The sequence below is a fragment of the Papaver somniferum genome, chromosome 10 (genome assembly GCF_003573695.1).
Source record: "Papaver somniferum cultivar HN1 chromosome 10, ASM357369v1, whole genome shotgun sequence".
NCBI lineage: Eukaryota > Viridiplantae > Streptophyta > Magnoliopsida > Ranunculales > Papaveraceae > Papaver > Papaver somniferum.
The window spans coordinates 11,950,267-12,022,355 of record NC_039367.1 but is presented as its reverse complement, the minus strand read 5'-3'; the positions used below and the strand labels follow the sequence as shown (position 1 = coordinate 12,022,355).

The window sequence follows — 72,089 nt, the reverse complement described above, 5'->3', positions numbered from 1 at the left end:
TCGTGGCGCATTTTAAAGTGACCTGATTGGTCGGTAGAAAGGAGAGGGGCCGGACAAGCATGGGCATGGCTACACTTATGATGTGAGCGAGGCGGATTTAGAGCAACCTGATTGGTCGATGAGATGGGGTCGGTTTAGGATGGGGCGTGGCCAATGGCGCTGATTGGCCTAAGGCATGGCCACGCCTCCTTTTGCTGCTGCTCTTGCGGCTCCTTTTTTTCTGATTCTGGGCAAGATTTTCCTCCTGCTAATCCATGGCGGATTAATTACCTAGTTTTCCAAGGCTTGATTTCGACAAGCAAGGTATGATTATACTGCGCAAGGCGCAAAACCGTAACTTTTGCAAATTAGTCAGGATAATTGATTGAATTCTATGTGTTGACACAGAGTTTTTTTAAGTTCATTGCCAGAGACAGCATGCTTTCTGATTGAATACCTTATGCAAAGACCTTATCCTTGATACTTGGAAATTCTTGCTAGTCTGCTGCGAGTGAGCACAAATTGTCATGCCATATCAACATTAAGGGTTCAGCCGAGGAACATAGCACAGAAAGCATTCCAAGAAACTTATATTAATTGAATGTAGGCAAGGTGCCAAAATTTACAGAACGCCCGGGATTGTTGTTACATGCACCATTCTGGGTAAATTTTATGAGAGAATATTGAGTTGTTCAATAAGTGTGCCACTGAAGAGGTTAAGCACTCATCACCTTTATACGGCTCTGTCTCTTTACAGAGTGACGGCCTATTAGATGCAGGGTTTTACAATTTTACCCCTGAACTAAAACCACCATCAACACTTATCTACAAATTTTAATTGTTAAGCAATAAACCTCGTATTGTATTCCTTAATACTATGTCTATCTAGAGTTCAAATATGCTTCGCAGTTTTGTTTTCAATATGCACGACTTGAAAGATACATTAGGGAATGAAACAGTTCAAGTCAAATATCACTAACCTCAAGTGGAAGGATGATTTTTGTCGTTGTAGCTCCTTGCTTCTTCACATCTTCAAGTCTTCAACAATACTTGTAATGTCTCATATCTTAATACTTTCAAGCTAACCTATTCTAAATTAAATCTAGTACATAATCAAGCGACTGTTAATTTGAGTTTTGATTCACTAAAATATGACAACCAAACTTGACATACCAACTCTTGGTGGGTTCAACCGAGCTATGCTCTAACATGGACTGTAGTTAAACCCCAATCAATCTCACACTGATCCAAGGTATAGTTGGGCTCCTTATGTCTCTTATCCCAGCAGGATACTACACACTTGATTCCCTTAGATGATCTCACCCAACACTAAGAGTTTCTAAGATCCAAAGTCGAAGACTTTAATAAACAAATCTGTATCACACAGAAAAGTTTACGGTAATAGATAAATCTGTTTCCCAAAGAGATACCTACGAGTATGCTTCTGCTGTGGTGCTTCGACTTTCCTTTTGCTTCCTTCAACAACAACGTTCATGGAAGGTTGGAGGTTGTATTGTCTGTTGAAGAGACGCTGAGTATCACGAAGTTCTCAGTTTAGGTCTTTCTCTTTCCAGTAAAGCATGTGCAGTAGTCGCTGATCGTCTGGCTGCTTCATGAAGCTCTAAGAAATTCTGGAACCAGAGATTTTCTAGCAAGGCTCTGTAGACCGGGATTATTCCGTTGATGCACAAGTCCACCAGTTTTCAGTGACATTCGGGTCATGACAATCCAAATCTTGGACTCTGAACCTCTTCACATAGTCGTTCGGATGTTCATTGTTCTTCTGAGACATTCTTCCTAAGTCAGAGAGAGTAATCTACTCTGAGACGAAGAAGTATTTCTGGTATAATGCGTTAATCATCTCTCCCCAGCTAGCGATGCTCCCAGGTGCAATGTTGTTGTACCATGTGTATGCTCGGCCTGTCAGGGATTTCGAGAATTCCTTCAGACGGACGACATGGCTGTGTTCGTGCTCGCCTAGTGCTTCCAGGAATCGAGAGACATGTTCTCGAGTGTTCCCCATTCCGTTGTACAATGTGGACGTTGGGGAAGTATAGCCCTTCGGGAGAGGAATTTTTTGCGTAGCAGCAGGATATGGAGGTTGATAACGATGAACAGATGATGTTTTGTCTTTTTCTCGATCCTCCATGAAGCGTTTCATGTCCTCACGAGTGATGAAGCCTGCAGGTTCCTTTGTTGGTGGGTTATCTGCATCCTTGTGGACTTCATCATCATCTACTACATGAATCGGAGTGACTTCAGGATCATCATCCGAAGATGTTTCTTTGGATTTTCATTTCTCCCGAGTTTTCTCTGACATCTTGTCGGTGAGAATTTTGAGATAATTCCACAACTCTTTCCGTGTTGCAGCTATGTCAATGAGAGATTCTATTGCACCTTCATGAGATCAGATATGGTATGAAGATTTTCTCTGATTTCTTCGAGAGACCGTCCAAAGATGGGATCGTCTCCAATGTTGGTTTGAGGAGGGTTGGTGCCTCCAGTACCATTGTTGGAAGCAGGAACGGTTTATGGAGTACCAACGTTGTTGCTAGCGCTAGGGTTGTTTGTGATAGGATTTGTAACTGAACCTGACCTAAGATCAACCATTTTGTGGAAATGTGAGATTGCAACCGAGAGATTATTCTCCCACTGTGGTCGCCAATCCGTGGATGGAGAAAACGGTTTGCTGGTTTTTTAGGGAATGAGGGAATCACCGTGCGATGGAGATTCCTCGAACTGACCAAACTGTTCAACCTCACACAGATGCACTGCAAAGGGAGTACTTAGATTCGAGAGATCAATCTGTAAGACTCCGGCCTAAACCAAGTCAATGGCCGTTCCAGAGTCAATTCGGTCGCAAAGAGGGAGATGGGTTGATCTATAGGAGGGAAGCTGAGAATTGTGTGGGATCAAGGATTGTGGATGTGTTGAAGGTTTCTGCAATTTTTGGTGAACTGCCGAAGTTGAGTTCTGTGAATAGGTTTTTATCGAGTTGTTGACGAATGATGATCGATGATGATAATGTCTGTGTTGTCCTCAATTTAGACTTATTTATATTGCAATAATGATGACCACCCTGATCCTTGTAAGCGCGACGGTTTCTTGAGTGAAAGAGTGTGAAAGTGGGAGATCGTGGTAAAACCAGTTCCAGGTCATGCGGAGACTTGGTTGATCACTCACCCACTACTTTGCTAACTCCTACAACCGTTGACACGACTTACTCACATTTCTCGTTGTGTATGAATCCACGTGATGTAGGCCGCCATACCAAAACCCTAAGTGATATCCCCCATTTGCGACGTGATTGATGTCTCACGAATCGTGGAGTCTGCATACAGACGTACATTTAATTAGTCACGTTGACTGATTTAGACAATGAGTCTAGGTTTTGTTGAATTGAGCATGAATGAAGAATTTCTCAGTGGAACATTCGAGTAACTGAGCAAGTAATGCTCGACGAATTATTGGGTGTTGATGGTTGGATCAATATTCGAGAAATTGAGCAAGTATTGCGAATTACTGAATATTATTGATAGCTGGGAAATTGAGCAACTGAATATTGATAGTTGGATCAATATTCGAGCAATTGAGTAATTGATCAATTCGACGGATTACTGATAAATTAATGAATATTGATAGTTAGATCAATATTCGAGCAATTGAGCAAGTATTGCTCGATTCGACGGATTATTTATTGGTGAGGTGACCCAATAAAATATTAATTAAAATATTGGTAGATTACCAAATATTATATAATTAATCCATGTGTTGTTTACTTGATCAACATGAATTTATTTATTTAGTGTTTGAACTGCTCAGAAAGATGATTTGTTGAGCGTTTGTTCGAAACCCTAAATTTTGATCAATTGCTCATTAATTGACGAATTGCTGAAAATAGGTCATGAGCGAGGGAGGGACCGACCACATGGGACTATGGACGTCCATGTGATTCCCAATTGCTCGAGTGAGCGTACACCAGAGTCATGGGTTGGCCGGTTGGTGAAGGAATGACGATTAAATGTCAGTTTCATCATTTATTGAAATAGTGCTCGATTGAGCATTAGGTGATAAAACCTAATTATATAAAAGTGGGGGACCGACCAATATGGCGTGAGACTTGGTGGTCATGGGACCGCTGGTGAGCGTTTGCACAAAATCTGAGTTGGTTGTGAAGAGTTTGGACCCAATATGAGCAATTGTGCAAATTAGGTCAAAAGTGTGAAAACGTGTGGGCCGGCTCATTGCAAGCCTTAGAAACGCCCTTGGTCGGTCAAGGGAGCATGCATGTGTCTCCATAATGCTCGTTTCTCAGTCATGAGAGTTTCGGCATTTTCTGATGTGCGTTTGAGCAATATTTCGGATTTTCAGAAGAGTTTGATCTTTGACTGAAATCCTCGATTTTGCTCGAATGAGCAAGTATGCTCGTTTGATAAATATTTTATGAATATTAAAATAATAATATTTTAATATATTTTTCGTGAGTAGCCTAGTCGTTCGTGTGACCATGTTGAGTTTTGGCTTTTTCATGGTTTGCGCAATATTTGAGAAAATATGGAGAAACCATGATTTTTGCTAAAACTGGGGAGTTTCACAAGATGAGAAAATAACAATTTATAAAGGATTAGGGATTGCAAGGTGTCTAGGGAATGGCGGTCTATGTTGCCTGGTCCCGCAACACCTTTCCCTATTTTTATTATTTTTCGTGAAACTACACAAAACTGGGAAAACCACCAAAATATGGGGAAAACCATGAGTTTTGCTCAAATAAGGAAAGTTGCTGAGATGGAGGAGTCTTCATTAGTTTATGAAAACAACAAAATAACGAAAAATAATGGAGGAAGCATGGGACCGGGCATGTCCGTCCAGCCGGTGGGCCCGGCCCATGGGCGCTTCCCCGTTATTTTAATATTATTATTCCCTCTCTCCTGTTTTATGCGGGATTCCTCATTTGTTCATATTTTGGATGCGCGTACGCGCATTTGGTTGCTCGTTCGTGCATCATTGTCGAGTACACTTGCACCATTTTATGGGGCTTACTCAGTGGTAGTCCAGATGCCCGATTTTTGAGTATTTATTACTAATTTATGAAATTCAGTGGAGAATGATTCATGAAACTGAGTAATAAAAGTGAGTAGTTTTTTATTATCAATTCATAGGATCAACCGTGGATTCGACCATGTATTCGGAATAATAAAATAGGTATTACCATTCCATGGGATCGTGGATTCGACCATGAAATCAGAGTAATAAAATGAGTGGTGATATTACCATTTCATGAGACTAGCCGTGGGTTCGACCATGAAATCGGAGTAATATCTATTACCATTTCATGAGATCAGCCGTGGATTCGATCATGAAATCGGAGTAATACATTTATCTATTACCATTTCGATCATGAAATAGGAGTAATGAGATAAGATAGATTTTCTTCTAGGAATTCAGTGGTGAATGTCACGGTAGAATTTAATCTCTTGTGTATAGTCAGTGAATCAGCAAGTGTTGTCGATGCCCTGAAGACGTTATTGCTCTCAATCTTACGGAGAACCGTCTGGGTCTATACAAGGTCTCTCTACATAGTAAGGGAACAATGAGTATCACCGACGTCCTGAAGGCGTTATTGCTCTCAATCTTACGGAGAACCGCCCAATCGTTCTTCTATGTAGAGGCAGGTACCTCTATGTAGTCAGGGAACAACGAGTGTCACTGATGTCCTGAAGGAGTTCTGTCCTCTCAACAAACAATTATGTATGGAGGACCGCCCAATCTTTCTTCTACATAGAAGGACACGATGAAATGCACAATATCGAACGCTCAACAAATGGGAGGCCTTTTGAGAATCATATTCATCGTGGCTCTGAGAGGTACTCGATCAGAGATTGTGAAAACGGTTCACGGATCGTAAAATATGAATCATCACATGCGTTCCTGAAGCCGGGTCAGAAACATGCAATATCATGATTTTACGATTTTGACCCTTGTCGAAAATCCACCATCAACACATATGTATTTGTAGTGTGTACTACATATTAATTCTCCCCCTTTTTGTCAATAAAATTGGTTGGCAAAGGTACAAGAACGGGATCATATTGAAATTTCCATAAGAGACATTTCATGACTATAAGAAAATACATACCATCTATTTTAGATGCAATCATATAGCCGAAGCTAATAGCATTCATCAAGGAGTTTAAAGATACAAGATAACCCCTCTAATATTCCACAGCCGCACTCCCCTCAAGATATTACCATTAAGCACAAGTTCAAAAGAACTGTCCCCCATTTGATGTCATTCTCGAAAGAACAACAAGAGCCACCTTAATTTCAAAAGAAAAAAAGGATTTTAATGGACACCAAAAACCATGAGAATGATTTTCTATATCCAAAAACTCAATCAAATTAATCACAAGTAAACCCATGATTAATTTAATCGGGATACTCAATCAAATTAAACACAAAAAGTGATCAACTTAATTGATTATGCTCGACATAAGAGAACTCACGGAGCATACGACTAACATAACCATTAGAAAATGAATAGGATAGTCATCCATATACTCAACATAAGAGGAATCTTACGGAGTATGAAGATACTCAACTAGATTAATTACAAGTGAACCCATAATTAATATAATTGGAATACACAACCAAACTAATTACAAAAGTAATCAATTTAATTGTCATTTGTTTTGCTCGACATAAAAAGACTTATGGAGCAATAACTAAATAACTAAACAAGATGATTAATTTAGTTCAAAAAATGCTCAACATAAAGTACCTTACGGAACAACCAACAAAGCTAATCAAAAATTAATCAACTTGGTCATATCGTGCTCACCATAAGACACATTACGGAGCCTCACAGTAATATATAAAATATGGATCAGGGATGGTCAATACTGCGGAATACTCAAGGATTCATTTTATCTTCAATCACTATTTGCATAATGATAATTAATAGACATAATCCTTGAAAACAAAATATTTTAACCTATCTTCCATCAAAGAATTGACAATATAGGCTTAACTTTTGTATTTGTCAAAAGTCTATTCATTTTTTTTACCAGTACGTGAATACCAACTCATGAACGACTTTACTTTTGACAATATATGGGACCTTCGAGTTCACAGATGTAAACATACATATTCCATAAGAATTTGCAATATAACAAATCATAAAGATTAATACTGCAAAAACATCAGAATTTAAACCAATAAACCTAAAAAAAGAACAAGAAGATGAAAAAAATAGCTATGTGTAATCACAATCATTGCTATTCAAGCACTAGTTATTCTTCCAACCAAATAAAAAAGAAGACATACTAGGAAACAAGCTAAAGAAAAACAGACTCCATTGCTATGCCCGAACACGAATTAATATCATATGGGCGGTTCAGAATCCTCACGAGTCATAGGGTATTTGAGCTTGTGATCAACAACTACCATTGTATCATCGGAGAGATGATTCACTTTGCGAAGATCATTGATTTGATGTTTTATGAGACCAAGGTCAGAGACAACCTTTTCCAACTCAGTTTTCAACTTATCAAGACTTTTTAGAGTATCAACGAGCTGTTGTTTTGCTTCCCCAAAGTACTTAAGAAAGTCATGAACAACTTCAACAGAAATCATATCATCCTTCTCAGCATCTTCATGATCATAGGCAAAGAAACATGAAGCATTAGGATGACCTTCATCTACCATTGTTTTCCTCCTCTTAGATTCAACAACAATCTCTTTGTCAAGGAATCTTTTGCAAAACCACCATAGCAAGATGAGGAGGAAGACATTCTTGAAAAACCCAAAATCCAACCTGGAGTACACGTACGTGACTTGTAACCAAGAGGTTGGATATTTATTCTTAGGGAAGATATTCTAAGGTTTCTTAGAACCGTTGACTCGGGCCAGAACAGGTATCCGTTCGAGTACAACATTACCAAAAAGAATAAAACAAACAAAGCAAAAAAAAATACTTATGCAAAAATGTTTGTGATTGATACTCCGTCTAAAGACGATAAGAAAATAGTTTAGAGAATCAGAAAACACTTTGCCATCAAGTACACCTGACAATATCTCACTCAACCAGGATTTTTGTGAATGAGATTCCTCCTTGTGATTAATTAGCACAAGTATGAGCGACCCGCTCATCAAGATATTTGTGTTTATGATCAAGTCTTTTTTTTCTCATAAAACTAGGGCGAGATCCCTTTTGATGTGAGAAATTATCATAAAACTTACTGTCATCAAAATACGAGACATAGTTGAAGTTCTTACCAGGAGGATTTTGACATGAGGCGGACATCCTGTTGACAATTTCTTTATATCCTTCAATTAACTCTTTTAGATTATCTCTCAACTCATCAATTTTCCTTCTTTCTCCTGTGATTTCGTTCACGTTAGGAGTAATGTTGCTTCCAGAGAACATGACACGATCTTCCTTTAGATGATGTTTATTAAGATGTTTGTTCTTCTCTTGAGAATTCGAGGAACTCATTGAACTGACTTTCCTGGTAACATACACAGGGTAGGTACGAAAACCAATTGGTTTATACATACGAATGTCAGTTACACCTTTGAGAATTAAATCCAGGGTGTGTTGAAGTTGAACCAAGGAGTTTTTCTTCAACCTATAGTTTCCCTTTCATTTAACAGAACTCTTTGTCTCACAGACAAGACATACTTTCTGATCATCAAAATGATTTGAAAGTGTGGTCTTAATATCATAGTTAGAAGATTTCTTCTCTTAATTAGATGTGAAATATCCTTGATTGATGGAGACTTTAGGCACATCTGTTTTTACTTCTGAGTACACAGCACCAGCAGTGTCATAAGTACTTGGCATGTCAGATTGCTTTGAACGTCCTTGAATCGAGAGCTTACTCAAGCGACGCTAGCCTCAAGAGTCGTGCACGAAGACTGATCTTCAGCATTACTTTGAGTTTGCAATCTCTTATACCGCCAAGTAGAACATTGACATGGTGTTTTAATCGATTAAATCTATCAGCTTGGATTCTAGCAAGATTTAGAATCAATTTGCTTTCTTCAGATGCATCCCATTCATTAGAGAAAGTCTCTTTAGAAGGGTAATCGGAATCACACATGTCAGTGTTTGTCCGTCTTGTCAGAACACAAGGTTAGTCTATATTCGAGATTGAAGTATCTTTCTCTTTATTAGAACTAGACGAGACAGAACTTTTATTTTTGGCGACGCGTTTATCAGAGATACTACTCTTGTCCATATAGTCAGATCGCTACAAACACAGACTTTTGAGGTCTTGCACGTGTTTTCCTGCTCTGATACCAATTGAAAAGGCGGAGGTCTAACAACAACACCCAATATTTCGATTATCAATCTATATGGACTAACTCGAATATACTTTTAAGAGAATCAACAAGACTCAATCAATTAAAAGTATATCAACGAGTTTATATCTCTCTCTTAATTTGATTTACTCAAGCAGGAAATGCGAGTTCTAATCAAATACAAGGAATAACTTGGATGGTACCAAAGACCAATATCCAAGGATCAATCAATATCAATCAACAACCAAAGGTTGGATTTCCAATTGATTGATTTAAACGCACAAACTGTATTATTTCAATTATATAAAAAAATATAATACGGAAATAGAAATAACACAAACACCAGAAATTTTGTTAACGAGGAAACCGCAAATGCAGAAAAACCCCGGGACCTAGTCCAGATTAAACATACACTGTATTAAGCCGCTACAGACACTAGCCTACTCCAAACTAACTTCTGTCTAGACTATAGTTGAACCCCAATCAATCTCCCACTGATCCAAGGTACAATTATGCTCCTACGCCTCTGATCCCAGCAGGATACTGCATACTTGATTCCCTTAGATGATCTCACCCACAACTCAGAGTTGCTACGACCAAAATCGTAGGCTTTGACAATAAACAAATCTTTCTCACACAGACAAGTCTATCAAAGGATCAATCTGTCTCCCAAAGATAAAACCTAAAGGTTTTGTTCCGTCTTATGATAATAATCAAGGTGAACAGGAACCAATTGATAATTCGGTCTTATATTCCCAAAGAACAGCCTAGATTAATCAATCACCTCACAACAATCTTAATCGTATGGTAGCGAAACAAGATGCTTTGGAATCACAAACGATGAGACGAAGATGTTTGTGATTACTTTTTATATATTTCCTATCAGAGATATCAATATCAAGCCAATCAATCTGACTGTACTCGTGCGATAGAAGATGCAAGATCAGATCACACAACTACGATAAAAGTAGTATCGGTCTGGCTTCACAATCCCAATGAAGTCTTTAATTCGTTAACCCAGTTTGAGAAAAGAAAACCAGAGGTTAAAGAAGAATCAAATCTAGCACGCAAACTAATATCACACGTAAGGTGTGGGGATTAGTTTTGCACAATACTAGATGTCTCCTTTATATAGTCTTTCAAATCAGGGTTTTGCCTTGGTCACAAAGCAAACAATATCCACCGTTAGATGAAAACTTGATTTAGATTCAAGCTAATATTTCTCAACCGTTAGATCGAAAACTTAGCTTGTTATACACACTTTGCAATGCATGTTTCTAGGTTTGTTAACCGTACCCAAACATATGCACTTGTTGGTTCAATAATAGTCAACCAAAAGGTTAGCCACATGAGCATCTCATATAAACCATGTTCTTCTTCACCATAACTAGTTCAAATGACTCAAATGAACTAGTTAGAGAGTTGTTCAATTGCAAGGAAATCTTATCTACAACACAAGACACAATTAAAGGAAAGATGATTTGATTCATTTGAATCGGTTCATGAACTTTATAGCCACGGTTTGCATACTGCATTCCTTAGTCTTTATAAGTTTAAGTTCTGAAATCATCTTCAGATATATAACCTTTCTCAAGTTCGCAGACTAGGCTCGCGGACTTAAACCGGTAAAGTTTACAAACTCCAGTAGAAAATCTCGGCAAAGACCCTCCGCCGGTTCGCGGACTAGTCTAGTTTTTCAACTCCAACAGAATTTCTCGGGATGAGAAGTTCGGCAGTTCGAGGACTTGGCTCACGCCATTCTCCGGTTTCTCTTGATCAACAAAGTTCGCAAACTTTGGTTCCAAGATTAGGACTTATACATAAATGTGTTTCCACAACAATGTTTATGTCCATCATTGGTTATGTAATCTAAACTCTCATTTCAATCATTGTAACATTCTTAGAGGACGTTATATAGTTGTTACACCATTTCTCGTCAAAGAAATTTTCAAAGTGATTGAAACATATCATCACTTTCGTCACTAGGTAAAGATAAACTTGATCGAAGCGAAACGCTTACTAACACATATTTCGATATATAGACAGGCGAGGTATACTCGGCTCGAAATACCAAATGTGTATAATCCAAGTCTATAAATATAGCATACGACTTCTTGTCTCAAAGAGTAGGAGATAGAGTAGATAGACTTTTGAGCGACAGATAAGTTCAAGTCTTCACATACCTTTTCGTCGAGAAGTTCCACTGATTCCTTGAGTAGTTCTTCTTCTTGTATGATAAATCTCCATGAATTCCTTGAGCTTAATTACACTTTCTATCCTAGTCCGGCACTTAGCTATAATAGACTAGAAATCAAGACTTATGTTTTGATCACTAACATTGACAAACATGCTTGAGATAGCAACGCATGCGAGTTCGACCGAGCAGTGCTCTAACACTTTTAATTAAGGTTATTAATTTCACTTTGTAGGGAAATTACAGAATTATTAATGTGCATTTACTAATTAGATTTTCAGAGAGATTTAGATTGTTATTTTTGGACAGAGCATTTCCAGGAATTATGGAAACCGAATTTGTGCTTTAATGAATATCTTGAGAATACTTTTGGTTTTGGAAATTCCTTGGTGTCGAAACTTCCTTGTCTATAAATACACGAAGTTTTCCTTTCTAGCAAACTAATCCTTCGTAACAACAAACTTCCTCTTTTATCTTTGTTACCGGTGTAGCTGCCTATCAGAGAGGAGAGTAATCTAATTAGGTGAAATCTCTTACGGCCGCTCGTTTCAAAGTCTTCTTTGGGATTGAGAATCTCTAGCACTACCCGTTGGTGGGAAACTAGATAATTGCGGTTTATCTTTGTTTTCGATTGATTTGATTGACTAACGGTGGTTGAAATCTGATTGCACCTAGTTTGTTTATTCTTGAGAATCTTCTCTTCTGATATAAGATTCACTCAAACTAGTTTAGAGTTTCGACAGGGATCTTTAGACTATTTTTAGTTCTAAAGACGATCTTGTGATAATCCATTGTTAACAGACTCCGTTCTGTGCATGATTGATCACGAGAGATTTAAGTGATTGTGTGTAGGTTTTTATTGAAGATTTAAGAAGATTTGAAGACAAAGAAGATATTGAAGATCTGACTTGGGTTTTATAATCTTTGGTATGCACAATACTTGTTTGGGTAAAATAGGATCCAATTAATAATCGGTTTATCCTTGTGGTAGATTGGATTAATTAATTGAGTAGATCAGCATCAACACGGTTCTTCGGATTAAAGGTGTTGTTGGCTTAATCTTAATCGATTACCTTTGGGTGATTGAACATTAGATAGATCTAGACCCGTCGAAGGAGTTTATGTTAAGATAAACGGAAGAGCCTTTGTCCGACTCATATCACTTGGTTGAATAGAGTTGATACCAAACAGATTTCTTGTTCCTTTACTGTTTGGAATACGAACCAAAGGGATTGTTCCAAGTACGTGACTTATTTATAAGTCGGAGGCGTGGGAATACAGACGGAACTAGGTGAACTATATGGTTAGTTACTTGGTCTCAACTATACGAAGTTAAGTGTAATTTTGTGTAGCGGCTTAATCCTGAGAGTATTCAATTCTGGACTAGGTCCCGGGGTTTTTCTGCATTTGCGGTTTCCCCGTTAACAAAATCTTGCTGTGTCATTTACTTTTATTTTCCGTATTATAATTGTTTTATTATAATTAAAGTAAATTACACTAACGTTAATTCTTATTTACTTGATAAGCAATCATATTGTGTTTGGTTAAGTCCGAACCCTTGTATCAAGTAAACATACTTCGTTGTTGTATTGTCTCGATATCGTATCCATAGACGATCACACGAAGTGTGAACCGATTAGTTGTATTATCTCGACCCAGTCCATAGACAATCACTTTCGGAGATAAGACTTATAGGTAGGAAAAGTTTTAGCTTGAGGTATATTTGGGTACCCTCGCCTTTTCAGATTTCTCTAGTGGGCATGAAGAGTATTTGTTATGCTTTACAAAATTTAAGCTTGGAAATATCTTTGATGGTATTGGTCAAGGATTTGATTCTCATACAAGGATATTCTATGCAAATATTCATGATGTTGATTACAACAAGATGGAATTCAAATCCATGATTGGTAGAGAAAGGTTCCTTGTTGATAGAGAATTAATTTCAAGGATTACCAAAATCCCGTTAGGGAACGTACATCTCCCTAGACCATGTGATGAACGTCCATCTTGTGATGATATCTCGGTTGGGCTTTGTGGCAAGAAGGTCGTTTGGAGTCAAGGAAAGTTCCCTACTAATGATCTTAGTATTGCTTTGATGGCTTTTGGAAAAATTGGTATTCCCAATCTTTGTCCCTCCACAATTGAAAATTCTTGGTGGAGTCACGAGTTTGCGGAGTTGGTCTATTTACTTGATTCGGGTATTTCAAGTCTCGATATTTGTGGTTTCATTATTTTTCAAATGATTTCGATGACTTCACCCGTTAAAATATTGGGTTACCCTTGCTTGATCAGTCAAATTTTCCATGATCGTGGGTGTGATTCATTTGGAAACTCTCTTGGGGTCCCCAAACCGGTTCGTCCGTGTACCTTTAGGCGCATAAGGGAAAATGCTTGCAAGCGACAAAGAATTGCTTCTCTTGATTTTAGTGACCCTACTACCATAAGCCTTCTTCAAAAAATTCATAAAGGTGTGTGTAAGGTTGATTTAAGAGTAAAGTATGTTCAAGAAAAATTGTCCTTGGTTGCAACAAAGCTTCCCGAGCTCAAGGAAGATTTGAACGCAATTCAAGCATCTTGGAGTATCTCTGATGAGGAAGAGGATGAGTAATTCGTGTTCTTATTGTTGCCTAGTATGTCTTCTTTTTTGTTTAGTTGGAAGAATAACTAGTGCTTGAATAGCAATGATTGTGACTACACATAGCTATTATGTTTCATCTTCTTGTCCTTTTTTAGGTTTTTGGTTTAAATTATAAAAATATTTGGAGGATGATGTTTTTGCAGTATTAATCTTTATGATTTGATATATTGCAATTTGTTATGGGATATTGGTGTTTACGTCCGTGGACTATGTTTGTCCCATACTCTGTCAAAAGTAAAGTCGTCTGTGATCGGTATTCACGTACTGGTAAAAGAATGAATAAACTTTTGAAAAATACAAAAGTTAAGCCTATATTTTCAAATATTTGATGGAATATAGGTTAAAATCTTTTGTTTTCAAGGATTATGTCTATTAATTGTCATTACGCAAATAATGATTGAAGATAGAATGAATCCTTGTGTATTCTGCAGTATTGATCATCCCTAATCCATATTTTTATGTATTACTGTGAGGCTCCATAATGTGTCTTATGTTGAGCACGATACAACAAAGTTGATTATTTTATGATTAGCTTTGTTAGTTATTCCGTAAGGTACTTTATGTTGAGCCTTTTGAACTAAATTAATCATCTTGTTTGGTTATTTAGTTATTACTCCATAATTTTTTCTTGTGTTGAGTATATGTACGATTAAGCCAATCACTCTCGTATGGTTAACTTAGTAGTAGCTCCGTAAGTTTACTCATGTTGAGCACAATAAATTGAATTGATCACCTCTTGTGTTTAATTTGATTGCGTATTCCGATTAAATTAATCATGGGTTTACTTGTGATTAATTTGATTGATTTTTTTGGATACAGAAAATCATTCTCATGGTTTTTGGTGTCCAATAAAATCCTTCTTTTCTTTTGAAATTAAGGTCGCTCTTGTTGTTCTTTCGGGAATGACATCAAATGGGGGAGAGTTCTTTTGAACTTGTGCTTAATGGTAATTTTTTGAGGGGAGTGCGGCTGTGGAATATTAGAGGGGTTATCTTGTATCTTTAAACTCCTTGATGAATGCATTTAGCTTCGGATTTATGATTGAATCTAAATTAGTTGGTGTGTATTTTTCTTTTAGTCATGAAATGTCTCTTTCGGAAATTTCATTATGATCCCGTTCTTGTACCTTTGCCAATTTTATTGACAAAAAGGGGGAGAATTAATATGTAGTTCATACTATAAATACATATGGTTTTCTGATCATAATGTAAGGGGGAGTGGTTTCCATGTGAGATGGAGTATTGACTAAGGGGGAGTGATACATATCACCATAGTATTATTGTTCAAGTTGTGATACAATTGAACTTTGACGTTGTGTAATAATACTATGACACTGTATAACAATGATCAAGAACTATGTTTTCTCATTGATATATCTACGGATCTTTAACAGCGGTGATGCTAAACTTACAACCTTTGGGATCATTGGAGTACTTGGAAGTGACGAAGATTTCGAGGAATGTTGAAGATTAGACATGTGGAATGAGAGCTACTAAAGTTTCTTTATCTTTTTTATTCCATATGTATTGATAGTTTTGTCACTAAAATTGACAAAGAGGGAGATTGTTAGAGCATTGCTCAGTCGAACTCGCATGCGTTGCTATCTCAAGCATATATGTAAATGTTAGTGATCAAAACAATAAGTCTTGATTTATAGTCTATTATAGCTAAGTCTCGGACTAGGATAGAAAGTGTAGTTGAGCTCAAGGACTTCATGGAGATTCATCATACAAGTAGAAGAACTACTCAAGGAACCGGTGGAACTTCTCGAAAAAAATGTATGTGAAGACTTGAACTTATCTATCACTCAAAAGTATATCTACTCTATCTCATACTCTTTGAGACAAGAAGTCGTATGCTATATATATATAGACTTGGATTATACACATTTGGTATTTCGAGCCGAGTATACCTCGCCTATCTATATCTCGAAATATCTGTTGGTAAGCTATTCGCTTCGATCAAGTTTATATTTACCATGTGACGAAAGTCATGTTATGTTTCAATCATCTTGAAAATTGCTTTGACGAGAAATGGTGTAACAACTATATAACATCCTCTAAGAATGTTTCAATGATTGAAATGAGAGTTTAGATTACATAACCAATGGTGGACATAAGCATTGTTGTGGAAACACATTTATGTATAAGTCCTATTCCTTGAACCAAAGTTTGTGAACTTTGTTGATCAAGAGAACCAGAATAATGGCGTGAGCAAAGTCCGCGAACCCAGTCTGCGAACTGCCGAAGTTCTCAAACCCGAGAATTCCTGCTGGAGTTGACAAACTACTTGCGTGAAGCTAAGTCCGCGAGCTCAGTCCGCGAACCCAGTCCACGAACCGACGAAGTTTTCATACCTGAGAATTTCTGCTGGAGTTTGTAAACTCTACTTGGTAACTTAAGTCCGCGAACCTAGTCTGCGAACTTGAGAAGGTTATATATCTGAAGATGATTTCTGAACTTAAACTTATAAAGACTAAGGAATGCAGTTTACAAACCGTGGCTATAAAAGTTCATGAACCGATTCGAGTGAATCAAATCATCTTTGCTTCAATTGTGTCCTGTGTAGTACATAAGATTTCCTTGCAATTGAACAACTCTCTAACTAGTTTATTTGAATTCATTTGAACTAGTTATGGTGAAGAAGAACATGGTTGATATGAAATGCTCATATGGCTAACCATTTGGTTAACTATTGTTGAACCAACAAGTGCATACGTTTGGGTACGGTTAACAAACCTAGAAGCGTGCATTGTCAAGTGTGTGTAACAAGCTAAGTTTTCGATCTAACGGTTGAGAAATATTAGCTTGAATCTAAATCAGGTTTTCATCTAACGGTGAATATTGAATGCTTTGTTACTAAGCTAACATTGACTGCAAGTCCTGATTTGAAAGATTATATAAAGGAGACATCTAGTATTGTGCAAAACTAATCCCCACACCTTACTTGTGATACTGGTTTGCATACTAAATTCAATTCTCCTTTAACATTTGGTTTTCTTCTTCTAAAATCAGGTTAACGACTTAAAGACTTCATTGGGATTGCGAAGCCAGACCGATACTACTTTTATCGTAGTTGCGTGATCTGATCTTGCATCTTCTATCGTACGAGTAAAATCAGATTAATTTTCTTGATATTGATATCTCCGATAGGAAAGATATAAAAAGTAATCACAAACACCTTCGTCTCATTGTTTGTGATTCCATAACATCTTGTTTCGCCACTATAAGATTAAGATTGTTGTGAGGTGATTGATAACTCTAGGCTGTTCTTCGGGAATATAAGACCGGATTATCAATTGGTTCCTGTTCACCTTGATTATTATCAAAAGACGGAACAAAACCTTTAGGGTTTATATGTGGGAGACAGATTGATCCTTTGATAGACTTGTCTGTGTGAGACAGATTTGTTGATTGTCAAAGCCTACGATTTTGGGTCGTAGCAACTCTTAGTTACGGGTGAGACCAGCTAACGAAATCAAGTGCGCAGTATCCTGCTGGGATAAGAGGCATAGGAGCATAACTGTACCTTGGATCAGTGGGAGATTGATTTGGGTTCAACTACAGTCCAGTCCGAAGTTAGCTTGGAGTAGGCTAGTGTCTGTAGCGACTTAATACAATATGTGTTCAATCTGGACTAGGTCCAGGGGGTTTTCTGCATTTGCGGTTTCCTCGTTAACAAAATTTCTAGTGTATGTGTTATTTCAATTTCCGCAATATATTGTTTTATCTTTATAATTGAAATAATACAGGTTGCGTGTTAGATCATCAATTAGAGTAATCCAACCTTTGGTTTTTGATTGTCATCGATTGATCCTTGGATATTGGTCTTTGGTACCATCCAAGTTATTCCTTGTGTTTGATTAAAGACTCGCTGATTTCTATTGGTTCGAGTAAATCAAAACAAGAGAGAGATATTAACTCCTTGAGATACTTTTACCTAGATTGAGTCTAACTGTGTAGTTGATTCTCTAGAAAGTATTTCGGAGTTAGTCCATACAGATTGCTAAGCGAAATATTGGGTGGTGTTGTTAGACCCCCGCTTTTTCAAAGTACATATTAATTCTCCCCCTTTTTTGTCAATAAAATTGGAAAAGGTACGAAAACTAGTGGGATCCTAATGAAATTTCCATAGAGACATTTCATGACCAAAAGCAAGCACATATCAAATTTTTAGATGCAGTCATATAGCCGAAGCTAAATGCTTTCATCAAGGAGTTTATAAAGATACAAGATAATCCTATAATATTCCACAGCCGCACTCCCCACAAATATTTGGCAATTAAGCACAAGTTCAATTAGGAACTCTCCCCCATAAAATGTCATTCCCGAAAGAACAACAAGAGCGACCTTACTTTCACGAGTAAAGAAGGATTTCTTTTAGACATAACACACTAAGAAACCTGACAGAAAATGAACCTATTGAAACAAATGTAGAATTAAAGTAAACACTTACTGGAGTTCCAAACCCAATTTCCCAAAAGATCGAGATAAACACATGGGCAAGAGTTTTTAGGAACAACTAATGAACCAAAACAACACCAATAGACTCCCGTAAGTGTTGAAACGTAGCAGTGTCTAATGGTTTGGTAAGAATATCAGCCAATTGTTGTTCGGAAGACACAAATTCCATATTTATGATACTATTTTCATAGAGATCTCGAATAAAATGGTACCTTTTATCAATGTGCTTTGTTCTTGAGTGCTCAATGGGATTCTCAGTGATTCGAATCGCGCTAGAGTTATCACAAAAAATATTCATTATTCCAGTATCAATCCACAATCAACCGACATTTGTTTCATCCATAGAAGTTGAGTACAACATGAGCTGGCAGCAATATATTCTGCTTCACATGTGTATAGGGATTGTGAATTTTGTTTCTTGCTATGCCAAGCCACAAGATTCAGTCCTACATAGTAGAAACCCCATGATGTACTTTTTCTGTCTTCTACACATCCTGCCCAATCAGCATCAGAATAAGCAGAAAGATCAGTGTTAGTATCAAAAGTATAAGATAGACCATACCCGACCGTGTGATTCACATATCGTATGATCCTTTTTGCATCTGCAAGATGAGATTCTTTGGATTAGCCTGAAATCTAGACAAAAACCAACACTAAAAGCAATATCAGGTTTAGTAGTTGTAAGATATAAAAGGCTACCAATAATAGATCGATACATTTTTTGATCCACATTTACTCCTTTCTCATATCTGTGTAGTTTACCAGTATTGGGAATATGTGTCAGTTTTGAAGTTGACTTATCCAGACAGAATCTCGAGACTAGATCCTTTGCATATTTTTCTTGGGTAAGTAAATTCCATCCTTATGTTGCTGAATTTGTAATCCTAAGAAGAATTTTAATTCACCAACATTTCTCATTTCAAATTCTTTGCCAAGAGAGACTTGGAAATATTTTGCAAGTTTCTCAGAAGTTGAACCATAGATGATATCATCTACATAGAATTGAGCAATGACAACATCTTTCCCACTCCATTTGGTAAACAAGGTTTTATCAGCTCCGCCTCTCGAAAAACCTTTCCTAAGAAGAGAAGTAGTAAGTTTTTTGAACCAGGCTCTAGGTGCTTGTTTTAACCCATATAATGCCTTTTTAAGCTTAAGAACATGATCTGGGAAATCAGTGTTTTCAAAACCCTTAGGTTGAGCAACATAGACTTCTTCCTTTAAAATTCCGTTTAGGAACGCGGATTTTATGTCCATTTAAAACAGCTTAACCTTAAGAAAACAAGCATGATCTAATAACAACCGAATGGACTCAAGGCGTGCCACATGAGCAAAGGCTTCATCAAAGTAGATACCTTCAATCTGTGAATATCCTTGAGCGACAAGTCTGGCTTTATTTCTGAAAATTGTGCCAAATTCATCAGACTTATTCTTTAATATCCATTTAGTTCCAACAATACTGATATTGGAGGGACAAGGTACTAGTTGCCATACGTCTTGTCTTTGAAATTGATTTAACTCTTCATGCATTATATTCACCTAAAAGGGATCGCTAAGAGCTTCATCAATATTTATCGGTTCTACTTGTGAAAGATAACAACCAAAATTGCAAATATTTTGAAGACGTCCTCTTGTTTTAGAAGTAGAATATCTTCCTCCAATAATACTGTTGGGATCATGATTCCTTTGAACCCAGAGGTTTCGTGGAGGTACATGTTCTTGTTCGACAGGAGTATCCTGATCAGTGCTCTTCTCCTCGTCACTAGAAATCTCAGGATCAGTAACAGTTGGGATAACTTCAACTGATTCTGGGATTTCTTTGACTTTCTCAATTGTCCCAGTTGGAGGCAATTCAGCAGGAGGATTATCATGATGAAAATTGCTTATATCATCGATGATAACATTAGCAGATTCCATCATGACCTGGGTTCTGAGATTAAACACTCAAAAACCACGACTATCAGAATCATAGCCAAGGAAGATACCTTCATCACTTTTGGTATCAAATTTCCCTCTCTGTTATCGATCTTTTAGAATGTAGCACTTACTTCCGAACACTCTGAGATAGTGCAAGTTGGGTTTTCTACCGTACCACAACTCATAAAGAGTGTTTAGGGTCTTAGACCGTAGGTAGACACGGTTGATCAAATAGCATGCTGTGAAGACAGTTTCTCCCCAAAATCTTAATGGTAAGTTTTTGTTATGGAGCATCACCCTGGCCATTTCCTGAATGTTCCTGTTTTTTCTTTATGCAACTCCATTAACTTGAGGAGTGATGGGTGGTGAATATTGTTGAATAATCCCCAGTTCGTCACAAAATTCAAACACCTTAGTGTCCTTGAATTCAGTTCCACGGTCGCTTCTATTTTTCTTTACTTTGCGACCTTGTTCGTTTTGGATTCTTTTAACAATAATCTTGAATTCATCAAGGGTTTCATTCTTGTGAGATCGAAATACAACCCAAGTGAATTTGGTGTAATCATCTACCATAATTAAAGCATACTTCTTACCAGCAACCGTGGGTTGTTGAATTGGTCCGAAGAGATCCATATGAATTAAATCAAGTGGAGCTTTAATGAAAATATCTCGAGATGATTTATGATGAACTTTCGTTTGTTTACCCTTTTGATAGGCACCATATATACCATCAATCTTTTCATTGATTTTGGGAACACCTCTAACAAGTTTTTTGTTAATGATCTTTGCTAGAAGACGATAATTGATGTGACCAAAACACTCATGCCAAAGATGTGTAGATTCCACCTTAGTCAAATTGCAACAGTTGCTGAAATGAGTATCAAGAAGATTACAGTTGTTTTTACCACGAGTTCCTTGAAAAATTACTTTCCTATTTTTGTCTACGTTGTCACATCCATTTGCATTGAAGACAACTCTATGGCCTTTGTCACAAATTTGACTAATAGAAATAAGATTTTCAGTCATACCTTTTACGTATACTACATCATGGATTTCAGGTACGCCGGGAAGTTTGATCGTCCCCTTCTTGCTTATGTAGCAGCAACTCCCATCTCCAAATGTCACCGGAACTCCTTCATAATCGTTTGAAGAAACAAACCATGTGAGATCACCTGTCATATGTCTGCTACATTCACTATCAAGAAACCAATGAAAGGGTGATGTTGATTTTAAAGCAAAAGCTCTCATACTAACACTACTTTCCTGTTTAGGATTTCTTGTTAGTTTTGTACATCCTTTTAGAGAAGCAACCAGTTGTTCAGTTTTCTTATGAAGATTACTTGCAACTTTCAGACTCTTTTGAAAGGACATACAAGTATGTTGAAAGTGATTGGAGGAATCAAAAAACAAACATGATCCAATATCTTTAAGCTTGTCTGAGCAGTTCTGAGTCATATCAGTTTTCACAATGTAAGGACATTGTTAATTATATGATTTACGCTTGTTCTTCATAGAAGAACAAATAGAGTTATTCAGATCCATCAAAGGAATTTTGATAGATTTCAAATCCTTAAGCATTGCAATTTCTGCAACAAGATCAGAGTTGATTCGAATTTTTTCATCCAACTTTTTCTGGAGAATAACCAGTTTATCAGAACTTCTTTTACGATTGGTTTTTAAACCTGATGAAGCATTTCTAGAGACTTTACTGTCCATATAGTCAGATTGCTACAAACACAGACTTGTAAGGTTTTTAAACGTGCTTTCCTGCTCTGATACCAATTGAAAAAGCGGGGGTCTAACAACCACACCCAATATTTCGCTTAGAAATATGTATGGACTAACTCCTATACACTTTTAATAGAATCAACTAGACAATCAAACTCAATCTTAATAAAATTATATCAAAGAGTTATATCTCTCTTTCTCGGTTCAATACTTACTCAAGCAAATAGAAATCTACGATTCTAATTGAATACAAGAGAAATCACTTGAACGGTACCAAAGACCAATGTTCAAGTAACAATTAATTAAAATCAACAACCAAAGGTTGGATTTTCCAATTGATCGATTCAATTAACAACCTGTGATATTTCAATTATATAACAAAATATAAAGAAATAACACAGACACCAGCGATTTTTTTAACGAGGAAACCGCAAATGCAGAAAAACCCCGGGACCTAGTCCAGATTGAACACACTATATTAAGCCGCTACAGACACTAGCCTACTACAAACTAACTTCGGTCTGGACTGTAGTTGAACCCCAATCAATCTCACACTGATCCAAGGAAAAATTGCGGTCCTTACGTCTGTGATCCCAGCAGGATACTACGCACTTGATTCCCTTAGCTAATCTCACCCACAACTAAGATTTGCTACGACCCAAAGTCGAAGACTTTAATAAACAAATCTGTATCATACAGAAAAGTCTACGGTAATATATAAATCTGTCTCCTACAGAAATACCTACGATTTTTTGTTCCATCTTTTGAAAAATCAAGGTCAACATGAACCAATTGATATACCAGACTTATATTCCCAAAGAATAGCTCAGTATTATCAATCACCTCACAATAATCTTAATCGACTAGCGAAAGAAGATATTGTGGAATTTCAAACGATGGGACGAAGATGTTTGTGACTTCTTTTATACATTGCCTATTGGAGAAATCAATCTCAAGCCAATCTTACGATTGTACTTAGTACGATAGAAACAACAAGATCAGATCACACAACTACAAGAAACGTAGTATCTGTCTGGATTCACAATTTTAATGAAGTTTTCAAGTCGTTAACCTACATGGTCTCGGTAGAAACCTAAGGTTAAAGGAGAATCGACTCTAGCTAATACAACTAGTATCACACAGGAGGTATGGGGATTAGGTTTACCAGTTTCTAGAGTTCTCCCTTATATAATCTTTCAAATCAGGGTTTGCAATCAATATTATCTTACTAACAAAGCATTCAATATTCACCATTAGATGAAAACCTGATTAGATTCAAGCTAATATCTTTCAACCGTTAGATCGAAACTTAGCTTGTTACGCACAAATGAAATGCACGTTTATCTAGGTTTGTGTAACCGTACCCAAATATGTACATCTAGTTGGTTCAACAGTAGTTAAGAAAATGGTTAGCCATATGAGCACTTTCATATCAACCATATTCTTCTTTACCATAACTAGTTCAAATGACTCAAATGAACTAGTTATAGAGTTGTTCAATTGCTTAGATCTTGTAGAAGTATACAAGACACAATCCAAGCAAAAACAATTTGATTCATTCGAATCGATTCATGAACTTTATAACCACGGTTTGCAAACTTGCATTCCTTAGTTTATATAAGTTTAAATTCACGAATAATCGTTTTTAGAAAATAACCAATTAAGTACGCGGACTGGTACGCGAACTTAAGTACCCGGAATAAGTTTGTTTTCAGTTCACAAACTCCAGCAGAAATTCTCGGGATGAGAACCTCCGACAGTACGCAGACTCTAGTTCCAGTTTTTCTGAGCAATACAGTACGCATACTTTGGTTCAAGGAATAAGGAATTATACATGTATGAGTTACCACACAGTGCTTATATCTAACCATGGTTATATAATCTAAACTCTCATTTCAATCATTAAAACATTCTTAGAGGACGTTATATAGTTGTTGTTCACACACTATTTTTCGTCAAAGAAATTTTCAAGTAATTGAAACTTAATATGACTTTTGTCACTAGTAAATATGAACTTGGCCAAAGCGAAAGCTTAGCAACACCTATTTCGAGAAATAGATAAGCGAGATAAACTCGGCTCGAAATAGCAAATGTGTATAATCAAAGTCTATATAGCAAAACGACTTTTGTCTCAAGATAGGAGATAGACTAGATAGGCTTTTGAGTGATAGATAAGTTCAAGTCTCCACATACCTTTTAGTCGATGAAGTTCCACCAGTTCCTTGAGTAGTTCTTCGTCTTTGTATAATGATCGCCACGGAGTCTTGAGCTCAACTACACTTTCTATCCTATTCCGAGGCTTATCTATAAGTAGACTAGAAATCAAGACTTACAATTTTGATCACTTACATTGACAAACATGCTTGAGATAGCAATGCATGCGAGTTCGACCGAGCAGTTCTCTAACAGTTTTATCTCCTCTATTAGAGAGGTTTATCTCAGCTTTAATGGTCGTTCTTGGTTTCTATGGGGTTTAAGATCATTTGAGATGCTTTCCAACGACATGATTTCCATTATTTTTGTCTCCGGCGGAAGAATCTCCACCGGAATCTTCATCTTTGGATTTTTCGGTGAAGAAATCTCCACCGGAATCTTCAACAACGATATTCTTGAAGACGGAATCTTCATCACAAGTTTTAAGGGATTTGAGCAAACCACTTCACTTTTAGGAGCATTTCTTTATGAAGAAGAAAAACAAACAAAATGGTTGGGATTTAATTCCGAGAAAAACCATTATCCTACCTATTCGATCGGTTCTTATTCATGCTTTTATTCGTCATATTCTATTAATCCTTCTCTTTCTCTTGTCAGATTTTTCGATGTTGTAATTTTATAGCATGTTCTTGTTACTTTGTATTCTTTAATTTTCCGTTTTAAACCCAATGTAACCTTGAATTTCCATTAATGAAAAGGTTCATTTATTTATAAAAAATATAAAAAAATGACATGAACAAAACCTTTATACAAAGGTAGCGTTGAATACAAATAGCTGACGTACATAAGCAATATGAACCCGATTGTAGAAACCAACCCGTTATATAAATGACTGCGGAAAAGTTGTGGTCCCTAACTAATGTACTACAACACTCTACTTCATAGTTCTTATAAGTGTCGTTTTGTTTTTAAATTTTGGTGTCCCTCTACAGCCTTAGAAATGTTATATTTCGCATTGATATTTTTAAGTTGTTGAATCATTGTTAACTAGGCCATCAATTCGAACTGAGTTTGTATTGCTGAGGCTTTAGTTGTTTATAGATAAACCAATATGTATTATTTGTTAACCATATAACCAAAATTATATCACGAAGTATCAACTGCTCGGTTTATGTGTTACTTTCTGACATATTTTTTTTTGGGTCACGATACTTATTAAGAAGAGATTGATCATATCATTTTACTATAGGTTTGAACGACACTTGAAGATGTAAGATTATACGTAAGAATTTGTTAAATTCTCATCTTTTTCTTGGGAAAAATGAAAACTATTTATGTTATTGTTAAAATATTCATATTTCTCGTTTCTTCGTTTTGAGAAAAAATAGTCCATGTCTTTGTTATTTTTAATTTTTATGTTTTGGCTAAATAAAGGCTGTAAGTGTAAATTACGCTTCAGTATTTTGTTTATTGTATTTCCACCGACATGACTATTCTACTACTTTTCTTGAGTTCATCCAAGTCGGTTCTAAGATTTAGGGAATCAATTTGGTGACGGTGATTTTTGAAGTTTCTTCATAAAGCATTTCAGAATTCAATTATTTTATTTACTTATATTTTATTCTTGTTTTACAGAGAAAGCCTGTATTTAGCTTTGCCGCGAAAAAATTATGGCAAAGTGTGGGAAGAGATGGTATTATGAGATATATCAATCTCAATCTTAATAAATTATAGCAAAATATGAGTGGAGATTATATTATAAGATAATCTAAATAACATTTTTGATGTTCAGATAATAAGTTGGACCTAAATAGGTTGATAAAGTTTTTTAATAATTCATTTCTCTTGAGTCCTACCAAGACAACAATCATTTGTATTTAAATCATTTGTCCATTTAAAATAACAGTTGCTTAATGCAGGACCAACCAAGTATGAAGAATGTTAACAAGATAAAACATTAAAAACTTGAATGATATATGTATTAATAATCAGGTAATTTCAATTTGCATGGATACCTCATTGGTATTTTTGTAACTAGGTGATGTGAGAAATTGAGTGCAGAGATTAATTATGGTAACTCAAAAATGACTGAACTCATTGATCAATTTACATACCTAACAGACTTAGAAAAAGTTAATGCTCTTAGTAAATGTTATTTCTCTGACTCAATCAATATGACCACTGATAATACTAATTCGAATAAGTTAATAAACTTACAATTGACGATTTATTGAACAAACAAGAGTCCATGTCGTTACGGAACGGGTCATTTCCTAGTCTTATACAAGGACAGATATTGTGACCAAATATATATTTTTGGGTGACAATGTAGCATGTGGTATCATCAGTTTGGGGTGAAGTGATTTTAAACTCAACTATTCGACACGGAAGCTAAAGAATGTTCAACACGTTTTGTGGGTCAAGTTTGTGATGATGACTGCGAAATTGTGTTTATGAAACACAATTGAAATTGAAAAAATGGGCTATGGTGCTGTCTTGAGGATTTAGAGTTGATACTCTATACCGAAGTTCATATGGATCTTCTTTAGCATTGGATATCATAGGTGAACACACTAACTTATGGTATAAAAGGCTGTAAGAAAAACATGGAGATTTTGTGTTCGGGAGGTTATCTATCGAAGGTAAAGTCTGTTGATATGATTTTTTGGAAAGACTATGTTTTGGGAAAGAAAAAACAGGTTAGTTTCAGCTGAAGCTTAAGAAGTGTGAGACGTGATTTGGTTGTATGAGGACTAATTGATGTTGCATCTCACAGTGGTTTATATTATTACATTACCTTCATTGATGATCATTCAATTAAGGTGTGGCTTTACTTCATGAAGAATAAGTATGAGTTGTATAAAGTGTTTCAGAAGTGGAAAGCTTTGGTTGAAACTGTTAGAGCCCTGCTCGGTCGAACTCGCAAGCGTTTCTATCTCAAGCTTGTTTGTCAAGTTTAGTTAATCAAAACTATAAGTCTTGATTTCTAGTTTACTTATAGCTATGTCTCGGATTAGGATAGAATGAGCAGTTGAGCTTTAGACTTCACGACATTCATCGATTGAAGACGAAGATCTACTGAGGAAAGCTTGGAGGAACTTCATCAACAAAAGTTATGTGGAGACTAAAAGTTATCTATAACTCAGAAGTCTATTCTATTATATCTCCTAATAAGACTAAGTAGTATAGCTACACAGACTTTTATATTATACACATTTGATATTTCGAGCCGAGTTTATCTCGTTTATCTATTTCTCAAAATATGTGTTGGAAGCTTTTTGCTTTAGCTACGTTCATCATTATTCTTGACGAGTTTAGTTGGAAACAATTTATTTGTTGGAAACTAAATATTAAGTCAAAAGATGGTCATATGGAAATTACCTTGAAACATCTTACATGATTTATGTGAGACAATCTTTTTATGTCGACTTGGAAAGTTTCATATTGATCATTCGATCACTTGAAAATTACTTGAAGCTAATAGTTTCCATGAGACAACTATTGTCGTCTTCTAAGGATGTTTCAATGATTGAATTGGGAGTTTATAACAAATAACTTTGTCTAGATACATCACAATATGCGTACCTAGTATGCAAACTTTTTTGGTATGATTCAGGTCCGGGAACCTTGTTTGCATACCTAGTATGCGAACGGTTTTACCTAAGTTAGGTCTTGGACGGCTGTTTGCATGCCCGTTTGCAAACGGCTGGACAAGACAAAAGTCCAGAAGCTATAGTTTACGTACCTGTTTGCAAACTTAGTGGTTAAAGTTCTAAAATCGGTTAAGTCTGTTTTTCATACTCATGAACAAATACATTTATGAATTAAGGAATGCAATCTTTGCAAACCATGACTTAATGTTCATGAATTGATTCTTGTATAAGTACTTTGTACGATTATGAATCAATCCGATTTTGCTTCAATTTGTTCATATATATTTCTATGAGATATTGAAAAATTGAACAACTCTATTTGAAATATAATTAGATTTATTTGATTATCTTTCATGATTAATTGATCATCATAGTTGATCTAGAAGTGTTAGATGAATGTGTTTAAGACAAAAGTGTTCATATGGATAACTTCGGATAACTGTTATTGAGCCAATAAATATACACATTTAGGTACGGTTACCCATATCTAAATGAAGGTATATTTCATTTGTGTATAACAACCTAAGACCATCTAACGATGGAGGGATATTTCTTTGGTTTTAGCAAACTTAGCTTGAATCTTAAATAAGGATTTCATCTAACGGTGAATATTGAATGCTTTGTTACTAAGTTATCTTAGATTTAATTGAAAGCAAACCCTGATTTGAAATACTATATAAGGGATAACTATAGCAACTGGAAAACCTAATCCCGACACTTTCTTGTGTCCTAGTTGCGATTAGAGTCGATTCTCCTTTAACCTAGGTGTTTGAGGGTGAAAAAAGTTTCTGTTGATTTCGGTAATTTCGAGTGTGTGGGTGAGAAACGAGTCTAAACCCTAAAAAATGTACTACAAGGGAGTACTTTGATTCGAGAGATCAATCTGTACAAATCCGGCCTAAACCAAGAAATGGCCGTTCCAGACTTTCTTCGTTCACAAAGTGAAGGAGAAGGGTTGGTCTAGGGAGGGAAGTGAAGAGAATGCTGAGACCAGAATAGTTGATTCGGAAAGATTAGTTGTTTGACGACTTGTATCAGAAAGTGGAAAGCTAACAGATGGGAAAGCTAACAAGTGATTTCTGAGTGTTGTATTCTCCTGACCAAAACTTTTTTTGGTAGAAATAGGTGAGACCTATTTATACAAGTCGCTACCATGGTCTCGTAAGAAGTGGAAACGGTTGAGTAAATGGAAGAAAGCGGTAACGGGAAGCGCCTGGAATTGATGTTTCCACAATGAAGAAAACGTTTCACCATTACTTCTTGTATTTACTAACCGCCTCACTCTTATGACACTTTCTTGAAACGGGCATAGTGTACGTTGCACGCTGTAAACCGCCAGACCAATACCCTGATGAGCATCCCCCAGTTTGTGACATGTTTTGATGTCTCGAGTGTTTTGTGTAGCATGTTGCTATTTTTTGGCAAGTTGAGCTTGGGAGGCTTACCGGTAGTGACCTTCGACGATCGAGATTTTACATCTTGAGAGGAAGGTTAGCCGATGATTGTGGTTACCATCCGTTGGTAGCCAGTGGCGTCGCCATAGTATTGGCATGGCTTGCGCATGCTCTTGGCGTGGCCAATTAGGGTTTGGTGTTGTGACCAAAGAATTGGCATCGTAGCCAAGTGTGTGTCGTGGCCAAGAATCGGAAACGTAGCCAATGAGGTTGCCACAAGTCGTTTGGTGGCAAGCTTGTACGGCGGAGATCTGCATCTCATGAAGAAGGGTAGCCGTTGATCGTGGTTACCTTCCGTTTGGCAGCCAGTGGCATGGTTGCATGGCCGGCATAGCTTTGGCGAGGCCAAATTAGGGTTTGGCACCGTGACCAAGGAATTGGCATCGTAGCCAAGAGGTTTCCACGAGTCGTTCGGTGGAAAGCTTGTACGGATGAGATATGCATCTCAGGAAGAAGGGTAGCCGTTGATCGAGGCTACCTTCCGTTTGGCAGCCATCGGCATGGTGGCATGGCCGGCATAGCCTTGGCGTGGACAAATTAAGGTTTGGCACCATGACCAAAGAATTGGCATCATAGCCAAGAGGTTCACAAGTCGTTTGGTGGCAAGGTTGTACGACTGAGATATGCATCTCAAGAGGAATGGTAGCCGTTGATCGTGGCTACTTTCCATTTGGCATCCAGCGGCATGGTGGCATGGCCAGCATAGCCTTGGCGTGGCCAAATTAAGGTTTGGCACCATGACCAAAGAATTCGCATCGTATCCAAGAGGTTGCCACAAGTCGTTTGATGGCAAGCTTGTACGGCTGAGATATGCATCTCAGGAGGAAGGGTAGACGTTGATGGTGGCTACCTTCCGTTTGGCAGCCATCGACATAGTTGCATGGCCGGCATATCTTTGGCGTGGCCAAATTAGAGTTTGGAACTGTGACCAAAGAATTGGCATCTAGCCAAGAGGTTTCCACAAGTCGTTTGGTGGCAAGCTTGTACGACTGAGATCTGCATCTCAGGAGGAAGGGTAGCCGTTGATCGTGGCTACCTTACGTTTGGAAGCCAGCGTCATGGTGGCATGGCCGGCATGTCTTTGGCATGGTTTAGGCGTGGCCAAGCTAGGATATTGGCATAGTCTTAGGCACGGCCAAAGTTAGGGTTTTGGCATAGTTTAGGCGCGTCCAAAATTAGGGTTTTGTGTTGGGCCAAAAGTTGCCACGTGTTTGTTGGAGAAGTTGGACGACTGAGATTTGCATCTCAGAAGAAAGGGTGGTCGTTGATTGTTACAACCCTTCGTTTGGCAGCCAGCGGCATGGAGGAATGGCCGACATGGCTTTTGTGCGGAGGTGTGGATGGCATGGCATGCCATTGGCACGGTGGTGCGGTACAGAGACGTGGCTGGCATGGTGGTGCATCTGGCATGGTTGACATGCCTTTGGCGCAGAGACATGGCTGGCATGGTATGCCATTGGCACGGTGGTGCGGCTGGCATGGTTGGCATGCCTTCGGCGGAGAGACGTGGCTGGCAATGGTATGACATCGGCATGGTGGTGCGGCTAGCATGGTTGGAATGCCTTTGGCGCAGAGATGTGGCTGGCATGGTATGCTATTGGAACGGAGGTGTGGCTGGCATGGTTGGCATGCCTTTGGCGCAGAGACGTGGATGGCATGGTATGCCATTGGCACAGTGGTGCGGCTGGAATGGTTTGCATTCCTTAGGTGTAGAGACGTGGCTAGCTTGGTATGCCATTGTCACGGTGGTGCGACTGACATGGTTGGCATGCCTTCGGCGCAGAGACATGGCTGGCATGGTATGCCATCGACACGGTGGTGCGGATGGTATGGTTGGCATGCCTTCGGCGCAGAGACGTGGTTGGCATGGTGGTGCGGCTGGCATTGTTGGCATGCCTTCGGCGCAGAGACGTGGCTGGCATGGTTGGCATGCCTTTGGCGCATTGACGTGGCTGGCATGGTATGCCATTGGCACGGAGGTGCGGCTGACATGCCTTTAGCGCAGATACGTGGCTGGCATGGTATACCATTGGCACGGTGGTGCGGATGGCATGGTTGGCATGCCTTTGGCGCAGAGACGTGTCTGGCATGGTATGCCATTGGAACGGTGGTGCGGCTGGCATGGTTGGCATGCCTTCGGTGTAGAGACGTGGCTGGCATGGTATGCCATCGGCACGGTGGTGCGGCTGGCATGGTTGGCATGCCTTTGGCGCAGAGACGTGGATGGCATGGTTGGCATGCCTTTGGCGCAGAGACGTGGCTGGCATGGTATGCCATTGACACGAAGGTGTGGCTGGCATGGTTGGAATGCTGTCGGGACACTTGGTTAGCATGCGCGACTGGCATGTGCGAAGACAATGCCAGTCGATACTTGAGGGTTATGTCGTGGAACATAGTGTATAGAAAAAAGGTACCCCGGCAGACATGTTGAATGGTTCAATAAATTTTCTAGTGGCGATATTATTACTCAAGTGCGACGTCACCGTTTGACTAAGGTTTTACGACTTTAACCCTAAGCTAAAAACCACCATCAACATTAAGTCCACTGCTTAGCTCGAAACAGGGGCATTGTTGTGAGGTAAGCATAAGATGGTGACATACAAGGACAAAATCGAAACGGTGAGTCATGAAAAGATGGTCAGGAAGATCCGTCTAACCTTTTTCGAGAGGTAAGGAGAATTCGTGATTCTTGTGTTGGTGTCTTTGTATAGATTCTGCTCGTAGTGCTGCTAGCTAGGCTGTGGAGTGGTAGTGGTGGTTGGTGGCTGGGATGCAAATGGTTGGCGTCAGCTTGGCTTGGTCGTGCGTCATCTTGGCTAGGCTAGGCTAGGGAACACGGAGTTGTTGGCGTTGCTGGCTTGACTTTGCATGGCGTGAGCGTTGGCATGGGCTTGGGCACTGGTTTGGTGTGGCGTAGGTGCTGGCACGACATGGTGTTGGCGCTGGCATGGCGCGGTGTTGGCTCGGCATGGCGCTGGCTTGGCGTGGCGCGGATTGTTGGCACCGTGAAGCTTGTTCTTGCGGGCCCAATTGCTTTTTTCCATACATAGCTCAAATAGGAAATCCTTTCCTTATTCAAATTCCAAAAGTGTCACGCCTATAAAAGGGTTTGATCTCCTGTTTATCTCATATCTTTGTTCTCACGTCTTTGTGCTAGCGGTAGAGTGGCATCAATAAAGCGGGCATGCATATTCCAGGTATGTATTCCAGCGTTTCTCTTTCAATCTTTTTTTTGTATGGGTGCAAACCCTAGCCATAGGTAGCCATAGGTGTATCTTCCATGAACTTGTAAAAATATTTTAGCGTGAACACCGCAGTAATGTTAGCCACCTCGATTATTATGCAAAATAGGCATGCACGGGAAGGTGACTGCCACCAATTCCTTTCCCACGAAAACCTAGTTTTTAGGGTTTCCTCCTTTTCCTTGGGGTGACTGCGTGCATAGTCTCCATGGTGGGGCACGTTTTCTTGGACGGGTGCGTACTTTCCGCTGCAAGGTATGACTTTGGCAGACCATGGCGGTTGAAGGCCCTTCCACGGATGAGGTCGAACAGGAGGAGGTGGAGATCAAAAGGTTGTCTACGGAGCTGAGGCTGAAACGGGCGGCTCTCGAAAGCACGAATGAGGCTTTCTCCAAGAAGAGCAAGCCATTACTATACGATTTTCCTTGAATGTACTCTTGTCTTCTGAACTTCTTTATTTAGGTTGTTTTTTTTAAAGGCGAACAAAGCGCCTGGTTCATGGTTCGATTTTAATTGATAGATGATCGTCTCCTATGAGGATTTTGGATTAATCTTTTGGAATGAATTGTTTTTTTTTTTTGAATAATGCTGTTTATAGTTATGACTATGTGTGGCATAAATACCCCAGGAGATTCATGGAGTTTTGAATGTCGTGTTGTCAGTAGAAAGTATGGGATGAAACATGGGGATAACATGGCTGGCGGTTTCTACTATCTATGTGAAAAATCTAGGTAGTAGAACATGCAAATCGTCTGAGAAGACTTACTTGCTTTTTAGAGTCTCCCGATAAAATGGATCTCTCGGATGTAAATATGAGTTATTGTGGGCGGCGGCGCCGTGACTGTGAAAATTCCCCAATCACTCCTAAGTCCCCAGTCATTCCAGAGTTGTCTGATAACCGAGGCGGCGGCTAGTCTGTTTCCATCATCTTGATATCGGGGTTGAAAAGATGGAATCGGAAATCGGGAATTGACATTGTAACCCATAGATTAATCTCCCACTGTGGTCGCCAATTGTTTGAGGGTGAAAACAGTTTCTGATGATTTCGGTAATTTCGAGTGTGTGAGTGAGAAACGAGCCTAAACCCTAAACAATGTACTGCAAGGGAGTACTTTGATTCGAGATATCAATCTGTACAAATATGGTTAAACCAAAAAATGGCCGTTCCAGACTTGCTTAGGTCACAAAGTGAAGGAGAAGGGTTGGTCTAGGAAGGGAAGTGAAGAGAGTGTTGAGACCAGAATAGTTGATTCGGGAAGAGTAGTTGTTTGACGACTTGTATCAGAAAGTGGAAAGCTAACAGATGGGAAAGATAACAAGTGATTTCTGAGTGTTGTATTCTCCTGACCAAAACTTTTTTTGGTGGAAATAGGTGAGACCTATTTATACAAGTCGCTACCCTGGTCTCGTAAGAAGTGGAAACGGTTGAGTAAATGGAAGAAAGCGGTAACGGGTAACGCCTGGAATTGATGTTTCCACAATGAAGGAAACGTTTCACCATTACTTCTTGTATTTACTAACCGCCTCACTCTTATGACACTTTCTTGTAACGGGCGTAGTGTACGCCACACGCTGTAAACCTCCATACCAATACCCTGATGAGCATCCCCCACTTTGTGACATGTTTTAATGTCTCGAGTGTTTTGTGTAGCATGTTGCTATTGTTTGGCAAGTTGAGCTTGGGAGGCTTGCCGGTGGTGACCTTCGACGGTCGAGATTTTGCTTTTTGAGAGGAAGGTTAGCCGTTGATTGTGGTTACCTTCCGTTGGTAGCCAGTGGCGTCGCCATGGTGTTGGCATGGCTTGCACATTCTCTTGGCGTGGCCAATTAGGGTTTGGTGCCGTGACCAAAGAATTGGCATCGTAGCCAAGTGTGTTTTGTGGCCAAGAATCGGCAGCGTAGCCAATGAGGTTGCCACAAGTCGTTTGGTGGCAAGCTTGTACGGCGGAGATCTGCATCTCAGGAGGAAGGGTAGCCGTTGATCGTGGTTACCTTCCGTTTGGCAACCAGCGACATGGTTGCATGGCCGACATATCTTTATTGAGGCCAAATTAGGGTTTGGCAATGTGACCAAAGAATTGGCATCGTAGACAAGAGGTTTCCACAAGTCATTCGGTGGAAAGCTTGTACGGATGAGATCTGCATCTCAGGAAGAATAATATCCGTTGATCGTGGCTACCTTCTGTTTGGCAGTCCGCGGCATGGTGGCATGGCCGGCATAGCCTTGGCATGGCCAAATTAAGGTTTGGCACTGTGACCAAAGAATTGGCATCGTAGCCAAGAGGTTGCCACAATTCGTTTGGTGGCAAGCTTGTACGGCTGAAATCTGCATCTTAGGAGGAAGGGTAGCCGTTGATCGTGGCTAGCTTCCATTTGGCATCCAGCGGCATGGTGGCATAGCCGGCATAGCCTTGGCGTGGCCAAAATAAGGTTTGGCACCGTGACCAAATACTTGGCATCGTAGCCAAGAGGTTGCCACAAGTCGTTTGGTGGAAAGTTTGTACGACTGAGATCTGTATCTCAGGAGGAAGGGTAGTCGTTGATCGTGGCTACCTTTCGTTTGGCAGCCAGCGGCATGGTTGCATGGCCTGCATAGCTTTGGAGTGGCCAAATTAGGGTTTGGCACCATGACCAAAGAATTTGCATCGTAGCCAAGAGGCTGCCACAAGTCGTTTGGTGGAAAGCTTGTATGGCTGAGATCTGCATCTTAGGAGGAAGGGTAGCCGTTGATCGTGGATACCTACCGTTTGGCAGCCAGCGGCATGGTGGCATGGCCGACATGGATTTGGCATGGTTTAGGCGCGGCCAAGCTAGGATTTTGGCATAGTCTTAGGCGCGGCCAAAGTTAGGGTTTTGGCATAGTTTACGCGCGGACAAAATTAAGGTTTAGCGTTGGGACAAAAGTTGCCACGCGTTTGGTGGCGAACTTGGACGGATGATATTTGCATCTCAGAAGGAAGGGTGGCCGTTGATTGTTGCAACCATTCGTTTGGCATCCAGCGGCATGGAGGAATCGCCGGCATGGCTTTGGTACGGAGGTGTGGCTGGCATGCCATGCCATTGGCACGGTGGTGCGGCTGACATGGTTGGCATGCCTTTATCCAGAGACGTGGCTGGCATGGTATGCCATTGGAGCGGTGGTGCGGATGGCATGGTTGGCATGCCTTTAGCGCGGAGACGTGGCTGGCATGGTATGGCATTGGCACGGTGGTGCGGCTAGCACGGTTGGCATGCATTTGGCGTGGAGACGTGGCTGGCATGGTATGCCATTGGCACGGTGGTGCGGCTGGCATGGTTGGCATGCCTTTGGCGCGGAGACGTGGCTAGCATGGTATGCCATTGGCACGGTGGTGCGGCTGGCATGGTTCGCATGCCTTTGGCGCGGAGAGGTGGATGACAAGGTATGTCATTGGCACGGTGGTGCGGCTGGCATGGTTGGCATGCCTTCGGCGCAGAGACGTGGCTGTGATGGTATGCCATCGGCACGGTGGTGCGGCTGGCATGGTTTGCATGCCTTCGGCGCAGGGACGTGGCTGGCATGGTATGCCATCGGCACGGTGGTGCGGCTGGCATGGTTGGCATGCCTTTGGCGCAGATACGTGGCTGGCATGGTATGCCGTTGGCAGGGAGGTGCGGCTGGCATGGTTGGAATGCCTTTGGCGCAGAGACGTGGCTGGCATGGTATGCCATTGGCACGGTGGTGCGGCTGGCATGGTTCGCATGCCTTTGGCGCAGAGACGTGGATGGCATGGTATACCATTGGCACGGTGGTGCGGCTGACATGGTTGGCATGCTTTCGGCGCAGAGACGTGGCTGGCATGGTATGCCATCGACACGGTGGTGCGGCTGGCATGCCTTCGGCACAGAGATGTGGCTGGCATGGTATGCCATCGGCACGGTGGTGCGGCTGGCATGGTTAGCATGCCTTTGGCGCAGAGACGTGGCTGGCATGGTATGCCATTGACACAGAGGTGTGGCTGGCATGGTTGGCATGCGTCGGCACACTTGGTTAGCATGCGCGGCTGGCATGTGCGGAGACAATGCCAGTCGATACTTGAGGGTTCTGTCGTGGAACATAGTGTATAGAAAAAAGGTGCCCCGGTAATTTTACGCAAACATGATGAATGGTTCAATAAAAGTGCTAATGGCGACATTATTACTCAAGTGTGACGTCACTGTTTGTCTAAGGTTTTACGACTTTAACCCTAAGCTAAAAACCACCATCAACACTAGGTTTTTACAAAACCATTATAAGTTAACGAATTGAAGACTACATTTGGGATTCGTGAAGCCAGATCCAACTATTTTCTCTGTAGTTGCGTATTCTGATCTTACTTGTTCTATCGTATTGAGTACTATCTTCTCTAAGATTTGCTCGAGATTTATCTCCGATAGGTAAGATATAAAAAATAATCTGTATGTTATTCGTCTCATTTTCTGTGATTCCACAATAACTTATTCTACTACCATATAGTTAAGTTATTGTGATGTGATTGATATTTCTAGGCTGCTCTTCGGGAGTATAAAACCGGATTATCAATTAGTTCCTGTTCACCTTGATTTAACAAAATACGGAACAAAAAACTTCATAGGTACTTCCGTGGGAGACAGATATATCTATAAGAATAGACTTATCTGTGGGAGACAGATTTGTTTATAAGTCTTCGACTTTGGTTCGTAGCCACTCTTAGTTATGGGTGAGATCATCTAGAGGCGTAAAGAACGCGACTGTACCGTAATCGGTGTGAGACTTGGTTATGGTTAAACTACATTTCAGTCTGAAGTTAACTTGTAGTAGGCTAGTGTCTATAGCGTCTTAATACAATGTGGTATTCAAATCTGGACTAGGTCTCTGGGTTTTTCTGCATTTCCGGTTTTCTCGTAACAAAACTTCTGGTGTGTGTGTTATTTCTTTTCCGCATTATATATTTATATAATTGAAATTACACAGGTTGTGCGTAGTTCAATCAATTGGCAAATCCGACCTTTGGTTGTTGGATATAAATTGATTGACACTTGGGCATTGGTCTTTGATACAGTCCAAGTATTTCTCACATCAATCAGGTTCATAGATTTCTATCTGTTTGATTTGCTGATTGATTTGAGAAAAATAGATATAACTCTTTGATACCTTTATTGGTTGATCTTGCTTTATAAGCTGGTGCTCTCAGAATAATGTTGGAGTTAGTCCATACAGATTTACGAACGAATTATTGGGTGTAGTTGTTATACCCCCGCTTTTTCAGAAACTGAAATTGGTCAGACAACGGCGGTGAGTGTGATAAGACAAAAATTCTTACAGTTATGTGCTACTAACAAAATTAATTTGGAGAGGAGGCTTCCAGGGACACCACAAGAGAATAGAGTGGCAGAACGTATGAATTGGACGTTGAATCCAAGTGCAAGGTACACAGGGTTGAAATATGGTTTTCTCGAGCCTTTTGGGGACATGCAGCAAAAGTGTCTGCTTATCTAAAATCATATACCTAGTAATAGTATCCCACTAGATATGAAGTTACTAGAGGAGATTTGGACTGGAGAAAATTTAAATTTTTCTTATTTGAAAGTTTTCGGTTGTGTTGGTTATGTTCGTCTTAGTACCGGTGATAAGTCTAAGATAGGTGCTCAAGTAAATATGTGTACATTCATTAATTACGGAGGTGACGTTTTTGGGCATAAACTTTGGGAATATGATGGTCACAAAGTTATTATAAGTAATGATGTTACTTTCAATGAGATAAAACACAAGTTGAAGTGAGTTATAAAAGAACAAACATACAACACAAATTGAAGTTGTTATGTCAAGTAACGTCGATAAAGAGTTATATATATTGACATAGATGATGTTTCTGGAAGAAATGTGGTACAAGAAGAGCATGGTGTTTCTGGTGGCATAGAAAAAGCTTCGATGCAAGAAGAGACTTCTATTGCAACTGGAGTTATTCTTTTAATTCAACAAGAAGTACGAATATCGTCAAGAACTCCAAAACCAAACCTCAGGTGTGGTTTGAACCATCTACTACTTATATACGATGGTGAACTTGCATATATTAAAAAAACACCATTGGTTGAAGCTACAAGCAAATGAAACTTACTATGGAGGATGGGACGATTTCACTTGAGGAGAATGACAAATGGGTGTTAGTAAATTACAAAGAGGTAAGAAGATGCTACACAACAACTTGTTTATCGGACAAAGACTGATGAAAACGAAGAAAACCGTTATAAGGAGAGGTTGGTTTCAAAAAGATTTCAGCAAAAACCAAGAATTGTTTACGACGAGATATTTTTATCCAGTTGTGAAGATGACAACTATCAAAATACTATTAATTAATCCTAGTGGCTTCTGAAGATCTCTAGTTTGAATAGTTGGATGTAAAGGCAACTTTTCTTACTGGTGACCTAGATTAATAAATTTACATGAAGCATCCAGAAAGGTTCATAGTAAAATAAAAGGAATACATGGTACGCAACTTTAAAAAAGTTGAGTTTGTATGGTTTAAAACAAGCCCCAACAGAGTGGTACAAAAAGTTCAATAACTTCATGCATATAAGTGGTTACTCAAGGTGCAATGTTGATCATTGTTCTTACTTCAAAGGTTTTTTTTTTTACATCATATTATTATTGTATGTGGATGATATGTTGGTTCCCGAAACATCTTTACAAGAAATTGAGAACTTGAAGAAACAATTAGCAAGTGAGTTTGCAATGATCTTGTAGATTCTTGGTATGGGAATCATATGGGATAAATCTAAGAGTATACTTATGCTTAGTCAGGATGAATATATTGAACAAGTGTTGAAGAGAATCAATATGAAAAAAGCTAAACCAGTACGTTCTCCACTTGGAAGCTAAATTCGTCTTTCAACTATGCAGTGCGCAAAGATAGATGAATTAGAAAAAAAGTATATGGTAAATGCACCATATTCTTCGGCCATTGAGGGTTTAATGTATGTTAAGGTGTGCACGCGATCGGATATTGCACTTGCGGTAGGAGTAGTTAGTATGTATGTCAGCATCCCAAGCAAACAACACAGGGAAGCGATGAAGTGGATACTCATGTATTTTTAGAGGTAACACAAACGATCACCATTGTGTTATGAAAGACATGGTTCTATGTTGAGCGCTGATGCAGATGCATACTTCACAGGTGATGTGGATAAAAAGATAAGTACGACCGGTAATGTTTTATACCATGGGGTCAGCTGCATTGAGTTGGAACTCACGATTATACAAGTTGGTGATATTGTCTACTACAGAAGCTGAGTATGTAGCAGTGACAGAAACAAGCAAGGAGGTGTTTCGGTTACGATGTTTATAAGAGAATGAATAACATGATAATGTTTTGTATAGTGACAGTCAAAGCACTGCACATTTAGCAAAAAACTCAGCCTATCATGCTAGGACGAATCATATAGATATTTCGTACCACTTTATTCGGGATTTCTTAGAAGAAGAAGAGTTGAAACTCGAGAAGATTCTTGTTTCTAAGAATCCGGCGAATATGTTTACCAAGGGAGTCACATCAGACAAGTTAAAGCTCTGCAAAACTTTAGTTGGTTTCTCAGAGTAAAAATTTGAGAGGTTTACCACTTTATTCAGGATTTTTTATAAGAAGAAGAGTAAAGCTCGAGAAGATTCTTGGTTCTAAGAATCCGACAGATATGTTTACCAAGGGAGTTATATCAGATAAGCTAAAGCTCTGCAAGCCTTTAATTAGTTGGTCTCTCAAAATGACAATCTGTGAGGGGAATCACACCGAAAAGGAAGTTGTTTAGCACCGTCAATCCAAGTTGAAGATCGAGGAAAAGAAGAATCGAAGACAATCAATAAGTCTTTAAAGTAGGACATTATAAGAAAGATTGAAGATTTAATAATTGTTCACGGAATGATGAATTTGATAGATTGCGAACTGGGGTAAAATTGGATGTTCCTGGACACTCTTGTTACAATAAGTTCACAAATTGCATCTTTCCTTTAGTCTCATAGGTTTGATTATGTAGAATCTTACTGTCTTTCTCATCGGGTGAAGGGTACACCATAAATCAGATGTGTGAGATCTTCATTTGAAAGTTTGCGAACTGACTGACACAAAAAGAGAGGTCCATGTACATTTTTTTTTTAGAATAAGTTTGCAAACTGAATGCGTTTTTTATTTTCTATTAAGTTAGTCGTATTTTAGGAAGAAGTTTCCTAACCGCCTAAAATTCTTTGAAGCCAAGTTTGTAATCTATATAAATAGGTTTTATGCCCTGTTGAGAGATTAAGAACGAGAAATACAATTATAGAGATAAATTTCTTGAAATAAAAGGTAGGGTTTCGTGGTGAGTGCAAATTGGTAAGGAACAAGAGAAAAGGTAATCTTTTCGGTTAATTGTTACGGTGTAGCCAAGCATTTGTTGGGATCCACAAAAAGGTGTTCTATATTGTAATCGTTCCTTAGTGGATTTGAGTTGGTACGGCCTAAAATGTACGTAGACAATATACACTCGTTGTATATATTGTTGGTCGAATATAAATTTTGTATCTTGTGAGTTTGATTTATCTTTCTCATTTATTATTGTTATCTGTGCTTCGTTTACTTATTATTCATTATAACGTTCCAAGGTCTTGTTCATTTCGTGATTTATCATAATACCTAACAACTAATATCAAACCGGAACTGTATTAGAGATTGAAAAATCTCGACAATAAATTAATAGGTTTTCTTCTTCACGTTGTTAAGATGCAAAACATGCTGCTTCAACTCGTTGCATAAAACGGCCCAATGATACAATTATCACCATTAGGTACACACAAAGCGTATGACCTATCTTAATTTAATTTGAACCCTGATTTTGGGCATACCAAAATCTTTCTAGGCATACAAAACAATAGTCCCATCTTGGGTGACCTTATAAGGGGTACCCTATGGGTAGTTCAATTACCTATATACCCTTAATACAAAAATCTAAAATCAGTTTTCTAAAAAATCAAAATCAGTTTCCCTTACCATCTCTTCTTCTTCCTCCTCCTCTAGCCGAACTCTTCCCCCTCCTGCGAAAAAAAAAATTCATCATCGTGATTAATTGTCGATTCGTAAAAATTTGATCGTCGATTAAACTCAACCACATAATGACTCGTACAAAGAAAAGCAGGGACTAGGCAAACCAAATCGTCTTCTAATCCATCAATTGAAGAAGAAGAACCAATTGAAGATGAAGGTGTAGAAACTAAAAATCAACCACCAATTGAACCAGAAATTGAACCAACTGCATCTCCAACTCCGGAAATGAGGATAAGAAAGCAAGTTTTACAGACCCAATCTCATATTTGCTGTTTTTCATCGATTAAATGACGGTTACAGTGTTGGGTTCGGCTCAAAATTGAGTTTCGTTTTTAGCCGAACTGTTCTTCACAAAAGCTTCCTGTAAGTGTATATGAACAGTTCGGCATGAAATTTCATGAAATTTCAAGCCGAACCTAGTCACAGATAGAGATGCATAGGGCTTCGGCGTATTCGATAATCATAATATGTGCCGAACCTAGCACATTAACGAGGTTCGGCTATTACAATATTCTCAATATGTGCCGAACCAATAACAATATTTTAACCCAAAAAATAACAAATTGACGTTCGGCGCATACGATTTTCGAAATATAAGCCGAACCGGTAATTATTTTTTTTCCGAGCTATTCAGGATGTTGTTCGGCTTACTATGAAACTTTCATATAAGCCGAACTAGTGTCTAGCAAACAGTTCGGCACATGCAGTAAACAGATTCAGTAAGCCGAACCGTTCATCAATTGGTAGATTCGGCTCATAGATGTGAGTCGAACCTCAACCTGTTTCGCCGAACCATGATCCAAAAAACCTAACTTTTGATAATTGAGAGCTATAGAAGTGAGATTAAGTATAGGATATAAGTGTACCTGTGTATTAGAAGCATTGGGTTCCTCATCAATGTATTCATCATCAGGATTTGGCTCATAAAAATCATCATCTTGAGTTTGTGTTTGAGTTTGAGCTTGAGTTTGAGTGGGTGTAAAATCATTCTCATAATCTAAGAAATCAGCCATTTCTAGATCATTGTTGTAGTTGATATGTATTTTCCTAGGTTTTTTAGATGAATGATGACCCTCCTCATCCTCCATTGAATCAAGAATTAGAATTTTCTCACTTTCTCCTTCTCTTTCTCTCCTTCTTAACCAAACCAAAACTTTGATTTTTTTTTCCTCAAATTTTTCATCTAAACAACTCTTATAATTCTGAAAATTATTTTAATCACTAAACAAAATATGTAATCACTAATCAAGATTATTAACACTAATACGTAAAGGGCAGATTTACCATTAAAAAATTTTGGGTTAAGGGGTTATCTGATTTTACTATTTCACAACCTTTTTTTGTCTTCATTCAGTATGCCTTGAAAGATTTTGGTATGCCCAAAATTATAGTTCTTTAATTTCTCTAAATATCCTTGGATGTTTTCCTCCCTTATCAATCCTAACTTCACATCGGATGAATAACTTTTTGCTTCAACAGTAAATTCTACCTTACTTCCTTTCCTCAAATGCCATCCCCATTCTATTTACCTTAAAACCTCCTTGGAAACCAAAAAAATGTTTTCCTCTCAAGGTGAGGGGTTTCACTCTTTTTCTCTCCGCTCAATTTTTTTTCAGTCACCAAACCTCCGAAGTTGATTTCGTTTCCATTTGAAATTAGTGACATAGAGTGCAATTAGGTGAAAAGAAGAAAATTTCACATTACTGAGTATTAAAAGTCATTATTTTGGGAATCTTTGGCAAAATCACTTAGATTGAAATGAAAGAAAATTATTGAAGGAATCTTTCACATTCTTTTTAATAGGCTGGTTTTTATAAATAAATGTTTCAAAAAAAAAAAATAGACTGGCTTCTTAATTAGGAAAGTCAAATGTTACTTTAATTTTCTGGGACCATTTTTCTCTTAACTTCTTTTACTGATAAGTGTCACGAGACCATTTCAATTCACTTCTTTCGCTAAAAAGTAACGGAGGGAATAGGAAAAAAGAAAAATCCACCAGGAAAAGAATGATGTTGTGCTTGTGAGAACTCAAATCGACCACCAAATGACTAGTGGCATCCTCACTAAAGAAGACAAATCGAAGGTTAACAAGTTGTGTACTTTACGTGTCAAACACTACCTTGTCAAGACCATTAAAACGGTAAGGTAAGCATAGTCCCACTTCCGGCCAAATCTTCTCTTCTGGTTTCCCACTCATTCTCATACTCAAATAATAATCTTTTTCAGTTCCTTTTCTCATTCTCCATTAATTTTGGATAACCATTCATCTACTTTATTCATTTTTTTTTAAAAAGGAAAAAACTTATATTAAACATGAGTAATTGATACGTCATAATTTATGTAGGGAATTAACAAAGGAGGTGGGTGACACCACCACTCTCCACATAGATTATGTTTATAAGCCGCCTTTTCTATTGCATCTGTAGCTTTATTACCTGACCTATACACAAAACTACAAGACCAACCAGGATTAATATTACATATGTTTACACATTTTCGCAGTAGAGGCATACTCTGCCAGTGACAAAGAGAAGATTGTTGTTGAAGAAAATAACAAATTCCCAGATTATCAGATTCAAAAATCACATGAGACCAACCATTTGAATCTGCCAGTTGCATAGCCTCCAACATTGCCCATGCTTCGGCCTGCTGAGCAGTACAAGCTCTTCTCAAGGCTCCCCTTCCCATGACATATGCCCCTGTAGAGTTCCGAATCATAATTCCAATACCAGCTAACAAAGAACTAGAATTATAAGAAGCATCGATATTAATTTTTAGGTACTGCAAAGGAGGAGGTTCCCAATTATGATGTAAAAGCCTATTATGAACATTAGGACGATTGTGGTTATCAGGAGTGTTTCCTAGATGATGCTGGAGAATGTATGAAGTGACCTGATGGATTACCGAGTTATGGTTAGGAGTGGTATTGTTAAATACAACACTACATCGAAGCTTCCATATGAAATGCATGATGCACATAGCTAAGTGAACAATCTCAGGGGACTTCTGGATGTTGATGATGGAGTCTTTGAGTTGCCAAGTCTGAATCCAAGTTAAGAGAGAAGAATGCTGCAAAATAGAATGAAACTGATGAGGTAAAAAATACTGCCATATTTCCCTAGAGAAAGGGCAATGAAGTAATAGATGGTCTAGATCTTCCATTTGATTGTGGTTTCAAAGTACACAGTGTAAATCAGCATTATGCACATGGGTGAAAATTCTTGCTTTGACTGGAACAACATTGTGAATAGCTCTCCACAGGAAAATCTGAAACTTGTAAGGTACTTTCAACTTCCAAAAAGATAACCAAAATTGTTGAGATAAGCCCTTGGAGTTATCTGTTAGGATATCTTTATCACACAACATCTTATAAGTTGAGGCAGTAGTAAAAATACCAGTGGTTGTAAAGGGCCAGATTGATTTATCCTCTTGATCTAACTGAATGGGAATGGTTAAAATGGAGTTCACCTGATCAGCTGTAAAGAGAAGGCGAAGAAGAGACACATTCCACTGTTCAGTATCAGTATCAATAAGATCTGAAACCAACTGATAGTTAGAAGTATTCAAATCACCCCAGTCCTGTAAAGCAGAAAAGGAATCCAGTTAGAAGTCCAGATGTTGATATGAGCTCCATTACCAACTTGCTATTTTGCATTTTTCAACACAATCTCGAGCCCAATAGAGATACTTTGCCAAATCCAACTTGAAGTTAAGTTAACCGGTGGAGGGAAGAAACGCAGGTCATGGTGAGGAAAATGTTTACCTTTTAACACCTTCGCCCATAAAGAATATTGGTTATGTAACAATTGCCAAGCTAGTTTCGCAAGAAAAGCTAAGTTATAGTTGCATAAAATTTTAATTCCTAAACCACCTAGCCTTTTAGGTAAACATACCTTTTTCCAAGAAATGTTCTTTTGAGAACGTGGCTTGCTGTAACTGTTCCACCAATAGCTTCTCTGAATTCTTTCCATTTGTTGAAGAGTTGCTGCAGGAAGTTTGAAAACCTGCATTTGATACATACCCATAGAGCTTAGAACATAATTAACCTGAGTAGTTCTTCCTGCTTGATTCACAATTTTGCTCTGCCAGCCCTGCAATCTATTATTCATGTTATCAATAATACCCTGACAGTTCTTATGTCTGGATCTATGCAGCAGTAGAGGTATACCCAAGTATTTTTCGCCAAGTCCCATAACTTTCATACCAAGAATTCCAGTGATATTAGACTTATGAGCATTAGAAGTGTGCTTGCCAAAAAATAATGTTGATTTCTGCATATTTATCACCTGACCTGAAGCTTGTCCAAATATATGAAGCAAGTGTTGAAGCTGCTGCATTTGAGTAGAATCAGCTTCAAAAAATAACAAACAATCATCCGCGAAGAACATTTGATTAATTACAGGGCAGTGCTGATTAATTCTAATCCCTGAAAGACAACCAGAGTCCACATTAAGCTACAAAAGTCTAGAAAAGCTTCCATGACAAAAAGAAATAAAAAAGGAGACAACGGATCTCCTTGACGAATACCCCGAGTCGGAGAAAAAGTTGATGAAGGACTTCCATTGATAAGAATGGAAATATTTGAAGTAGAAATGCATTGCTCTATTAAACTAATCCAATCATTATGAAAACCCAATTGTCGAAAGATGGAAAGCAGAAATGACCATTCGACCCTGTCGAAGGCTTTCGACATGTCTAATTTCAAACCAACCAAAGCCTTCTTAATCTTTTTACGTTTCATACTAAACAAAATCTCATGAGCAATAATGATATTATCATGGATATGTCTTCCTGCAACAAAGGCAGTTTGAGTAGGGGAGATAATATCAGGAAGAAGGGGTTTAAGACGGTTAGCTAAAATTTTAGAAATAATTTTATAGCTAACGTTGCACAGACTTATGGGTCTGTAATCAGCAGGTGTTTTTGGGTTTGAAATTTTAGGGATTAAAACCTGATATGTATGATTGATGGCCTTGAGTATATGTTTATGAGTGAAAAAGTATTGAACCATGGATATTACCTTAGTGTCAACCACATCCCAACAATGTTGATAAAATCCAGCTTGGAACCCATCATTACCCGGAGAAGCCCAAGGCTTGATTTGAAATACCACTTCCTTTATTTCTTGAGCATGAGGCACCTGGATAAGGTAGTTGTTCTGTATTTCTGAAACACAAGGTTGAAAAAGTTGCAGAATCTCATTATCAATCTGAGGCTTAGAAGAAGTAGCAATATTCTTAAAATGGTTAGTAAAAATAACTTCAATATCACTTCTGCTGTCAAACCAAATGCCCAAGGGACCCTGGATAGAATTGATAGTTGATCTTCTCTTATTGTAATTGACTATCAAGTGAAAATAAGAAGTGTTTCTATCTATTTCCAGAAATTTATCACCTGCTTTTTACATGAAGAACTATTTTTGAATCAAAAGCCATTGCTGCAAGGAAGAGCTTAGATGCTTAACTTGAGGATGAGAAGAAGGCAAATTGCGGTCATAGAAAAATTGTAGTTGCTTCTGAATATTTTGAAGGTTATTCTCGATATTGCCAAAGGAAAGTCGTTTCCATATCTGCAGCTGAGTTCTGGTTAGTTTTAATTTACTAGAAAACTGGAAAGAAGGAGACCCCGAAAAACGTTGCTGCCAGCTTCGTGCAATAGTATCAGTACAAGAATCCATTTTAAACCAACACTTGTAGAGTTTAAAAGGAGAATGTTTTGTAGCAGAAGGAACTGTATGTAGCAGAATCGGGATGTGATCCGAAGCAACAGGTACTAAATGTTGAAGATGTGCATTTGTGTAGTGGTTGATCCAGCGATTATTCACTAAAGCTCTATCTAGACGAGCAGAGACATGATCATCTCCACTACGATGATTTGACCAAGTTGTGTCAGCTCCTGAGTATCCTAAGTCAATGAGACCTAGTTGCTGAACAAAATTTCTAACATGTCTAGCATGATGCGGATGAGTGACACTAGAGCTATGAGTTTCAGAATCATGTATGGTGAAGTTTAAATCACCTAGAAGAACCCAAGGAAGATCAACAAACAAATGCATATCAATAAGATATTGCCACTGGTTAGCATTTTCTGTATCATCATGAGCACCGTACATGAAGGTTATCAAGAAATCCATATTATTATCATGAGTATGGACAATAACATGGATAGTTTTAGAGGTTGTATGCATGATTTCAATATCAATTCCATTTTTCCATCCAAGGGAGATACCTCCAGAGAGACCCAAAGAGGGATGAAACCAGTAATGAGGATAATTAGTTTTAGAAAGATAAAATCTCATATTACTAGACTGAGCTTTGGTTTCACACAAGAAAAAAATATCTGGGTCATTGTTGGTCAAACAGAAATGAAGATAATCACGGGTATGAGGGTTACCTATACCTTGACAGTTTCAGGAAAGAATTTTCATGATGGTAATAACAGAGAAATTCAAAAAAAGACTGCAAGAAAACAACAGAAGAAAAAACAAAGCAAAAATGAATAAATAAGGATAAGTTTTGACAATCACCTGTTGCCATGCATCAGAATGATTCTGTGCATTATAAGCAGAGGCTGCAGCAATGTCCCAAACATTATCCATGACTGAAGCAGTGGTATCATCATCAACAGAGACAGTATCATTCACTTGAGAAGTAACCACATTGTCATTCAAATCAGCAGCAGGAGTATGCGGCTTAGAAGTTATAAACAAAATAGGTGTATGACGATATCTTTTCTTAACACCACTAGTACTAGCACCGTCACTAGTCATAGTATAAGATGGCTTCAAAGAAGATGGTTGAGCTTGATTGTGATATGAAGAGGAAGCATCAGAACCTGAATCAGTGGTCGAGAAGATTGAAAGGCGCATACCATCAAAGGGTCTAGGTTGTTGTTCAATAGGTTGTCGTAGTCTATCACGCCTCTGAGATCCATGTTGTAGAAAGAGTTGTGCTTCTTGCTCAGGATTCCTTTGAGGAGGCAAAATGGGCTCTACGAAACCAAAACCACGAACAATTTCTTCCATCTCATGACGGGTATGAGTCATATTAGCACAGTCAATCTCTTCATGATTAGGAACTTTACATTCAGGACAAAGACGATATGGCTGTTTTTCATAAAAAAAACCCAATCCACCTAGTTACACCAGCAGCATTAGCAGTAGTTATACCAGTAATAAGGGGAGTGTTAACATTAATGAGAACAAGAGCTCTATACTTAGAGGATGTAGGAGGATTCACACCATCTGGTTCTATAACTCTAACTTGTCCAACAATATTACCAAACATTCGAAGAATATTAGCATAGGTGAATTCAGGTAAAAGATATTTAAACTCTAACCAAAAAGGAGAAACCGTAAAATCCAGAAGGTCATAATCCATAGTGGGATTCCAATCCTTTAAAACAATCAAATGACCATCAAGGTTCCAAGCTCCACCAAATAAAATTGCATCTTTATCTTCTGAAATTTTAAACTTGATAAAAAAAATATTTGTTTATAAACCACGCACCTGGACAAACCATTGATTGTGTCTTCGAAGATGAGGCCATATAAATTTAACTGCACGTTCAGCATCCTGCGAAGACATAACCCCCGGAGCAAAAAAGCTTACCAGCAAGACTAAACTGCCAATCCCTAATTCCAGCTAAGATAGCCGTGTTAGAATGCATAATCACTCTTCTCCTAATAGGCTCTTCACTGATAGAAACACTTTCCAATTGATGAGCAATATTATTCAAAAAAGGACGAGCCATGAAAATAAAGAGAAAGAAGATGATAATAAAACAGAAGAGGGTATGAAGAAAGAAGAAGGTTATGAGGTGGGTTTTATAAACAAAACATGAAGGAGGTGGCAAGAGGTAGAAGGGATAAGTATGGGTTAAAGGTTTGCGAAGGTAGAATAACAGATAAAAATTTGTAGGAATCAAAGCTTCTAAAAAAATTAAGATAACACCAGAAGCGGAGATCGATAAAGGTAGCATCTTGTTAAAACCAAACCAAAGATTCCCAAACAGATAACGATGGATCGAAGATAAAGATGAATAAGATACACACCACTGTTAGATAAGGCCAACTTTTGAAGACGCCAACTTGGATACTGCCAACCATTAAGAAACCCAGATAATTGATGGGACAATACTGCAACACCATGCGTGGCAACAGATAAAGGAGAAGATTAATCTGACATTAAAGAGAAAAAACAGATCAATTAGAACCAGAGATCGACACGAAGAAAAGGAAAAAAAAAAGAAAATTAAAAATTAGGGTATCAAAAACAGAGAAAATTTAACAATAAATTCAAAAACCAAAACTAGATATCAAACAGAAAGATTCAGACAAGATTTAAAAGCTGATGATTGAACAAATTAATAACAGATCAGATCGATTTAATTGAGATCAGAATTGGATTGACTAATTTTGACTAGGCGACTGTTTTTTTCGCAAGAAGGATTGAAGTATAGTTCCAAACAAGTTAGATAATTTTGGAGGAAGTCGTTGCTGAACTATGCCAACTGGAGGTGTTACCCAAATTCATACTTTATTCATTAATCTATCTACTTTTGTAAATCTTAACACGATCTCATTTGGTCACCGTATCTTTAGTACTTTCTAAAACAGTAATAATAAGATTTGGCCCCACACTGACATGCAAATGTGTCACGGCACTCGATTATATGCGACAAACATTATGTAGGTACAGTGTTACAGTTTCAATCTTCAACAACTCTTTCAAGTTTCAACAATCTTGGCTTCCAACTTTGGTGGCTTCTCCGTTATCCCGCTTTTATGCTCAGTCAACCACTTTGTTTGTTTTGTTGATATATATGTAGGTGTTTGTGTGTGAGTGTGAAAAGAAGAGAGATACAGATAGAGTGAGAACAGGACTGACTGATCCTTTCTTTTCGTTCATTTTCTTTCAAGGATTTTACCTGTAATGGCTACTCGAAGGATCACATCACTATTGTCTCGCTCATTTTTGGCTAATTCTTCAATACGTTCATCAGCAGGTAAATAACATTCATTCATTCTTTAATTGATTGTATATTTTTGATTATGATCGTATATTTTCATTGTGAGTCAAATGAATCACAATGAAAACAAAAGTGAAATAAGATGTTAACAACAAGAGATTTGGACAAACTTGTTTCTTTTTGTTATTTCAGAATCATGTTGGAGTTAGATTGAAAATCAATTTCAAACCTAAGAAAATTACACCAAGATTTGGTTATTACGTAGCATCACTTTTTAGTTAACCATGTTCTGTCTAATAAGTTGCCATCAGCAATAGATCTTACAAATCATCCTGTTAAGTTAACCATCAATACTACAAAGCTGACATTGTGGAGGTTCCATCCAATTTAAATTGTAGTTGTCATGATTCGAACCGTGGATGTGGTAGTAGCTTAATTGCTCTGAGTGAAAAGGTAACACTGTAATGGAAAATACACCTAAAAGTTAATTGCTTCTAATGAGTCAAATTACCATTATGCTTAGAACTGTAACTAGTCTTTCAGCATAATTGTGTCAAGTCTATGTTAAATCTTTGGTAAATTCTTTTCTTATTCTCTTTCATAGTATTTCCATAGATATTTATACATGACCGATAACTTGGAGACTCAAAACTTTCCTAAGACACGGATTTGAGACTTTCCTTATGAGTCTCAAAATCATGACTTACATGGACAATCCTTTCCTAATATATTACCACACTTTCCTAATATATCACTTACCTTATCGGTCTCAAATTCGTGACTTACATGGACAATACTTTCCATAGACTGACCACTACGGTCTTGGAAAGTATTACGACATTTCCTAATATATCACTTTCCTTAATACCCCCCCTCAAGACGGAGCATGCAGGTCACAAATGCCCATCTTGGACAAAAGACCTTGAAACTGAACTCGGCCTAATGATTTGGTGAAGATATCCGCCAACTGCAACCCCGTAGGCGTATAAGAGGGAGAAATAATTTTTTGTACTATCGCATCCTGATGAGATGACAATCCACTTCTATATGTTTAGTTCTTTCGTGAAAAACAGGATTCTGAGCAATATACAATGCCGACTGACTATCACAAAGAAGACTCATTCTCTGTGTATGACAAACTCCCAAATCACCTAGTAATTGCTTCAACCACTTCAATTCACAAGTAGCTGCAGCCATAGATCTGTATTCTGCTTCAGCTGAACTCCGAGAAACTGTGTACTGCTTTTTGGTCTTCCAAGACACTGGTGAATCTCCAAGAAGCACAAACCATCCTGTCAACGATCGTCTAGTCAAAGGACAGCTTGCCCAATCTGAATCACACCAGCCTTTTAAACTTAGACTACTATCAGAGCGCAACAAAATTCCTTGCCCAGGATTCTTTTTCAAATATCTAACTACCCGAAGAGCAGCTTCCCAATGTTCTTGTCTTGGATGCTGCATAAACTGTGACAAAATATGCACAGAATAAGCTAGATCCGGTCTAGTCACAGCCAGATAGGTCAATCTTCCTATCAGTCGTCGATACCTTTCTGCATCACTCAGCAACGGCCCTGTTGCCAAAGCTAGACGATGATTAGTTTCCATTGGAAACTCTGCTGGTTTTGGTCCTAATAACCCCGTCTCCATAATAATGTCCAATGCATATTTCCGTTGACAAACATAAATGCCTTGCTTACTGCGAGCTATCTCCAAGCCCAGAAAATATTTCAATTTTCCCAAATCTTTCATCTTGAAACACTATCCCAAATATGTTTTAAATTTATTTAGCTCCACTATATTATCTCCTGCAACAATCAAATCATCCACATACACCAAAACATTAAGTTGCATCTTTCCTTTGATCATAGTGAAGAGAGAATAGTCTGAATAAGATTGCCGAAAACCATAATTCTTCAAAGCTGTTGATAGTTTTGCAAACCAACAACGTGGAGCCTGTTTCAAACCATACAACGATTTCTTCATTCTACATACCATATTAGGATTACTTTTCGCAAATCCAGGTGGTATTTTCATATACACCTCTTCCTCCAAATCTCCATGTAGAAACGCATTGTGTACATCTATCTGATGTACTTCCCAATTTTTAACAGCTGCAACAGCTAGAAAAGTGCGCATTGTTGTCATTTTTGCTACAGGTGCAAAAGTCTCTTTGTAATATAATCCTTCCACCTGATGATTTCCAAAGATCACCAATCTTGCTTTTAAACGAACCAAATTCCCATTTTCATCATACTTCTCTGTATATATCCATTTACTTCCTAGTGCTCTCTTTCCCTCCGGCAATTCTTGCAAAACCCAGGTATCTTGTTCTTCTAGTGCTCGTATTTCTTCTTCCATGGATTTCCGCCATCCTGGATGTTTCATTGCTTCTTTAAAGTTGCGAGGTGCAGAACCCGCAGTTATAGCTGCATGAAATTTCTTATATGGTGTAGAAAATTTATCACAACTAACATAATATGTCAAAGGATACGGCGTACCTGAGGAGGATGATTGTGATGGATGAAGATGAGATGGACTATTTTCTCGAGTGGTGTGCGTCACAAATCCCTTAAGCCTACTCGACGGAATTTTCGTACGCTTTCCTTTACCCATATCACCTTCTACTGCAACATCATTGCCCGGACTCACAAGCTCAGCAGATTTCTCTTGAACTGCTACACGTTCTCCTTCCGTCGCAGTCACATCTTGAACTGCTACACCTTCTTCTGTTGTCGCAGTTACGCCTGGTATGCCTACATCGTCTCCTCCTGTCGCTGTTACGCCTTGTGCTGCCACACTTTCTCCTGCTGTCGCTGTTACATCTTCATCATCACTCCAGTCAAACGCTGGACTCAACTGATCAGTCTTAGCTGATACACAAGTCACCTCGGTCTCAATAGAATGACCAGGCTGATCACTCTCGGTGCGAGTCGAAACTGTTGGCTGCTGCAACACAGATGTTTCATTCTTATATGGGAAACTATTCTCACAAAACTGGACGTCTCTTGACACTAGAAATTTTCTTTCATCCAAGTCATATACTTGCCATGCCTTTTTACCAAACGGATATCCAAGAAAAACACACCTCCTTCCTCTACTTGCAAATTTATCCCCTTTATTACTTTGATCATGCACATAACACAGGCATCCAAACAATTTCAACTGATTATACGGAGGTTGCTTTCCAAACAATATTTCATATGGCGTTTTATTTTTCAGAATAGGTGTAGGAGTACGATTAATCAAATACGCAGTTGTCAATGCGCATTCTCCCCAAAACCGTATTGGCAAGTTGGCTTGAAATCTCAAAGCCCTTGCCACATTCAATATATGTTGATGCTTTCTCTCCACTCTTCCATTTTGTTGCGGAGTGCCAACACACGATGTTTCAAAAACTATCCCATTAGTCTTAAAATATTTACGCAATGAATTAAACTCGGTACCATTATCACTTCTAACAATTTTGATATCTTTATCAAATTGTCGTTTCACAAGAGCAATGAAATCAAGAAACGTTCGTTCAACTGCAGTTTTATTTTGAAGCAAATGAATCCACACACCTCTTGAAAAATCATCTACTATTGTTAAAAAATACTGTGCTCCACAAGACGATGTAGCCCTATAAGGACCCCATAAATCTATATGAATCAACTCAAAAATACAACTGAATTTACTTAGACTACTAGCAAAGCTACTCCTATGTTGTTTCGCTCTTAGGCAAATGTCACACACTTCATTATGCTTCTTCAATCTACTCACACCCGGCAACCTTTGCAATACTTTTTCTTATGGATGTCCCATTCGTCGATGCCACAGCTCGTATGATTCTCCACTGACTGCCATAACTTCAACATGAGGCACACCACAGAAAATATACAGTCCACCTTGTCGTTCACCCATTCCAATCACCTTCCTCGTCAACTGGTCCTGTATAAGACATAAACTGTTAGTACATTGTATCGTACATACTAATTCATCAATAAGTTGTGTGACTGAAATTAGGTTACAAGTTATTTGAGGCACATAAAGCACATTATCAAGTCTCAAACCGCCCTGCAGAATAATAGTCGCTATTTTTTCTGATTGTGCATATTTTCCATCTGGGAGTCCAACAGTACACTTCACAATATCTTTCACATCAATCATGTCATCTCTTCTACACGTGACGTGATTTGTAGCTCCCGTGTCAATAATCCAATTCGGTTTAGTTTGCTTACCTTGAAGTTGGGACGTATTTTTCTTTGCATTCAAAAACTCAAGCACCTGTCTGAGTTGTGTTGCGGTTACTCCCATCAAATCTGAGCCGTCTGAGGAATATGTACCATTTGACTGCTTTGTCTCTGATATATTTAGAATATGTGCTCGAACCTGATTGCCCGTTCCTTGTCCTCTACCTCCTCTGCCATTCGCAAATCCACCACGACCTCTACCACCGGTTCTTCCACCTCGACCATATCCTCTTCCGCTTCTAGGTTTATCTCCCCACCATTCAGGGTATCCAATAAGCTGAAAACAACCTTCATCCGAGTGTCCTTGTCTGCTACAATGCTTGCAATATTTATTAGGATCATAAGTCTTATTGAGAGTACGTTGATCAGATTGTACCTTGAACGCCATCACATTGTCATTAACTTCTGGTGTGGCAGCTACATCTCCTCTTCTGAGACGTTCCGAGTTTATCATTGTTTGATATGCTACATCTATTGAAGGCAGTGGATCTCTTGCCAACAATTGTTCACGCAAGGAACCATAGACAGCATCTAGTCCAATTAAGAAATAATGTAGTAAATCTTCTTCTCTCAAAGTACTCACCTGTGTTGCAATATCACACTCGCACTTGCCACACTTACACGTTGGTACCTTCATATATGTGATCATCTCATCCCATATATTATTCAATCTTCCAAAATAAGCAGCCACACTTTGTGTTTGCTTTTGTTTACACTCACTTAAAGATGTCTTTAGCTGGCATGTCCGTGTTCCACTTACAACACAAAACCGTCTCTTCAAGTGGTTCCACAACAAGTTGGCATCATCATAGTCTCCCAAACTCGATCTGAGTGATGGCTCCAATGTGTTGCTGATCCAAGAGACAAGCATTGACTGAATTGCCACCCATTCTTCCAACTGTTCACTTTATTTAGGTTCTTGGATTGTTCCATCAATGAAACCAAACTTCATCTTAGCTATTAATGATCTTCTTATGGCTCTAGCCCATTCATCATAGTTATGTCCTTTTAGAACAACCGGTGTGATAATAATACCTGGACCATCACTTGATCCTAGGTGATATACTGGATTCTTCTTTTGCGTATCATATTCTATATTCTTGTCTTTGCTTGATTCTCCATCACCACCCATTCTCAACGATTTTTTTTTTTTTTAGGTTTTCAACTGGCTCGTGATGCCATGTTAAATCTTTGGTAAATTCTTTTCTTATTCTCATTCACAGTATTTCCATAGATATTTATACATGACCGATAACTTGGAGACTCAAAACTTTCCTAAGACACGGATTTGAGACTTTCCTTATGAGTCTCAAAATCATTACTTACATGGACAATCCTTTCCTAATATATTACCACACTTTCCTAATATATCACTTACCTTATCGGTCTCAAATTCGTGACTTACATGGACAATACTTTCCATAGACTGACCACTACGGTCTTGGAAAGTATTACGACATTTCCTAATATATCACTTTCCTTAATAGTCTACCAAAATGGTAAACAGTGTTAATTTCCCAACCATTTCACATGTCACTAGTTCTTCTTACCTTTATAGGTTTTCTATTCATCCTTCTCTTTTTTTCTTTTTTTTTTTTTCCATTATCCTAATATTTTTTTTTCTAGGTTAGCAATTTTCTTTTTCTCCTCCCCTTTTGGAATGATCTTTATCCTTTACCTACTTTATTTGAATTAATATATCTCTACTTTTGTAATGCTTGAGTTCCCTACTACAGCTTACCAGATAACTTATCTTAACTCTTAAGTATTTTCTCAAACAAAGAAAGATACATTTCAAATTTTAACAATTTCTGCTTCTAACTTTGGTAGATTGTTCATACTTCTTGCCACTTGTATGCTCCGTCAACCACTTTTTTGATATATATATATATAGAGAGGAAGTAGGTGTCTGTGTTTAATGGATAAAGAGATATAAACCAGGATTGTTACTTCACTTTTTTTCTTTTGCTCTGCAATTTGAGAGTTTTTTGTTTGTGTGGATTGTTTTGATGGCTACTCGAAGAATCACCTCGTTACTTTCTCGCTCTTTGCGTTCATCAATAGGTAATGTATCATACATTCTTTGATTGGCTATATTTTGATTATGATCACACATTTCTGTGTTGCAATTTGTTAGATTTATTGTTATGTTTTCAAGTCTGCTTCTAAATATTTGCTTTGGTTAGTAGAACAAAACCAAGAAACAAGTGTGTGAATTTTTCTTCTTTCATTTTATCAAAAAGGTAGAATTTCTTAAGATACCAACAAATTCTAGCTCAGGGATTCAAACTTCTGACATTAAGAAAAGTCATGCCAGGCCTTGGGCAACTGGACTAACCCAAGTTGGTTAGTGTATGCATTTGCTATAGAAGAAAGAACTTTTTCTTCTTATTTTGATATCAGGTTCCTGCCGGAACTAAATTAATTAACCTCTCTAAGATTGGGTCTTACATGTTACTCTCAAAAAATTTCCCTTTGTGTTTATTGTGTGCAAAGTCAAAGATTGAAACCCCATCTTTTGTCTAAATAAGCTTGTGGTAAGAACTAAAGGAGAACATCTTAGAAGCATTTCAGCTTGTGGTAAGAACTAAAGAAGTATATCTTAGAAGCATTTCAGCTTGTGATAAGAACTAAAGGAGTACATCTTAGAAGCATTTCACATTAGTTAATTATTAGGACCTCTAAGTTCGTAATGTAGCACCAGGCTATGAGAGTGGCTCTGAATACTAATTGCATCTTTAGGTTGCCCCTTTCATGATTCAAACCTTGGGACGTGATAGTGGTTCAGTTCCAACTTAAGAGTAAGGCAAATACACCTCAAAAGAAATTGCTTACAAGGATTAGAGAGCAATGAGTCGAGTAACTTAATCCTTCAGACTGTAACTCTTAATTAGTGCTTCCACCTTTCCATGTCTGGAGTGATCGATTTCTGTTTCTTTATCTGTTTTCCGTTATTCTAAAATGCTTTCTGTTGATACTTTTCTAGGTAGGATTAAGGCATTGTACTCCCTTTAGGAGAATTACTTATACTTACCTTGTTTTAGGCAACAATTCAAGGTGGGAAAGAAGCATTTCAAGGTTTAGCACTAGTGCTGCTACTGAAGAGCCCATCACTCCAAATGTTGAAATAAAACATACAAAGCTTTTGATCAATGGACAATTTGTCGATTCTGCATCTGGTATGTTGGTTACGATTTCATGTACTTTTTTTTTTGACACGATCGGCACGGGATTCGAACCCCTAAATTCTCACGTACTCTTAATGGATACTTGAAGAATCTGAATGACATTGTTGCAACTTTTTATACTTGATCCAGGAAAAACTTTCCCAACCTTGGATCCAAGAACAGGAGAAGTTATCGCAAATGTTTCTGAAGCTTCGGTCGAGGATTTGGACCGTGCAGTTGCAGCTGCTCGTAAAGCTTTTGATGAGGGACCATGGCCAAAAATGACAGCATATGTAATGACCAAACCATAGTACTACTTTAACAGTACTTTGGATTCCTCTACAAATTTGTAACATCAAATATTTTGTTATGTTTCGCAGGAACGATCGAAGATACTGTACCGTTTTGCCGATTTGATCGAGAAGTGTAATGATGAAATTGCAACGCTCGAGACGTGGGACAACGGAAAGCCTTTCGAACAAGCTGCACAAATCGAAGTACCAATGGTGGCACGTTTATTTCGGTACTATGCTGGTAAGAGAAATAATAGGATATTGTAACCGTGCATTGCATTTTCTTAAACCTGTTCTCGTACTAGTGTAACTTTTATTGTATATTTTAGAATTTGACTTAAGTTCTAACACACTACCTTTGAAAATCCAGGTTGGGCTGATAAGATTCATGGTCTAACCGTTCCTGCCGATGGAGCATATCATGTTCAAACCCTTCACGAGCCAATAGGTGTTTGCGGGCAGATTATTCCATGGAACTTTCCCCTTCTTATGTATGCTTGGAAGATTGGACCTGCCTTAGCAACAGGAAATGCTGTTGTCATGAAACCCGCAGAATTGACACCCTTATCAGCTCTCTATGTTTCAAACCTTCTCCATGAAGTAAGTACCGAAACGCATATATCTCATTGTATTTATCATTCTCATGCTCCTTGATTTCCACACAAAAGAAAAGATGTTTGAGGTATATTTCATAGATTTGACTACCGAAAAGTTGAATTTCTTATCATGTTCCATCAGCTAGATAATGTATACAGATTTGGTTATCTTTTATACACTTCATGTACCCGTCTTCAAGGGTGTTCAATGTTTCCAGTTGACTTTTTAATCATACTAAGAATAAAAATCTTTTAGTAGTGATATTTCTCTTCCTTATACGTAAAATATACCTCAGGCTGGGCTTCCTCCTGGTGTTGTAAATATCATCACAGGATTTGGAGCAACCGTTGGTGCAGGTCTTGCCAGTCACATGGACGTCGACAAGGTAATGCTCTTTCTCAGCATTTTTTTATTCTTCTTATTAGATGTGTAAGACTGCATTGAACTCTTCTATTATCCCTACATAGCATCAAATTTTTTGCTTCAGATATTATGGGAAACTGTTTTTATTGCAACTTCATATTGTTTTTTTACCGGGTCATTTGTGCTCAAGGTAATACTCATGAGTTCATTTTCATGCAGGTTGCATTCACTGGATCGACTGCCACTGGGCAGACAATACTTGAATTGTCAGCAAAAAGCAAGCTACTTTGGAGCTCGGAGGAAAATCTCCATTTATTGTATTCGATGATGCTGATATTGATGAAGCTGTTAATACTGCCCACTTTGCTCTGTTCTGTTGGAATCTTGCAACAATTGAAGAAACGTCAGATGTATCAAACAATAAATATAAAGAACAGTATCAAACAACTCTACCACGAACAAATTGATGAGGGCAGAATCACAGGTTCAACAAGCTGTCCTTAACACATTAGTTCGCGGGTATACTCTGAAGTAATGCTAAACCCCAACGTGCGAAGATGTGTCCAGGATAAGACTGCCCGATATAACTTGAGTTAGCATCAAATTTTTTGCTTCAGATATTATGGGAAACTGTTTTTATTGCAACTTCATATTGTTTTTTTACCGGGTCATTTGTGCTCAAGGTAATACTCATGAGTTCATTTCCATGCAGGTTGCATTCACTGGATCGACTGCCACTGGGAAGACAATACTTGAATTGTCAGCAAAAAGCAAGCTACGTTGGAGATCGGAGAAAAATCTCCATTTATTGTATTCGATGATGCTGATATTGATGAAGCTGTTAATACTGCCCACTTTGCTCTGTTCTGTTGGAATCTTGCAACAATTGAAGAAACGTCAGATGTATCAAACAATAAATATAAAGAACAGTATCAAACAACTCTACCACGAACAAATTGATGAGGGCAGAATCACAGGTTCAACAAGCTGTCCTTAACACATTAGTTCGCGGGTATACTCTGAAGTAATGCTAAACCCCAACGTGCGAAGATGTGTCCAGGATAAGACTGCCCGATATAACTTGAGTTAGCATCAAATTTTTTGCTTCAGATATTATGGGAAACTGTTTTTATTGCAACTTCATATTGTTTTTTTACCGGGTCATTTGTGCTCAAGGTAATACTCATGAGTTCATTTCCATGCAGGTTGCATTCACTGGATCGACTGCCACTGGGAAGACAATACTTGAATTGTCAGCAAAAAGCAAGCTACTTTGGAGCTCGGAGGAAAATCTCCATTTATTGTATTCGATGATGCTGATATTGATGAAGCTGTTAATACTGCCCACTTTGCTCTGTTCTGTTGGAATCTTGCAACAATTGAAGAAACGTCAGATGTATCAAACAATAAATATAAAGAACAGTATCAAACAACTCTACCACGAACAAATTGATGAGGGCAGAATCAAATGTTCAACAAGCTGTCCTTAACACATTAGTTCGCGGGTATACTCTGAAGTAATGCTAAACCCCAACGTGCGAAGATGTGTCCAGGATAAGACTGCCCGATATAACTTGAGTTAGCATCAAATTTTTTGCTTCAGATATTATGGGAAACTGTTTTTATTGCAACTTCATATTGTTTTTTTACCGGGTCATTTGTACTCAAGGTAATACTCATGAGTTCATTTCCATGCAGGTTGCATTCACTAGATCGACTGCCACTGGGCAGACAATACTTGAATTGTCAGCAAAAAGCAAGCTACTTTGGAGCTCGGAGGAAAATCTCCATTTATTGTATTCGATGATGCTGATATTGATGAAGCTGTTAATACTGCCCACTTTGCTCTGTTCTGTTGGAATCTTGCAACAATTGAAGAAACGTCAGATGTATCAAACAATAAATATAAAGAACAGTATCAAACAACTCTACCACGAACAAATTGATGAGGGCAGAATCACAGGTTCAACAAGCTGTCCTTAACACATTAGTTCGCGGGTATACTCTGAAGTAATGTTAAACCCCAACGTGCGAAGATGTGTCCAGGATAAGACTGCCAGATATAACTTGAGTTAGCATCAAATTTTTTGCTTCAGATATTATGGGAAACTGTTTTTATTGCAACTTCATATTGTTTTTTTACCGGGTCATTTGTGCTCAAGGTAATACTCATGAGTTCATTTCCATGCAGGTTGCATTCACTGGATCGACTGCCACTGGGCAGACAATACTTGAATTGTCAGCAAAAAGCAAGCTACTTTGGAGCTCGGAGGAAAATCTCCATTTATTGTATTCGATGATGCTGATATTGATGAAGCTGTTAATACTGCCCACTTTGCTCTGTTCTGTTGGAATCTTGCAACAATTGAAGAAACGTCAGATGTATCAAACAATAAATATAAAGAACAGTATCAAACAACTCTACCACGAACAAATTGATGAGGGCAGAATCACAGGTTCAACAAGCTGTCCTTAACACATTAGTTCGCGGGTATACTCTGAAGTAATGCTAAACCCCAACGTGCGAAGATGTGTCCAGGATAAGACTGCCCGATATAACTTGAGTTAGCATCAAATTTTTTGCTTCAGATATTATGGGAAACTGTTTTTATTGCAACTTCATATTTTTTTTTTACCGGGTCATTTGTGCTCAAGGTAATACTCATGAGTTCATTTCCATGCAGGTTGCATTCACTGGATCGACTGCCACTGGGCAGACAATACTTGAATTGTCAGCAAAAAGCAAGCTACTTTGGAGCTCGGAGGAAAATCTCCATTTATTGTATTCGATGATGCTGATATTGATGAAGCTGTTAATACTGCCCACTTTGCTCTGTTCTGTTGGAATCTTGCAACAATTGAAGAAACGTCAGATGTATCAAACAATAAATATAAAGAACAATATCAAACAACTCTACCACGAACAAATTGATGAGGGCAGAATCACAGGTTCAACAAGCTGTCCTTAACACATTAGTTCGCGGGTATACTCTGAAGTAATGCTAAACCCCAACGTGCGAAGATGTGTCCAGGATAAGACTGCCCGATATAACTTGAGTTAGCATCAAATTTTTTGCTTCAGATATTATGGGAAACTGTTTTTATTGCAACTTCATATTGTTTTTTTACCGGGTCATTTGTGCTCAAGGTAATACTCATGAGTTCATTTCCATGAAGGTTGCATTCACTGGATCGACTGCTACTGGGCAGACAATACTTGAATTGTCAGCAAAAAGCAAGCTACTTTGGATCTCGGAGGAAAATCTCCATTTATTGTATTCGATGATACTGATATTGATGAAGCTGTTAATACTGCCCACTTTGCTCTGTTCTGTTGGAATCTTGCAACAATTGAAGAAACGTCAGATGTATCAAACAATAAATATAAAGAACAGTATCAAACAACTCTACCACGAACAAATTGATGAGGGCAGATCACAGGTTCAACAAGATGTCCTTAACACATTAGTTCGCGGGTATACTCTGAAGTAATGCTAAACCCCAACGTGCGAAGATGTGTCCAGGATAAGACTGCCCGATATAACTTGAGTTAGCATCAAATTTTTTGCTTCAGATATTATGGGAAACTGTTTTTATTGCAACTTCATATTGTTTTTTTACCGGGTCATTTGTGCTCAAGGTAATACTCATGAGTTCATTTCCATGAAGGTTGCATTCACTGGATCGACTGCCACTGGGCAGACAATACTTGAATTGTCAGCAAAAAGCAAGCTACTTTGGAGCTCGGAGGAAAATCTCCATTTAATGTATTCGATGATGCCGATATTTATGAAGCTGTTAATACTGCCCACTTTTCTCTGTTCTGTTGGAATCTTGCAACAATTGAAGAAACGTCAGATGTATCAAACAATAAATATAAAGAACAGTATCAAAAAACTCTACCACGAACAAATTGATGAGGGCAGAATCACAGGTTCAACAAGCTGTCCTTAACACATTAGTTCGCGGGTATACTCTGAAGTAATGCTAAACCCCAACGTGCGAAGATGTGTCCAGGATAAGACTGCCCGATATAACTTGAGTTAGCATAAAATTTTTTACTTCAGATATTATGGGAAACTGTTTTTATTGCAACTTCATATTGTTTTTTTACCGGGTCATTTGTGCTCAAGGTAATACTCATGAGTTCATTTCCATGCAGGTTGCATTCACTGGATCGACTGCCACTGGGCAGACAATACTTGAATTGTCAGCAAAAAGCAAGCTACTTTGGAGCTCGGAGGAAAATCTCCATTTATTGTATTCGATGATGCTGATATTGATGAAGTTGTTAATACTGCCCACTTTGCTCTGTTCTGTTGGAATCTTGCAACAATTGAAGAAACGTCAGATGTATCAAACAATAAATATAAAGAACAGTATCAAACAACTCTACCACGAACAAATTGATGAGGGCAGAATCACAGGTTCAACAAGCTGTCCTTAACACATTAGTTCGCGGGTATACTCTGAAGTAATGCTAAACCCCAACGTGCGAAGATGTGTCCAGGATAAGACTGCCCGATATAACTTGAGTTAGCATCAAATTTTTTGCTTCAGATATTATGGGAAACTGTTTTTATTGCAACTTCATATTGTTTTTTTACCGGGTCATTTGTGCTCAAGGTAATAATCATGAGTTCATTTCCATGCAGGTTGCATTCACTGGATCGACTGCCACTGGGCAGACAATACTTGAATTGTCAGCAAAAAGCAAGCTACTTTGGAGCTCGGAGGAAAATCTCCATTTATTGTATTCGATGATGCTGATATTGATGAAGCTGTTAATACTGCCCACTTTGCTCTGTTCTGTTGGAATCTTGCAACAATTGAAGAAACGTCAGATGTATCAAACAATAAATATAAAGAACAGTATCAAACAACTCTACCACGAACAAATTGATGAGGGCAGAATCACAGGTTCAACAAGCTGTCCTTAACACATTAGTTCGCGGGTATACTCTGAAGTAATGCTAAACCCCAACGTGCGAAGATGTGTCCAGGATAAGACTGCCCGATATAACTTGAGTTAGCATCAAATTTTTTGCTTCAGATATTATGGGAAACTGTTTTTATTGCAACTTCATATTGTTTTTTTACCGGATCATTTGTGCTCAAGGTAATACTCATGAGTTCATTTCCATGCAGGTTGCATTCACTGGATCGACTGCCACTGGGCAGACAATACTTGAATTGTCAGCAAAAAGCAAGCTACTTTGGAGCTCGGAGGAAAATCTCCATTTATTGTATTCGATGATGCTGATATTGATGAAGCTGTTAATACTGCCCACTTTGCTCTGTTCTGTTGGAATCTTGCAACAATTGAAGAAACGTCAGATGTATCAAACAATAAATATAAAGAACAGTATCAAACAACTCTACCGCGAACAAATTGATGAGGGCAGAATCACAGGTTCAACAAGCTGTCCTTAACACATTAGTTCGCGGGTATACTCTGAAGTAATGCTAAACCCCAACGTGCGAAGATGTGTCCAGGATAAGACTGCCCGATATAACTTGAGTTAGCATCAAATTTTTTGCTTCAGATATTATGGGAAACTGTTTTTATTGAAACTTCATATTGTTTTTTTACCGGGTCATTTATGCTCAAGGTAATACTCATGAGTTCATTTCCATGCAGGTTGCATTCACTGGATCGACTGCCACTGGGCAGACAATACTTGAATTGTCAGCAAAAAGCAAGCTACTTTGGAGCTCGGAGGAAAATCTCCATTTATTGTATTCGATGATGCTGATATTGATGAAGCTGTTAATACTGCCCACTTTGCTCTGTTCTGTTGGAATCTTGCAACAATTGAAGAAACGTCAGATGTATCAAACAATAAATATAAAGAACAGTATCAAACAACTCTACCACGAACAAATTGATGAGGGCAGAATCACAGGTTCAACAAGCTGTCCTTAACACATTAGTTCGCGGGTATACTCTGAAGTAATGCTAAACCCCAACGTGCGAAGATGTGTCCAGGATAAGACTGCCCGATATAACTTGAGTTAGCATCAAATTTTTTGCTTCAGATATTATGGGAAACTGTTTTTATTGCAACTTCATGTTGTTTTTTTACCGGGTCATTTGTGCTCAAGGTAATACTCATGAGTTCATTTCCATGCAGGTTGCATTCACTGGATCGACTGCCACTGGGCAGACAATACTTGAATTGTCAGCAAAAAGCAAGCTACTTTGGAGCTCGGAGGAAAATCTCCATTTATTGTATTCGATGATGCTGATATTTATGAAGCTGTTAATACTGCCCACTTTGCTCTGTTCTGTTGGAATCTTGCAACAATTGAAGAAACGTCAGATGTATCAAACAATAAATATAAAGAACAGTATCAAAAAACTCTACCACGAACAAATTGATGAGGGCAGAATCACAGGTTCAACAAGCTGTCCTTAACACATTAGTTCGCGGGTATACTCTGAAGTAATGCTAAACCCCAACGTGCGAAGATGTGTCCAGGATAAGACTGCCCGATATAACTTGAGTTAGCATAAAATTTTTTACTTCAGATATTATGGGAAACTGTTTTTATTGCAACTTCATATTGTTTTTTTACCGGGTTATTTGTGCTCAAGGTAATACTCATGAGTTCATTTCCATGCAGGTTGCATTCACTGGATCGACTGCCACTGGGCAGACAATACTTGAATTGTCAGCAAAAAGCAAGCTACTTTGGAGCTCGGAGGAAAATCTCCATTTATTGTATTCGATGATGCTGATATTTATGAAGCTGTTAATACTGCCCACTTTGCTCTGTTCTGTTGGAATCTTGCAACAATTGAAGAAACGTCAGATGTATCAAACAATAAATATAAAGAACAGTATCAAACAACTCTACCACGAACAAATTGATGAGGGCAGAATCACAGGTTCAACAAGCTGTCCTTAACACATTAGTTCGCGGGTATACTCTGAAGTAATGCTAAACCCCAACGTGCGAAGATGTGTCCAGGATAAGACTGCCCGATATAACTTGAGTTAGCATCAAATTTTTTGCTTCAGATATTATGGGAAACTGTTTTTATTGCAACTTCATATTGTTTTTTTACCGGGTCATTTGTGCTCAAGGTAATACTCATGAGTTCATTTCCATGAAGGTTGCATTCACTGGATCGACTGCCACTGGGCAGACAATACTTGAATTGTCAGCAAAAAGCAAGCTACTTTGGAGCTCGGAGGAAAATCTCCATTTATTGTATTCGATGATGCTGATATTTATGAAGCTGTTAATACTGCCCACTTTGCTCTGTTCTGTTGGAATCTTGCAATAATTGAAGAAACGTCAGATGTATCAAACAATAAATATAAAGAACAGTATCAAACAAATCTACCACGAACAAATTGATGAGGGCAGAATCACAGGTTCAACAAGCTGTCCTTAACACATTAGTTCGCGGGTATACTCTGAAGTAATGTTAAACCCTAACGTGCGAAGATGTGTCCATGATAAGACTGCCCGATGTAACTTGAGTTAGCATCAAATTTTTTGCTTCAGATATTATGGGAAACTGTTTTTATTGCAACTTCATATTGTTTTTTTACCGGGTCATTTGTGCACAAGGTAATACTCATGAGTTCATTTCCATGCAGGTTGCATTCACTGGATCGACTGCCACTCGGCAGACAATACTTGAATTGTCAGCAAAAAGCAAGCTACTTTGGAGCTCGGAGGAAAATCTCCATTTATTGTATTCGATGATGCTGATATTTATGAAGCTGTTAATACTTCCCACTTTGCTCTGTTCTGTTGGAATCTTGCAACAATTGAAGAAACGTCAGATGTATCAAACAATAAATATAAAGAACAGTATCAAACAACTCTACCACGAACAAATTGATGAGGGCAGAATCACAGGTTCAACAAGCTGTCCTTAACACATTAGTTCGCGGGTATACTCTGAAGTAATGCTAAACCCCAACGTGCGAAGATGTGTCCAGGATAAGACTGCCCGATATAACTTGAGTTAGCATCAAATTTTTTGCTTCAGATATTATGGGAAACTGTTTTTATTGCAACTTCATGTTGTTTTTTTACCGGGTCATTTGTGCTCAAGGTAATACTCATGAGTTCATTTCCATGCAGGTTGCATTCACTGGATCGACTGCCACTGGGCAGACAATACTTGAATTGTCAGCAAAAAGCAAGCTACTTTGGAGCTCGGAGGAAAATCTCCATTTATTGTATTCGATGATGCTGATATTGATGAAGCTGTTAATACTGCCCACTTTGCTCTGTTCTGTTGGAATCTTGCAACAATTGAAGAAACGTCAGATGTATCAAACAATAAATATAAAGAACAGTATCAAACATCTCTACCACGAACAAATTGATGAGGGCAGAATCACAGGTTCAACAAGCTGTCCTTAACACATTAGTTCGCGGGTATACTCTGAAGTAATGCTAAACCCCAACGTGCGAAGATGTGTCCAGGATAAGACTGCCCGATATAACTTGAGTTAGCATCAAATTTTTTGCTTCAGATATTATGGGAAACTGTTTTTATTGCAACTTCATATTGTTTTTTTACCGGATCATTTGTGCTCAAGGTAATACTCATGAGTTCATTTCCATGCAGGTTGCATTCACTGGATCGACTGCCACTGGGCAGACAATACTTGAATTGTCAGCAAAAAGCAAGCTACTTTGGAGCTCGGAGGAAAATCTCCATTTATTGTATTCGATGATGCTGATATTTATGAAGCTGTTAGTACTGCCCACTTTGCTCTGTTATGTTGGAATCTTGCAATAATTGAAGAAACGTCAGATGTATCAAACAATAAATATAAAGAACAGTATCAAACAAATCTACCACGAACAAATTGATGAGGGCAGGATCACAGGTTCAACAAGCTGTCCTTAACACATTAGTTCGCGGGTATACTCTGAAGTAATGTTAAACCCTAACGTGCGAAGATGTGTCCATGATAAGACTGCCCGATGTAACTTGAGTTAGCATCAAATTTTTTGCTTCAGATATTATGGGAAACTGTTTTTATTGCAACTTCATATTGTTTTTTTACCGGGTCATTTGTGCACAAGGTAATACTCATGAGTTCATTTCCATGCAGGTTGCATTCACTGGATCGACTGCCACTCGGCAGACAATACTTGAATTGTCAGCAAAAAGCAAGCTACTTTGGAGCTCGGAGGAAAATCTCCATTTATTGTATTCGATGATGCTGATATTTATGAAGCTGTTAATACTTCCCACTTTGCTCTGTTCTGTTGGAATCTTGCAACAATTGAAGAAACGTCAGATGTATCAAACAATAAATATAAAGAACAGTATCAAACAATTCTGCCAAGAACAAATTGATGAGGGCAGAATCACAGGTTCAACAAGCTGTCCTTAACACATTAGTTCGCGGGTATACTCTGAAGTAATGCTAAACCCCAACGTGCGAAGATGTGTCCAGGATAAGACTGCCCGTTATAACTTGAGTTAGCATCAAATTTTTTGCTTCAGATATTATAGGAAACTGTTTTTTATTGCAACTTCATATTGTTTTTTTACCTGGTCATTTGTGCTCAAGGTAATACTCATGAGTTCATTTCCATGCAGGTTGCATTCACTGGATCGACTGCCACTGGGCAGACAATACTTGAATTGTCAGCAAAAAGCAAGCTACTTTGGAGCTCGGAGGAAAATCTCCATTTATTGTATTCGATGATGCTGATATTTATGAAGCTGTTAATACTGCCCACTTTGCTCTGTTCTGTTGGAATCTTGCAACAATTGAAGAAACGTCAGATGTATCAAACAATAAATATAAAGAACAGTATCAAACAACTCTACCACGAACAAATTGATGAGGGCAGAATCACAGGTTCAACAAGCTGTCCTTAACACATTAGTTCGCGGGTATACTCTGAAGTAATGCTAAACCCCAACGTGCGAAGATGTGTCCAGGATAAGACTGCCCGATATAACTTGAGTTAGCATCAAATTTTTTGCTTCAGATATTATGGGAAACTGTTTTTATTGCAACTTCATATTGTTTTTTTACCGGGTCATTTGTGCACAAGGTAATACTCATGAGTTCATTTCCATGCAGGTTGCATTCACTGGATCGACTGCCACTCGGCAGACAATACTTGAATTGTCAGCAAAAAGCAAGCTACTTTGGAGCTCGGAGGAAAATCTCCATTTATTGTATTCGATGATGCTGATATTTATGAAGCTGTTAATACTTCCCACTTTGCTCTGTTCTGTTGGAATCTTGCAACAATTGAAGAAACGTCAGATGTATCAAACAATAAATATAAAGAACAGTATCAAACAACTCTACCACGAACAAATTGATGAGGGCAGAATCACAGGTTCAACAAGCTGTCCTTAACACATTAGTTCGCGGGTATACTCTGAAGTAATGCTAAACCCCAACGTGCGAAGATGTGTCCAGGATAAGACTGCCCGATATAACTTGAGTTAGCATCAAATTTTTTGCTTCAGATATTATGGGAAACTGTTTTAATTGCAACTTCATATTGTTTTTTTACCGGATCATTTGTGCTCAAGGTAATACTCATGAGTTCATTTCCATGCAGGTTGCATTCACTGGATCGACTGCCACTCGGCAGACAATACTTGAATTGTCAGCAAAAAGCAAGCTACTTTGGAGCTCGGAGGAAAATCTCCATTTATTGTATTCGATGATGCTGATATTGATGAAGCTGTTAATACTGCCCACTTTGCTCTGTTCTGTTGGAATCTTGCAACAATTGAAGAAACGTCAGATGTATCAAACAATAAATATAAAGAACAGTATCAAACAACTCTACCACGAACAAATTGATGAGGGCAGAATCACAGGTTCAACAAGCTGTCCTTAACACATTAGTTCGCGGGTATACTCTGAAGTAATGTTAAACCCCAACGTGCGAAGATGTGTCCAGGATAAGACTGCCCGATATAACTTGAGTTAGCATCAAATTTTTTGCTTCAGATATTATGGGAAACTGTTTTTATTGCAACTTCATATTGTTTTTTTACCGGGTCATTTGTGCTCAAGGTAATACTCATGAGTTCATTTCCATGCAGGTTGCATTCACTGGATCGACTGCCACTGGGCAGACAATACTTGAATTGTCAGCAAAAAGCAAGCTACTTTGGAGCTCGGAGGAAAATCTCCATTTATTGTATTCGATGATGCTGATATTGATGAAGCTGTTAATACTGCCCACTTTGCTCTGTTCTGTTGGAATCTTGCAACAATTGAAGAAACGTCAGATGTATCAAACAATAAATATAAAGAACAGTATCAAATAACTCTACCACGAACAAATTGATGAGGGCAGAATCACAGGTTCAACAAGATGTCCTTAACACATTAGTTCGCGGGTATACTCTGAAGTAATGCTAAACCCCAACGTACGAAGATGTGTCCAGGATAAGACTGCCCGATATAACTTGAGTTAGCATCAAATTTTTTGCTTCAGATATTATGGGAAACTTTTTTTATTGCAACTTCATATTGTTTTTTTACCGGGTCATTTGTGCTCAAGGTAATACTCATGAGTTCATTTCCATGCAGGTTGCATTCACTGGATCGACTGCCACTGGGCAGACAATACTTGAATTGTCAGCAAAAAGCAAGCTACTTTGGAGCTCGGAGGAAAATCTCCATTTATTGTATTCGATGATGCTGATATTTATGAAGCTGTTAATACTGCCCACTTTGCTCTGTTCTGTTGGAATCTTGCAATAATTGAAGAAACGTCAGATGTATCAAACAATAAATATAAAGAACAGTATCAAACAACTCTACCACGAACAAATTGATGAGGGCAGAATCACAGGTTCAACAAGCTGTCCTTAACACATTAGTTCGCGGCTATACTCTGAAGTAATGTTAAACCCCAACGTGCGAAGATGTGTCCAGGATAAGACTGCCCGATGTAACTTGAGTTAGCATCAAATTTTTTGCTTCAGATATTATAGGAAACTGTTTTTATTGCAACTTCATATTGTTTTTTTACCGGGTCATTTGTGCTCAAGGTAATACTCATGAGTTCATTTCCATGCAGGTTGCATTCACTGGATCGACTGCCACTGGGCAGACAATACTTGAATTGTCAGCAAAAAGCAAGCTACTTTGGAGCTCGGAGGAAAATCTCCATTTATTGTATTCGATGATGCTGATATTTATGAAGCTGTTAATACTGCCCACTTTGCTCTGTTCTGTTGGAATCTTGCAATAATTGAAGAAACGTCAGATGTATCAAACAATAAATATAAAGAACAGTATCAAACAACTCTACCACGAACAAATTGATGAGGGCAGAATCACAGGTTCAACAAGCTGTCCTTAACACATTAGTTCGCGGGTATACTCTGAAGTAATGCTAAACCCCAACGTGCGAAGATGTGTCCAGGATAAGACTGCCCGATATAACTTGAGTTAGCATCAAATTTTTTGCTTCAGATATTATGGGAAACTGTTTTTATTGCAACTTCATGTTGTTTTTTTACCGGGTCATTTGTGCTCAAGGTAATACTCATGAGTTCATTTCCATGCAGGTTGCATTCACTGGATCGACTGCCACTGGGCAGACAATACTTGAATTGTCAGCAAAAAGCAAGCTACTTTGGAGCTCGGAGGAAAATCTCCATTTATTGTATTCGATGATGCTGATATTTATGAAGCTGTTAATACTGCCCACTTTGCTCTGTT

The 72,089-nt window shown here is 38.3% G+C and overlaps 1 protein-coding gene across 1 annotated transcript; it reads left to right on the top strand.

Annotated features, from left to right (window-relative positions):
* Positions 1 to 50,620: 50,620 nt before the first annotated feature.
* On the top strand, positions 50,621 to 63,193 carry LOC113315326 (aldehyde dehydrogenase family 2 member B7, mitochondrial-like). The gene is made up of 8 exons (XM_026563619.1): positions 50,621 to 50,778; positions 58,016 to 58,150; positions 58,289 to 58,431; positions 58,519 to 58,672; positions 58,802 to 59,031; positions 59,324 to 59,413; positions 59,611 to 59,711; positions 63,187 to 63,193. Exons 1-8 carry the CDS (start codon positions 50,706 to 50,708, stop codon positions 63,191 to 63,193), a joined length of 933 nt encoding a protein of 310 aa, XP_026419404.1. The 5' UTR covers positions 50,621 to 50,705.
* The last annotated feature ends 8,896 nt before the right edge of the window (positions 63,194 to 72,089 follow it).

What these genes read in the sequence shown, in the direction of transcription:
- LOC113315326 (XM_026563619.1), top strand. Translation starts at nt 50,706, where the DNA reads ATGGCTACTCGAAGGATCACATCACTATTGTCTCGCTCATTTTTGGCT. An exon ending in ATTTGTCGATTCTGCATCTG is followed by an intron (nt 58,151 to 58,288) that starts GTATGTTGGTTA and finishes TACTTGATCCAG; the next exon opens with GAAAAACTTTCCCAACCTTG. An exon ending in TTTCAAACCTTCTCCATGAA is followed by an intron (nt 59,032 to 59,323) that starts GTAAGTACCGAA and finishes AATATACCTCAG; the next exon opens with GCTGGGCTTCCTCCTGGTGT.